Source organism: Oncorhynchus clarkii, chromosome 29 (assembly GCF_045791955.1).
Source record: "Oncorhynchus clarkii lewisi isolate Uvic-CL-2024 chromosome 29, UVic_Ocla_1.0, whole genome shotgun sequence".
Taxonomy (NCBI): domain Eukaryota; kingdom Metazoa; phylum Chordata; class Actinopteri; order Salmoniformes; family Salmonidae; genus Oncorhynchus; species Oncorhynchus clarkii.
Genome location: NC_092175.1, coordinates 36,586,937 through 36,659,025, shown reverse-complemented (window position 1 = coordinate 36,659,025; position 72,089 = coordinate 36,586,937). Strand labels below are relative to the sequence as shown.

Below are 72,089 nucleotides of genomic sequence, written 5' to 3'. Positions count from 1 at the left end.
TCATATCTGTTTTTGTTGTTGCAGTATGTCATCCATTTACTGACAGACAATCTGGGATCTTTTGAAATGAATAAGCTTTCCATGGGACGTGTAACTCCTGTACTGTAAATGATTGACCTCTGTTTGCCTGGAAATATTGTGTTTACAGTTTGATGATTCATACAAAACAGGTTATATAATAAAAGTGTTTTACTCAGTTCAGTAAAATATGTGTTTTTTGCATTATTTTTAAATGTAATATATGACGCTTTAATGTTCCACAATAATAAAATAGCTCAAATGAATAGGAAGTATTTCAACATGTCAGCTGGATGTGGAAGTACAGTCTCTTTCACCTGTATGTTTAGTTTTACTGATTGTGAAATAGAGCGAGCTGCGGTAAAAGGTCATGTGTGTGTGTGTGTGTGTGTGTGTGTGTGTGTGTGTGTGTGTGTGTGTGTGTGTGTGTGTGTGTGTGTGTGTGTGTGTGTGTGTGTGTGTGTTTCTGAGTGAGGTAAAGACTTGACAGGAAGGATCTACCATTCAGAGTAAACAACAGTCATAGGAGGAAAGGCTGCAGAGAAGCCAAGTAAACTCTTTCCCAGAGTTTCAGTTCCACCCATGTGTGACAGAGAGAAGACATTCACATTTAAATTACAGCATGTGACATTTCAGGCAAATACCATTTGTATGACATATTGGTGGGTGAGGTGGGGTTAGACAAGAGGGTGAGGTGGGTTTAGAGAAGAGGGTGAGGTGGGGTTAGGGAAGAGGGTGAAGTGGGTTTAGAGAAGAGAGTGAGGTGGTGTTAGAGAAGAGGGTGAGGTGGGGTTAGAGAAGAGGGTGAGGTGGGATTAGAGAAGAGGGTGAGGTGGGGTTAGAGAAGAGGGTGAGGTGGGGTTAGACAAGAGAAATGCACATACAAGGACATTTTGATGATCTATTTACTTACCTATTCTATCACTGTCATGCATTGTGTTTTTTCTGACAGCATATCTAAACAGTTTCGGTGGAAAGCAGACTACCATACCCGTCATTGGTTCAATAACCATGGTGGTGCGTTTACACACAATAGATAGGAAGAATATACCATAAAAAGTGGAAGTGTGAGGAAAGAATTCATGCAGATCACACAGACACACACACATACGCACACAAGCACGGACAATCACAGTGACTCAGCTGGTCTGGCTGGCTCAGGGATAGAGACAGGCTGGCAAAGATACTGACTGAATGGCTGACTGGCTGACTGACTGACTGACTGGTTGATTGACTACGGCTGCTTCCCTATTTGAATAGTTAAATAGTTCCTTATGGTCTGACCTGAGAGGTGTGGAGGCACATGGTTTAGTGGAGAGGCCTGGAGAGGTGAATATTAACACCACTAAACTACTTCACTTCACCAATCAGGTAGTCATTGAAAAAATAAGTTGTTTTCCATAACCTGGATAGGTAGGGGCACAGCACACCTAAGGTTGGAAAGGTATTAAGTTACAAGTTACACATTTAACATTTTAACATTAACAAAGTCTCTGCTGCCTACTGTTCCGACCGTGCATTGGTCCTGCATCTGTCCTACATTCCACTGCTCAGCAGCACGATGGCTGACGGAATGAAACTGGCCCTGCTCCTGTTCATGCTGAACAATGGGACCCTTAATGTCCTTCCAGGGGGCAGCAGCTCAAAACATTGGGCAAGATTGCGTGTGAGGTCCTCTATGATGAACTTGGCCTTGTCCCTTGCCTGTTTATCATAGAGGCCCTGAAGCGCCCTGCACTACAGCCTGCAGAGCTTGGATCCGAGGTTCACAGTCCGCCTGAGGATTCCCTTATTAGCCACTGACAGCCCCCCGTACCAGTTCAGGAAACAGAAGGGCAGCACATTCTGTATTGCCGGTGTAGTAGTTTAAGAGTATCCTGGTGTTGACATTCAGTTGTCTCAGTCTGGTGTAGTAGTTGGACAGTATCGTGGTGTTGATAGTCAGTTGTCTCAGTCTGATGTAGTAGTTGGACAGTATCCTGATGTTGATAGTCAGTTGTCTCAGTCTGGTGTAGTAGTTGGACAGTATCCTGGTGTTGACATATAGTTTTCGCAGTCTGCGCAGAAGGTTTAGTCATTGTTGGCATGTTTTGTTGATGTTCTGATTGTTGCCATTAAAAGAGTGTCCCTGTCGCCATCCATGGTCAATTTAGGAAGAGGATGATTTTAGCTAGCTAGCTAGCCACCGGAGGACAACGACACAATGAGATGCAACAATTTTAAAAAATTCTGTCGATGATGTTTGGATTCTGATGTGATGTGATTGGCAAAGCTAATTGTTCTATCTGTGTGATTGGTGTGCACCAAATCCAAACTAGCTTCCCTTGACACTTTTTTATGGTGCGCCAGGACCAATCACAGCTGAGCTCACCCAGTTAAGCTCAACGCTGGTTGGCTATTATTTTATAGAGCAATTTATCAAGGGAGGCCAAATGCTCACTTGCTTCCCTTGCTTACAATGCTACGGGCGGTAACAATGTCATACTCTTTTTGACCAGACACCACCAGATAGATAAGCTACACATACTGAGACAGAGGAGCATTGTTTATTTCGCTCTGATACTTTCTCCGGTGAGATGCCTTCAACCTCTTGCAAATTGAAGGACATTTGTGAAACAAGGAGCGACCAAAGCTACATTATTTTTTGTATGTTTTTTCTTTGTTTTCTTGGTAGTTTTTGGGGGGGAAGCACGGCCAGGCTGCCCTTGGCACCCATGAATATGCACCACTGGACACTGGAAGATGTTTCTGAGTAACAGAGTGAGGGCTTTGCCTAGGTGCTTTGTTTAGTTTTTTTGTGGGACTGAAAAACATTTCTGGAACGTAAAATAATATTATTAACCGGTTCCCTTGCATTTAAAATAATGGTTCTGTTCTCGAACACTATTGATCACGTTCATTCCTGGTTCTGATTCTGTTCCTCTTTTTTACGACACATCCACACTTTTCATTGTAGTTGGACAAAATCCAATATAATGTTTGTTTTTTAACAACAACAACAATAAATACATGTAAAATGTAATTATATCGCCATGATACTTATTTTCAAGCATAATTTGCAAAGAAATTCATTAAAAATCCTACAATGTGATTTTCTGATTTTTTTTTCTCATTTTGTCTGTCATAGTTGAAGTGTACCTATGATGAAAATTACAGGCCTCTCTCATCTTTTTAAGTGGGAGAACTTGCACAATTGGTGGCTGACTAAATACTTTTTTGCCGCATTGTAGTTTGTAATTGACTAAAGTAAAAGTAGCCCTCGTAATAAACTACTCAAGTAAGAGTAAAAAAATATTAGATCGGAAAACTACTTAAGCACTAGTTAGAATTGTAGTTTGGTCATTTTTTACACCTGATGGTAAACTGTGAGAGAACAAAAATGACAACTTACTGTAATTGATTTGACATTAATTTAATTATTTAACCTTTTACTGCAGTGGGCTAAATCAGGGTCACAAAGAGTGTTTCTAGGAAGCCTTAAACAAATATACTTTGAAACTAAAGTATACACCTCACACACATGGTTATGGGCTTCCAAAAAAGAAGACACTTGTACCATGCCAGATATAGAGTTACATTTTAATTAGTTTGCATTGCAATATTACACTTTATATAGAGCACAGAAGACATAAATATAACAAAACTGTTTAATTAAGATAGAAACACTGGATTTTCAGCGTGTTTATTTAATTAATATAGATTCATTATGAAGAATATTAATAACATTTGCCGTGTCTTTGGCTATGCTGGATTAAGTGATATGACATGTTATTCTATAAAATCCTTTCTCTGTAATTAATATTACCTGATTGAGCTAATCATGTAAATCTAATTAACTAGAAAGCCGGGGAACCACGAAAGAGTGTTTATAGAGCTGTTATCTTCCGAATAAACTTTTAAAGACCTAGTAATATTTTACATAAATAGCAGTCAATATTAATCGTCACCTTATTTCAGTCTCATCTGAAAGTTGTAAATTCTTTGTTATCTTCACAAACCCTGGCTAACAAGTTGAATCAGCAATACAAAATTGGGTTTAATTATTTATTTACTAAATACCTAACTAATCACATAGAATTACATATACACAGAATGCAAATTATGTCATACAGAAAATGTCCCTGGTGGCCGACATGACGGCTGGTTACACAAAGGAAAGGTGGTTGGGTTTGAGTGAAAGAGCGGGAAGACTTGAGGAACAAAGGGGAAAAGCTGTTCTATCGTAAATACAGATGTTATGAATTCTAAATTACCGCCCATTTGGAAAAGTAAAATGCAATAAATATTTACTCTGAGCTGAGCTTTGGTAGGTTGGTCGTAGATGCTGGTCGTGTTGGCCAACAGAGATCTTCCTGTCCTCGGAAGAATGTCTCTGGTGGTAAATTGGATACGTATCTTCGTTGTGTGTTAGACTGGGTACGTCGTCCGTCCTTTCCTAGCCCATGTCTACAGCTGCTGTTGCTAACTCAACGGCTAGGAGGTATCACATCTGTAGTCTCTACTTTCCGGCTACCCAGATAAAGCACAAAATAAACTACAGTTAGTGCTAAATACAGCTGCTAGTATCCTGACTAGAACACAAACATGTGATCATATTACTCCAGTGCTAGCCTCCCTACACTGGCTTCCTGTAAAGGCAAGGGCTGATTTCAAGGTTTTACTGCTAACCTACAAAGCATTACATGGGCTTGCTCCTACCTATCTCTCTGATTTGGTCCTGCCGTACATACCTACACGTACGCTACGGTCACAAGACGCAGGCCTCCTAATTGTCCCTAGAATTTCTAAGCAAACAGCTGGAGGCAGGGCTTTCTCCTACAGAGCTCCATTTTTATGGAATGGTCTGCCTACCCATGTGAGAGACGCCAACTCGGTCTCAACCTTTAAGTCTTTACTGAAGACTCAGCTCTTCAGTGGGTCATATGATTGAGTGTAGTCTGGCCCATGACCATGCTGGTCATTTATGAACATTTGAACATCTTGGCCATGTTCTGTTACAATCTCCACCCGGCACAGCCAGAAGAGGACTGGCCACCCCACATAGCCTGCTTCCTCTCTAGGTTTCTTCCTAGGTTTTGGCCTTTCTAGGGAGTTTTTCCTAGCCACCGTGCTTCTACACCTGCATGGCTTGCTGTTTGGGGTTTTAGGCTGGGTTTCTGTACAGCACTTGGAGATATCAGCTGATGTACGAAGGGCTATATAAATCGATTTGATTTGGTGAATAAGAGTTCAACGTTCATACCACGCTGAGGTTGGCTTTGTTCTGTAGTTGACATGTTAGTCCTTTTTAACGTATGGACTGTCGTCCTATCGACCTCGGAACAGAAGGTTACATTTTCGTCAAGGGCTTATATAGTGGAGGGAGAGAAGGGTGTGTTTCATAGTTTATGACCAATGTCTCTTCACAGGGGCGGGCCACTGATTGAGCAGAGCTCTAACCTTATGAAAACCCAATTCTCTCATTTGGAAGCTAAAATTACATTTAATATTTTCACAAATAGTTTCATATTCAAACATTTAAATTGCACAACAAATCCATGTGAATCTGATAACTACAATGTGTAGACTTCCCAGATACAGTTTATGTCGTCCTGTCATCAGTCATAATGTCTCAGATGACAACTGAACTGACATCATATTCATTTAGTACCAACGCATATTTTCAACTGGTTCTATTACTGAAATATGGTTCCTTTCCCCCCACTTGTTTGATGTTCCCAGACTCTCTATGTTTAACAAAGGCTATTCAAGAGTCCTTCAGTAGGGTCAAGAGAGAGAGGGGAGAAAGGTATTTATGGGTGGGGTCATAAACCTTACCCACAGGCCGACGTCATGACACATTCCACCCATGAGGCCACTAGGTCATTTTACTACGGCTAGCAGCCCAGCACCATCTTGCAGATGTCTTCGAGCACAGGGGTGTAATCATTACGCCGATTCTGTTGCAAAATGTTTAGTCTGTTGCAGAACGTTTTGCAACAGAAACCGTTTACTACAAACGGAAAACGCAAACAAGAGTTTCTATTGGACAAATTCACTGTTTTGTAATGTTTACTCTGTTTTCTTCCATTTTGTTCTTAAACTGTAAATGGTTTCTGTAATGAACACACCCCAGGTAGTCGCCAATGAAGACTGACATCAAACAAAGTCCATATGCTGTAAAGTTAGTTTTATTCAAAGTTGACTTAATATCTATCAATGTGCTCAATTTCATAAAAAGGTAAATGGCCACAAGGAAAAATGATGGTACCTATAAGTATTTAAAACATTTTTTTTTTTAAGAGTTCGATTCAAATTATTAATTATCTTTTTAATGAGAATTAATTCTCATTAATTCTTAATTTTAATTATTAATTCTCAGTAATGAATTTAATCTTGCTCATTGACAATGTTTTTCATGTCCATGCTCAGCCTGTCACGTTCTGACCTTTATTTCCTTTGTTTTGTATTTATTTAGTATGGTCAGGGCGTGAGTTGGGTGGGCAGTCTATGTTTGTTTTTCTATGTTTTGGGGAATTTCTATGTTTCGGCCTAGTATGGTTCTCAATCAGAGGCAGGTGTCATTAGTTGTCTCTGATTGAGAATCATACTTAGGTAGCCTGGGTTGCACTGTTTGTTTGTGGGTGATTGTCTATGTTGATGGCTTGTTTCAGCGCAGCTCGCATTAGCGTCACGGTTGTTATTTTGTTTACTGTTTTTGTATAGTGTTCAGGTTTTTCTTTATTAAAATTCATGATGAACACATATCACGCTGCATTTTGGTCCTCCGATCCTTCTCGCCTCTCCTCTTTAGATGAAGAGGCGGACGACCGTGACACAGCCATAATGCAATTTACATTCAGCCTAGCCCCTTTATCAGTGTGAATGCTATTGAAGCCATGCAATTAGTTACAGTGCCTTCGGGAAGTATTCAAACGCCTTGACTACTTCCACAACTTGTTACGTTACACTCTGATTCTAAAATGTATTAAGTATTTGCTATGAGACTCGAAATTGAGCTCAGGTAAATCCTGTTTCCATTGATCATCCTTGAGATGTTTCTACAACTTGATTGGAGTCCACCTAAGGTAAATTAAATGGATTGTACCTGGTTTGGAAAGACACACATCTGTCTATATAAGGTCCCACAGTTGACAGTGCATGTCAGAGCAAAAACCAAGCCATGAGGTCAAAGGAATTGACTGTAGAGGGGGGACTGTGGGGGGGGGGGTTCTAGAATGGTTGAGGGACAGCTTTTGGGGAACTGTGGGAGGATCTTGGAGGGTTCAGGTGTCACGGGCGTCGTAAGAAGTGGACCAAGGGGCAGCGTGGTGAGCATACATATTCCTTTTTATTAGAATGTCGCCAACAAAAACAAACAATACAAAACAACGCTTAGGGCTATGATGCCTCTAACAAAGTGAACTACCCAAACTGAAAGGAGGGCAAAAGGGCTACCTAAGTATGATTCCCAATCAGAGACAACGATAGACAGCTGTCCCTGATTGAGAACCATACCCAGCCAAAACATAGAAATAAAGAAACATAGAAAACAATAGAATGCCCACCCCACATCACACCCTGACCTAACCAAATAGAGAAATAAAACAGCTCTCTAAGGTCAGGGCGTGACAGTACGGACTCAGGCCGCAAGACGTGAACCTATAGGGGAGGGTCTGGGTGGGCATCTATCCGCGGTGGCAGCTCTGGTGAGGGACGTAGACCCGGCTCCACCAATGGCTCACCCCAATTTGGTGGCGCCTCTGGTGCGGGGACCCTCGTCGCCGACCCCGGACTGGGGACCCTCGTTGCGGGCCCCGAACTGGGGACCCACGTTGCAAGCCCCGGACTGGGCACCCTCATTGCGGGCCCCGGACTGGGCACCCTTGCTGGAGGCTCCGGACTGGAGACCGTCGCTGGAGGCTCCGGACTGGAGGCTGTCGTTGGAGGCTTCGTGCCATGACTCCTCACTGGAGGCTTCATGCCATGGATCATCACTGGAGGCTTCGTTCTGGGCGCAGGCACAGGACTCACCGTGGAGGCGAACTGGAGGTCTCGAGCTTGGAGCCTGCACAACCCGTCCTGGCTGGATGGTTATCTTCGCCCTGCAAATACGGGGCGCTGGCACAGGACGCACTGGGCTGTGCAGACGTACCGGAGACAAAGTGTGCAGAGCCGGCGCAGGATATCCTGGGCCGAAGAGACTCACTGGAGACCAGGCGCGCTGAGCCGGCACCAACCTTCCTGTCTGGATGCTCACCCTAGCCCGGCAGATGCGGGGAGCTGGGATGTAGCGCACCAAGCTGTGAACGTGCACTCGAGACACTGTGCGCTCCACCGCATAACACGGTGCCTGACCAGTACAATGCTCGCCACGGTAAGCACGGGGAGTTGGCTCAGGTCTCCAACCTGGTGGTGGGTAGTTCTGTCACGGGCGTCGTAAGAAGTTGACCAAGGTGCAGCGTGGTGAGCGTACATATTCCTTTTTATTAGAATGTCGCCAACAAAAACAATAAACAATACAAAACGACCGTGAAGCTTAACCTGTCTAGCACTGAACCCCGTTCCGCTAGCGGAACCCCTCGCCAACAGCCAATGAAATTGCAGGGCGCCAAATATAAATCAACAGAAATCTCATAAATCTAATTTCTCAAACATACAAGTATTGGGCACCATTTTAAAGATAAAATTCTCGTTAATCCAGCCACAGTGTCTGATATCAACAATGCTTTACAGTTAAAGCTCCACAAACGATTATGTTAGGTCACCACCAACTCAAAGAAAAACCCAGCCATTTTTCCAGCCAAAGAGAGGAGTCACAAAAAGCACAAATAGAGAAAAAATTCATCACTAACCTTTGATGATCTTCATCAGATGACACTCATAAGACTTCATGTTACACAATACATGTATGTTTTGTTCGGTAAAGTTCATATTTATATACCAAAATCTTATTTAACATTGGCGTGTTATGTTCATTAGTGATATTGTGATATTGTAGAGAGCCACATGAATTCACAGAAATACTCATTATAAATGTTGATGAAAATTCAAGTGTTATGCATGGAACTTTAGATACACTTTTCCTTAACTTCTTAGGGCTGCAGGGGCAGTATTGAGTAGCTTGAATGAAAGGTGCCCAGAGTAAACTGCCTGCTCCTCAGTCCCAGTTGCTAATATATGCATGGGATGAAGGGATGAAGGGCCTTGGTCAGGGAGGTGTCCAAGAACCCGATGGTCACTCTGACAGAGCTCTAAAGTTCCCCTGTGGAGATGGGAGAAACTTCCAGAAGGAAAACCATCTTTGCAGCACTCCGCCAATCAGGCCCTTATGGTCGAGTGGCCAGACGGAAGTCACTCCTTAGTAAAAGGCACATGACATCCCGCTTAGAGATTTCTAAAAGGCACCTAAAGACTCTCAGACCATGAGAAACAAGATTCTCTAGTCTAAATGCCAAGAGTCACGTCTGGAGGAAACCTGGCACCATCCCTACATTAAAGCATGGTGGTGGCAGCATCATGCTGTGGGGATGTTTTTCAACGGCAGGGACTGAGAGACTAGTCAGCATCGAGGTAAAGATGAACGGAGCAACAGGACAACGACCCTAAGCAAACAGCCAAGACAATACAGGAATGGCTTCGGGACAAGTCTGTGAATGTCCTTGAGTAGCCCAGACAGAGCTCGGACTTGAACACGATTGAACATCTCTGGAGAGACCTGAAAATAGCTATGCTGCGATGCTCCCCATCCAACCTGACAGAGCTTGAGAGGATCTGCAGAGAAGAATGTGAGAAACTCCCCAAATACAGGTGTGCCAAGCTTGTAGCGTCATACCCAAGAAGACTAGAGGCTGTAATCGCTGCCAAAGGTGCTTCAACAAAGTACTGAGTAAAGCGTCTGAATACTTATGTAAATTATATGTTTCAGTTTAAATTTGTAATAAATTAGGGGAAAAAAATGTAACTGTTTTTTCTTCGTCATTATGGGATATTGTGTGTAGATTAATGAGGGAAAAAAATAAATTTTATAAATTTTAGAATAAGGCTGTAACGTAACAAATGTGTAAAAGGTCAAGGGGTCTGAATACTTTCCGAAGGGCACTGTAGAACAATGTGGGTTCAAGTTAACGTATTTAGCAAAGATACGTCTACATTTTGTCATTTTGTTTCTGTAAGCCATTTAACAAACTATAACAGAATAACATTGGAATTGGAATTGATTCCAAGGCAATACATAGAAGACCGTAAATACACAACCTGAAGCAACCACATATTTCACCATGGAGCACGTTCTGATTGGCCAGTGAGGGGCCATGGATCACGTTCTGATTGGCCAGTGAGGGGCCATGCCTCAACAGAATGTTGTGGAAATTCAGTACTGAAAGAGACTTGGTCATTTCTTCAAACAATCATCTTTATTTAATATCGATTCATTATTGCAATAATGAAGCCGTCAATCCAACAGTCTTGACTGTCGGACCGAGTGCTTGAATCATACAGAGAATACCGGGTCTTTATATAACAAACCTAAAAAATGCTTCAACCTTGGCTGGCTTCACCCTTCCCATGCAGACTAAGGGCCATCATAAGCCACTCTGGGTTCATCTCCTGGTCACCTGCCTCTGGTGTTATTATTAACCCCACCTTGTCTTAGTTTCCCAGAGATCAGGACAATTAGGAAAACTGAGGCCTCTGTTCTGCTCCTCCAGGCTCTAAACATACATCATATCTTGTCTATGGAATGCAGGCTCAATCAGACCGGAGACATATGTCGGGCTAATTGAGGTAGTATGTACATGTACACTACCAGTTCAAAAGTTTGGGGTCACTTAGAAATGTCCTCGTTTTTGAAAGAAAAGCACATTTTTTGTCTGTTAAAATAACATCAAATTGATCAGAAATACAGTGTAGACATTGTTAATGTTGTAAATGACTATTGTAGCTGGAAACGGCAGATTTTTAATGGAATATCTACATAGGCGTACAGAGGCCCATTATCAGCAACCATCACTCCTGTGTTCCAATGGCACGTTGTGTTAGCTAATCCAAGTTTATAATTTTAAAAGGCTAATTGATCATTAGAAAAACCTTTTGCAATTATGTTAGCACAGCTGAAAACGGTTGTTCTAATTAAAGAAGCAATAAAACTGGCCTTCTTTAGACTAGTTGAGTTTCTGAAGCATCAGCATTTGGGTTTACTTTTATTGGCCAGTCTGAGATATGGCTTTGTCTTTACACATGAAAACACCATCACAACATGTGACAGGCCTTCATTCACCATCCTTAACACAATACAAATACATACCCGCTTTAATTCAACGCTATTCATCTGCTTTAGTGCTTCACTGACTGCTAAGGCCAAAACAGCAAATTGAGTTAACTGAACATTAGTTATTGACAGTTATGACAGAAAACAACTGACTTTATTCTACAAAGGTGTGAGTGAAATTTTTCATGGTATTTCTAATGTGTCACTCGGTATATGGAGGAAGCTGTAGACTGTGAGTTCGTAACCGATACTGAGATGAGTACACGGTTTGTATGCTAAGGGTGTCTGGGTTCTCTCTCTCTCTCTCTCTCTCTCTCTGTCTCTCTCTCTCTCTCTCTCTCTCTCTCCCCCTCTCTCTCTCTCTCTGGTCATGTTTACTCACAGGGCAGTTTTTCAGGTTTTCAGGGATCTGGGAACGTTTTCCCGAATAATCATTCTGTTATAGGAACTGACACAGAAACCTGCTGGCTGTGGAAGGCCATGTCACCATGTGGAAGCAGGAAGTAGGCCAACATAATAAATAGTAAGGTGGCTCAACAATTCTGACAGCAACGTCAACCTTTTTCCATATTTGTCTTTTATGAATAAATTCTAATTCACATAGAAACAAACAAAGGTAGAATTATACAAATGAATAATTATCATTAGAGTCAAGGAGCCAAGAAACTACTGTGAGAAATCACTATCATAAAATGTAATCGTGTACGTTGCTACACAGTAGGTGTGTGTGTGTGTGTGACTGAGGGCTCTATTTTTTTGGCTGGCGCTAAGGAGGCGTAAATGTCAAACACGTTATTTAGCAATTTTGTCAGGTTAAAACTGGGGCATTTTCCAGCCCCATATGCCAGATTTGGTTTTTGACCTGTGGCAATATTTGAAGTGTGTCCTTAAAAACATGAGCAAAAGTGACAATTTCAAGCAGCACTAATGGGAAGTTTTAAGACCCACAAAAATAAGCTCTTAATGGTAACGCAGTTGATAATGGCATGGATTTTGAGAACGGAAGCGCAGCCTATCGAGCCATGAAGCACAGTTCCCATGGAAGGAGAGATGTGCCATTTCTGCATGTAAATCTTAATTGGTTTATCCCAATTTTGTTAAATGTGATTAAAATAGAAACATAGAACATAGAACATAGAACATAGAAACAGCAAAAATGATTTGACACACCCCCAAACCTATAATGCTTTAATGCGCTAAAATGTACTGTTGTGCTAGGTTTGTTAAAAAAGAGCCCTGAGTGTATCTGCCCAGCCTGATCACTAGAAATAGACTTTGATTTCAGGAAAGGTCCTAAGAACAGCGATATATGCCTTCCTTGGCGCTCACACGTTTGTTTTAAATGATGGCCCAGCACTGAGCGCAAACTCACATTTTGAAGGGAAACGACGAGATCTCGTTGATCTGCCTTGGTGTGTGTGTTTGTTTCTATGTGAAGTCATAAAGCCTATAGGTAACCACAGTAAAGCCTATAGGTAGTCACAGTAAAGCTTATAGGTAGTCACAGTAAAGCGTATAGGTAGTCACAGTGAAGCTTATAGGTAGTCACAGTAAAGCTTATAGGTAGCCACATGCCCAACCACTCAGTGAGGACAACAGACTCTGTAGAACGTATCACTATGAGCTACTGTTACCCTCTCTGGCTTACCTACAGGGAGGGGATGAGAAGGGGGTGTGTGTGTGTGTGTGTGTGTGTGTGTGTGTGTGTGTGTGTGTGTGTGTGTGTGTGTGTGTGTGTATGGGGGGGAGATTGACTGGCCTAATGTTTGTTGTCAAATCAACCAAATTAGGATAACACCAGCTGTACCAGCCATTACCTCTAAGGTACAGAGTACATCCAGTCAGAGGACATGATTTAGCGCACTTGTTTCTAACATCTAGAGGGTATTTGTTCTTCAGAAAGGCATGAAAGTAGAGAGCAGGTAAGGAAGGCCTGGGTAATTGTCAATGCGCTGTCTGTCCCTATGTTACTGGAACAAATAGTCAAGAGGGAGTCAGATTACAGGTGAAACTCTCCCCTCTGGCTCCCTCCCTCCTCTCATCTCTCCTTCCTCTTCTCCCTTCTCCTCCTCCTCTATGGGCAGGTGTTGTTTTTGTGAAGAGCATTCAGCAACCTGTTCTGCCACCCTGTGACATCATCACCAGGGGACTCCTCCCTCCATCCTTACCTGCCTCCACTAGACTATAAAAGATCTCAGTTTCCGTGGCAGCATCACTTAGCTACATCACACCCGCCACACACACAGAGAGAGAGAGAGAAGGGAGTGGTCATACACAGGGCCATCAACAGGAAGAAAACAGAACACAAAGAACCTAGGACAAAGTGCTGGACTGAATCCTCTGTTCATTCTTTGTGCTGAATTCTGGAATCTCAGGAGGTTCTAGAATTCCTTAATTTAGTCATATCCTAATTTCTCCAGGTAGATTAGGTGTATAAGAGAGACGCCCCCAGGAAGCCAGCATGTCGATGGGCATGGAGATTGTGGGCATCGCCCTGGGAGTCATAGGATTCATCCTGGGCATCGTGGTCTGTGCTTTGCCCTTGTGGAAGGTTACAGCCTTCATCGGAGCCAACATCATTACAGCTCAGACCATCTGGGAAGGGTTATGGATGAACTGTGTGACCCAGAGCACGGGACAGATGCAGTGTAAGATCTATGACTCCATGCTGGCCTTACCTCAGGACCTTCAGGCTGCCAGAGCCATGACTGTCATCGCCATTGTCCTGGGGATTCTAGGGGTGATGGTCTCCATCGTCGGAGCCAAGTGCACCAACTGCATCGATGACGAATCCTCCAAAGCTAAAGTCATGATCATCTCCGGAATCTTCTTCATCCTGGCCGGTATCCTCGTCCTCATCCCTGTCTCCTGGTCGGCCAACACCATCATCCGAGACTTCTACAACCCCCTTTTGATCGAGGCCCAGAGGAGGGAGCTGGGAGCATCACTCTACATCGGCTGGGGGTCGGCGGCCCTGCTCCTTATTGGAGGAGCCATGCTGTGCTGCTCCTGCCCCCCCAGGGAGGAGAAGAGGTACAAGCCCCCCCGCATGGCCTACTCCGCCCCTCGCAGCGTGAGTGGGGGCGCAGCGGGATACGACAAGAAAGACTACGTCTGAGAGGGACTATTTCACCTGCATGATTGAACGGAGGGGAGAAAAGATAGAGGGCGAGAAGAAGAGTGATAGAGGAGTAGACAGACAGACAGACAGACAGACAGACAGACAGACAGACAGACAGACAGACAGACAGACAGACAGACAGACAGACAGACAGACAGACAGACAGACAGACATATAGACAGATAGATAGATAGATAGATAGATAGATAGATAGATAGATAGATAGATAGATAGATAGATAGACAGATAGATAGATAGATAGATAGATGGAGACAACTCCTACTGAAAAGACTCCGATATGAAGGGATGTGTGTTTTAATGTTACTGCTTAGCTTTTCCGCTGCTTGGGTGTCTCTGTTCAGCGTCATTGTTCAGCTTCATATAGGCTTGTGAAGTTTGGTCAAGGCCGTCAGACCCAGATGCTGTACATACAATCCCAAAGGGGTAGGTTGACTACTGGTAATGACTGGTTTTATTAAATAGTTTCAATTCTAGTTGTTATTCACTCTTTTCAAACTTCAGACGATAAACCAAAGCCCTTTTGTTTCAGCAAACTGTACAGTTGAAGGGTCTTGGTTTTTAAGTACTTGGGAGAACTGCTTCAGTTACACAGCATGCGGGCTCATATTTCTACTGCAGTATGGAGGTCCCTATTGCGTGTGTAGTTTACTGTTGGCGAGGTGGGATTTTCTTTCACTGAAACGTTCAGTTAAAAGTTTCACTGTGTCTCATTAACACAGACCAGGAAGGACCAGCACTGTTTTTACGTAGATTACACATGCGTGCGTGCATCTTTTGCATGTATTTGGTTGTGAGAGATTCTGCCTCAGGTCATGATATCATAGATTCCTTCCTTTTCACAGTTCCACTCTATTTAGGCATTTCTCTGTGTGCGTTTGTGTGTGGTGAAATAATATTTGTTTAGTAAAAAAATAAATACAAATAATTAATAGCTTTTTAATGCTGAAAATGCTTTTTGTCAGATTTTTGTCTTGTAAATAGTAAGACATGTGTAGTGTCATTTGTAAAAGAATGAGACTATGTATAGACTAATTATAGTTAGGAGAGTGATGGTAAAGCAGGACCATTGTCTGAGGTGACGTATGGAGTCAGTCAGTCTCCTGTTTAACAAAGCAACTGTAAGAACTGTTTGGTGAGCAGGGAGTAGTACTGTGTGTGTGTGTGTGTGTGTGTGTGTGTGTGTGTGTGTGTGTGTGTGTGTGTGTGTGTGTGTGTGTGTGTGTGTGTGTGTGTGTGTGTGTGTGTGTGTGTGTGTGTGTGTGTGTGTGTGTGTGTGTGTGTGTGTGGATTTGTACATAAAGGGTGAGAGACTACCTAATAAAAGGCATGTGTGTCTAAGGTCTTCATTTTCAACTGCAGGCAAGCAGTCAGGTTTACCTAGAAACACCCATGTAACCACAATGGACAGCTTCAGTTGTTTATTTGAAAGAAGTCAGCCATTTTAGTTTTTTTTATGTAAAATACAATGACTAGTTTCAATACTTATTGTTTGATGGAATGTGTATCTTGTAAATTGTCTTTATATACGTATATGTTAAGACAACAATGCTTGAATGATGTCGTGTTTTACAATGGTCTGCTTGTCTCTGCATATTCAGCTGTCCTTTACTATGCTTCAATAAATGTGAAAATGTATTCCCTGTTGTCCTTTTGCAGTTTTTTTCCTTCATGGTAAGTACCTCCAACCTCTAGCTCTTCCTGGTAGAGGTAACTATCTATACTTAGTCTATACATAGTCTTATTCCTTCACAGGCAGGTAGCCTTGTGGGTAGGAGCGTTGGGCTAGTAATGGATCGAATCCCTGAGCTGACAAGGTAAAAATCTGTCGTTCTGCCCCTGAACAAGGCAGTTAACCCACTATTCCTAAGCCCTTATTGTAAATAAAAATGTGTTCTTAACTGACTTGCCTAGTTAAATAAAGGTTAAATAAAAATATATATATATATATAATGTGGAAGACACATTACAGTTGTACAACTGAAATGTGTCTTCTGCATGTTTCTCTCTCTACTAACACTATGGGGAAGTGATACTGCTTGTTCAGAGTCTCTGTATTGTGTTTCTATGATTATTTGTCAGTAGATCTTCCCCTGGTACTGCTGATGGCACAACACCTGAATAAACAGTTCCCAAATTAACATATTAACACAATTGAAAACACTGATCTGATAATGTTACGGTGAGAGGAAAAATGAGTTGGTTGGCATCTGAAATGACACCCTATCCCTTGTATACAGGTTAACTTCCAAAATAAAGGAAAGACCAACATAAAGTGTCTTCGTAGGGCGTTGGGCACTATTAAGCCGTCAGAAAAGCTGCAATGTGCCTTGGCAGTGATTCTACAAGTGTCTGGATTTCTATTGCAGGAATGCAATACCACTCTTCCACTGCCAGAGTGCAAAGAAACTTGGCGTGATCATGTCATTCTCTACAAACATCAAAGCAGTGACTCCCTCGTGCAGGTTCATACTCTACAACATCCGTAAAGTACCACTTTTCCTCACACAGGAAGCAGCAAAGGTCCTAATCCAGGCACTTGATATCTCCCGTCTGGACTACTGTTGGCTGGGCTCCGCGCTTGTGCCATCGAACCCCTGTAACTCACTCAGAACGCCGCAACCTTCCCAAGTTCTCCCATGTCACCCCGCTCCTCCGTATACTCCACTGGCTTCCAGTCATAGCTCACATCCACTACAAGACCATAGTGCTTACCTAATGGAGCAGTAAGACGAACTGCCAGTCCCCACCTTCAGGCTATGCTCAAACCCTACATCCCAACCCAAGCACTCAGTTCTGCCAGCTCCGGTCTCCTGGACGTCCCGCCCCTACGGGAAGTCAGCTCCCGCTCTTTTCCAACTAGCACTTTGGCTGATAACTTCTTTATTGAGGAGAAATGTACTTACTATGACTTTGATATGTTGTTATCCCACCTAGCTATCTGAAGATTAATGCACTGTAAGTAGCTCTGGATGAGAGCTAAATGACTCAAATACATGAAATGAGATATCCCATCATTTGATGTTTTGTTGATGGTGGTAGAAAATGCAATTTCAGGCAACGCCCCCACTTGGAAGCTAGCATTAGCTAGCATTGGCATTCTCAGGCATTGACTGGGAGGGTTAGCTAGTTAGCTTTGTAGCACCACAGATAGCAAATATCCTAATGTTTCCATAAAGATGTTGCCACCGTATCTGTCTTTTGTCATTGATCTTCTGTTTCTAACAACATTGCCATTTCAAGCATTGATCTTTGATACAACCTGTATGGATAACGACCATTATTAGATACAGTCTAATATGCTAACTAGCTAACCCACCCAGTCAAAGTCTATGAGAATGCTAATGCCAACGAAGGTCGGCTTCCGAGTGCTTATACTACATGAAAACATACGTTGACATTTTTTAAAATCATTTCCTTCAACATAGAATTTTTTAAATGCATTAACGCTGGCAAAGACTTAATACAAATGCTTTTAGCAATGTCATTGTATTTCCAGACACTACAGTGTCATTTAGACTAAACAGTCGTTAGTTTCTGTCCAAAATGACTGGGTTTATCACGACTTTTGGGCACCACTATTGCGTCGATGGTAGAGAGCGGCTCGAGAACGTTCATAAGAGTGGCATGACACGACCGAGTGATGGATGTACGAGTGCAACCTATGAGTACAACACATTTCTGAGAATGTAATTTCTGGGAATTCTTCAAAGCTGCTGGGGTGTTCTTATCAATGTCCATTATTTGGGCCATACAATTCATTAAACTATAACCTTCTCTGTCACATTTCCTAAAGGCCCTAGACTGGTCAATAAGGACACCATAAAGCCTTGGTTATAACGATGTCAATTCAAACAAGGCAGAGCAGAGAGCTCACTTCATCATTGAACATGACATTTCTAATCTCCTAAACAAAGATGGGCTTCCTCTATCTCACCTCAACCCACCCTAGCACCCAGTGTGTCAGAAATAATCAATATTCTAAGTAAGCATTATCAGTCCTAACACCCACCCAAGCATACTGTGACTTTTTACTGATTGGTTCTACTCTGTCTTTAAAACACCTACATGTACAACCACACACAGCCCCGAGCGCTGCCCTACCAGTACAGCTTTTGGATTTTCAAATCCAAACAATGTCAAGTCTTAACCCCCCAGGAAAGAAAATATATATTTGAGAGAGCCAATCAAAGCTCAGCCCCTTTCTGCACGAATACTGCAACGGACTCCTGTCCAGACCAGTGTGTCACAGTTCTCCCTCACTGTACACCACCTGTCACGACAGCTTGCATGCACACACACGCACACACACACACACACACACACACACACACAAACATACACACAAACACACACACACAAACATACACACACAAACATACACACACACACAAACATACACACATACACACTTAGTGAGGTCTCTCAACTTCTTGCCCTCCACTCTAATCATCAAATTGTAACATCTTGAGTTTCCTTGGTCCTAGTTACCTGATGTCTGCAGCCGTCCTCACTACTGTTACCATGGGAACATTGCTCCAGGGAAGCAACACACCCATGTCTCACCTAAAGAGGCAGGAAGGGAGATTCTGCTCTCTCAACTGGTGTTAGAGAACACAAGGATTCACACTAGTTGTAATTAATGTCAACCGATGCATTTCAAATTCAAACTCCATACAGATGCTCTGTACCTTCACATTGCATTCAATACCTTTCATTTTACTGTAACCTCAAACTGGCTTGTGTACATTTAAAAAAATACAAAATAAAATAAGGATTATACAAATGCTCTCGTCATCACAATCCTCAAGCAGCTGACTTTAAACAGTTGGAATATGAGGCTGACATTCAGACAGGCGGACAGTCGGACAGACAGACCATGTCAGCCCGATCCTGATTTTCTGGTCTGTCCAACCCAAACATTTTGTATTTCTATTGTTATATTTACAGGGAACTAACAGTGAGGTATGACAACATACAGGGAACTAACAGTGAGGTATGACAACATACAGGGAACTAACAGTGAGGTATGACAACATACAGGGAACTAACAGTGAGGTATGACAACATACAGGGAACTAACAGTGAGGTATGACAACATACAGGGAACTAACAGTGAGGTATGACAACATACAGGGAACTAACAGTGAGGTATGACAACATACAGGGAACTAACAGTGAGGTATGACAACATACAGGGAACTAACAGTGAGGTATGACAACATACAGGGAACTAACAGTGAGGTATGACAACATACAGGGAACTAACAGTGAGGTATGACAACATACAGGGAACTAACAGTGAGGTATGACAACATACAGGGAACTAACAGTGAGGTATGACAACATACAGGGAACTAACAGTGAGGTATGACAGGAGGACAGCAGGAGGAGGAAGAAGAGATGGAGTGTTTGTAAATGATGAGAAACTGAATTATGGCTGGCCGGCAACATTGCCATGTGGCCGATTTTCACACAATCTGAAGAACAGAGAGCAAAGTCCAACAGGCATCTGATAGGGACGCCTATTTAATCATCCTCAAGGATCCCCATCCACAGCAGGTTATTAAAGATGCTTTAACCCCTATAGAGGAAATATTGGTTGTTTGTGTGAGAGAGATAATAACTCCCATTGGATTATCTGATCCTGACAACTCAACTGACTCCGCTAGCAGGCTGTAAATATCTGGACTATATGAGATGATCATCAGGTGTGGTTGAAGGGCATAGCAGTGTTACAAACTCTACGTCCCAAATAGCACCCTATTCCCTTCACAGTGGCGATAGGGGGCAGACACACACACACACACACAACCCTGGATGTACCATTGGACAAGATAACAGATGTTTGAAAGAAAACTCAGGGACTCCCTCTCTCACGGACAGTTTTATGGACAAGGGATTTCGAGATGACTGTTAATCTACTCCTGGTTTTACTTAATCTTCATAAAACCGATCCACAGTTTCAAGCAAAATGTCAACCCTGGTCAGGTTTTTTTTGGCATTTTGGTGTTAAACGGTGGGCCATGTTGTTTCTGCATCACTTTAGGGAAGACTCTACAATGTTACATTATGCAGGACGTCCTCTAGAATAGATGAAGGGCCTTGGCATCACACACAATTTGGACTACATTTCAGGGTTGGGGTCATTTCAGAGTTGGGGTCATTTCAGGGTTGGGGTCATTTCAGGGTTGGAGTCATTTCAGGGTTGGAGTCATTTCATAGTAATTTGTCGTTTGAAAAGTCTCATTTAATAATTGAAAAAATAGCATCTACTTTCAGTGACTTAAACTGAAACATATAAACTATTTATTCAAAAAACAATTTATTGAATTGACCCCAACACTGCTGTAAATGTGCTGTAATGTGCTCCAAACTTATCTAGCTAGGATGGACGCTATGCTTCCCCTGTCCTTCAGAACACGTGGCCTGGTGTGACCCTATGTAAATACTATGGCCTCAAAGTGAGCAGAGCCTCATCCCACCCCCACAGTTACACTGACGCATTGCCTCATCCCATCTCCGCAGTGCCCCATCCCACCTCCACAGTCAGACTGACGCAGTGCCCCATCCCACCTCCACAGTCAGACTGACGCAGTGCCCCATCCCACCTCCACAGTCAGACTGACGCAGTGCCCCATCCCACCTCCACAGTCAGACTGACGCAGTGCCCCATCCCACCTCCACAGTAACAGTGACACATCCCACCTCCACAGTAACAGTGCCCCATCCCACCTCCACAGTAACAGTAACAGTGCCCCATCCCACCTCCACAGTAACAGTGATGCAGTGCCCCATCCCACCTCCACAGTGACAGTGACACAGTGCCCCATCCCACCTCCACAGTAACAGTAACAGTGCCACATCCCACCTCCACAGTAACAGTGCCCCATCCCACCTCCACAGTAACAGTAACAGTGCCACATCCCACCTCCACAGTAACAGTGCCCCATCCCACCTCCATAATTACAGTGACACATCCCACCTCCACAGTAACAGTGCCCCCTCCAACCTCCTCAGTAACGTTGCCCCATCCCACCTCCACAGTCAGACTGACGCAGTGCCCCATCCCACCTCCACAGTCAGACTGAAACAGTGCCCCATCCCACCTCTACAGTAACAGTGAGACAGTGCCTCATCCCACCGCCACAGTAACACTAACGCAGTGCCCTCCACAGTAACAGTAACAGTGTCCCATCCCACCTCCACAGTAACAGTGCCCCATCACACCTCCACAGTAACAGTGTACCATCCCACCTCCACCTCCACAGTAACAGTGATGCAGTGCCCCATCCCACCTCCACAGTAACAGTGATGCAGTGCCCCATCCCACCTCCACAGTAACAGTGATGCAAGGCCCCATCCCACCTCCACCTCCACAGTAACAGTGCCCCATCCCACCTCCACCTCCACAGTAACAGTGCCCCATCCCAACTCTACAGTAACAGTGCCCCATCCCACCTCCACAGTAACAGTGCCCCATCCCACCTCTACAGTAACAGTAACAGTGCCCCATCCCACCTCCACAGTAACAGTGCCCCATCCCAACTCTACAGTAACAGTAACAGTGCCCCATCCCACCTCCACCTCCACAGTAACAGTGCCCCATCCCACCTCTACAGTAACAGTAACAGTGCCCCATCCCACCTCCACAGTAACAGTAACAGTGCCCCATCCCACCTCCACAGTAACAGTGCCTCATCCCACCTCCACAGTAACAGTAACAGTGCCCCATCCCACCTCCACAGTAACAGTAACAGTGCCCCATCCCACCTCCAGAGTAACAGTAACAGTGCCTCATCCCACCTCCACAGTAGCAGTGTCCCATCCCACCTCCACAGTAACAGTAACAGTGCCCCATCCCACCTCCACAGTAACAGTAACAGTGCCCCATCCCACCTCCACAGTAACAGTGCCCCATCCCACCTCCACAGTAACAGTAGCAGTGCCCCATCCCACCTCCGCAGTAACATTGCCTTATCCCACCTTCACAGTAACAGTAACAGTGCCCCATCCCACCTCCACAGTAACATTGCTTTATCCCACCTCCACCTCCACAGTAACAGTGTCCCATCCCACCTCCACAGTAACAGTGACACATCCCACCTCCACAGTAACAGTAACAGTGCCCCATCCCACCTCCACAGTAACATTGCCCCATCCCACCTCCACAGTAACAGTAACAGTGCCCCATCCCACCTCCACAGTAACAGTGCCCCATCACACCTCCACAGTAACAGTGTACCATCCCACCTCCACCTCCACAGTAACAGTGATGCAGTGCCCCATCCCACCTCCACAGTAACAGTGATGCAGTGCCCCATCCCACCTCCACAGTAACAGTGATGCAAGGCCCCATCCCACCTCCACCTCCACAGTAACAGTGCCCCATCCCACCTCCACCTCCACAGTAACAGTGCCCCATCCCAACTCTACAGTAACAGTGCCCCATCCCACCTCCACAGTAACAGTGCCCCATCCCACCTCTACAGTAACAGTAACAGTGCCCCATCCCACCTCCACAGTAACAGTGCCCCATCCCAACTCTACAGTAACAGTAACAGTGCCCCATCCCACCTCCACCTCCACAGTAACAGTGCCCCATCCCACCTCTACAGTAACAGTAACAGTGCCCCATCCCACCTCCACAGTAACAGTAACAGTGCCCCATCCCACCTCCACAGTAACAGTGCCTCATCCCACCTCCACAGTAACAGTAACAGTGCCCCATCCCACCTCCACAGTAACAGTAACAGTGCCCCATCCCACCTCCAGAGTAACAGTAACAGTGCCTCATCCCACCTCCACAGTAGCAGTGTCCCATCCCACCTCCACAGTAACAGTAACAGTGCCCCATCCCACCTCCACAGTAACAGTAACAGTGCCCCATCCCACCTCCACAGTAACAGTGCCCCATCCCACCTCCACAGTAACAGTAGCAGTGCCCCATCCCACCTCCGCAGTAACATTGCCTTATCCCACCTTCACAGTAACAGTAACAGTGCCCCATCCCACCTCCACAGTAACATTGCTTTATCCCACCTCCACCTCCACAGTAACAGTGTCCCATCCCACCTCCACAGTAACAGTGACACATCCCACCTCCACAGTAACAGTAACAGTGCCCCATCCCACCTCCACAGTAACATTGCCCCATCCCACCTCCACAGTAACAGTAACAGTGCCCCATCCCACCTCCACAGTAACAGTGCCCCATCCCACCTCCACAGTAACAGTGCCCCATCCCACCTCCACAGTAACAGTGCCCCATCCCACCTCCACAGTAACAGTGCCCCATCCCACCTCCACAGTAACAGTGCCCCATCCCACCTCCACAGTCAGACTGACGCAGTGCCCCATCCCACCTCCACAGTCAGACTGAAACAGTGCCCCATCCCACCTCTACAGTAACAGTGAGACAGTGCCTCATCCCACCGCCACAGTAACACTAACGCAGTGCCCTCCACAGTAACAGCAACAGTGTCCCATCCCACCTCCACAGTAACAGTGCCCCATCACACCTCCACAGTAACAGTGTACCATCCCACCTCCACCTCCACAGTAACAGTGATGCAGTGCCCCATCCCACCTCCACAGTAACAGTGATGCAGTGCCCCATCCCACCTCCACAGTAACAGTGATGCAAGGCCCCATCCCACCTCCACCTCCACAGTAACAGTGCCCCATCCCACCTCTACAGTAACAGTAACAGTGCCCCATCCCACCTCCACAGTAACAGTGCCCCATCCCAACTCTACAGTAACAGTAACAGTGCCCCGTCCCACCTCCACCTCCACAGTAACAGTGCCCCATCCCACCTCTACAGTAACAGTAACAGTGCCCCATCCCACCTCCACAGTAACAGTGCCCCATCCCAACTCTACAGTAACAGTAACAGTGCCCCATCCCACCTCCACCTCCACAGTAACAGTGCCCCATCCCACCTCTACAGTAACAGTAACAGTGCCCCATCCCACCTCCACAGTAACAGTAACAGTGCCCCATCCCACCTCCACAGTAACAGTGCCTCATCCCACCTCCACAGTAACAGTAACAGTGCCCCATCCCACCTCCACAGTAACAGTAACAGTGCCCCATCCCACCTCCACAGTAGCAGTGTCCCATCCCACCTCCACAGTAACAGTAACAGTGCCCCATCCCACCTCCACAGTAACAGTAACAGTGCCCCATCCCACCTCCACAGTAACAGTGCCCCATCCCACCTCTACAGTAACAGTAACAGTGCCCCATCCCACCTCCACAGTAACAGTGCCCCATCCCAACTCTACAGTAACAGTAACAGTGCCCCATCCCACCTCCACCTCCACAGTAACAGTGCCCCATCCCACCTCTACAGTAACAGTAACAGTGCCCCATCCCACCTCCACAGTAACAGTAACAGTGCCCCATCCCACCTCCACAGTAACAGTGCCTCATCCCACCTCCACAGTAACAGTAACAGTGCCCCATCCCACCTCCACAGTAACAGTAACAGTGCCCCATCCCACCTCCACAGTAGCAGTGTCCCATCCCACCTCCACAGTAACAGTAACAGTGCCCCATCCCACCTCCACAGTAACAGTAACAGTGCCCCATCCCACCTCCACAGTAACAGTGCCCCATCCCACCTCCACAGTAACAGTAGCAGTGCCCCATCCCACCTCCACAGTAACATTGCCTTATCCCACCTTCACAGCAACAGTAACAGTGCCCCATCCCACCTCCACAGTAACATTGCTTTATCCCACCTCCACAGTAACAGTAACAGTGTCCCATCCCACCTCCACAGTAACAGTGACACATCCCACCTCCACCTCCACAGTAACAGTGCCCCATCCCACCTCCACAGTAACAGTGCCCCATCCCACCTCTACAGTAACAGTAACAGTGCCCCATCCCACCTCCACAGTAACAGTGCCCCATCCCAACTCTACAGTAACAGTAACAGTGCCCCATCCCACCTCCACCTCCACAGTAACAGTGCCCCATCCCACCTCTACAGTAACAGTAACAGTGCCCCATCCCACCTCCACAGTAACAGTAACAGTGCCCCATCCCACCTCCACAGTAACAGTGCCTCATCCCACCTCCACAGTAACAGTAACAGTGCCCCATCCCACCTCCACAGTAACAGTAACAGTGCCCCATCCCACCTCCACAGTAGCAGTGTCCCATCCCACCTCCACAGTAACAGTAACAGTGCCCCATCCCACCTCCACAGTAACAGTAACAGTGCCCCATCCCACCTCCACAGTAACAGTGCCCCATCCCACCTCCACAGTAACAGTAGCAGTGCCCCATCCCACCTCCACAGTAACATTGCCTTATCCCACCTTCACAGTAACAGTAACAGTGCCCCATCCCACCTCCACAGTAACATTGCTTTATCCCACCTCCACAGTAACAGTAACAGTGTCCCATCCCACCTCCACAGTAACAGTGACACATCCCACCTCCACAGTAACAGTAACAGTGCCCCATCCCACCTCCACAGTAACATTGCCCCATCCCACCTCCACAGTAACAGTAACAGTGCCCCATCCCACCTCCACAGTCCCACCTCCACAGTAACAGTGCCCCATCCCACCTCCACAGTAACAGTGCCCCATCCCACCTCCACAGTAACAGTGCCCCATCCCACCTCCACAGTAACAGTGCCCCATCCCACCTGCCCCATCCCACCTCCACAGTAACAGTAACAGTGCCCCATCCCACCTCCACAGTAACAGTGCCCCATCCCACCTCCACAGTAACAGTGCCCCATCCCACCTCCACAGTAACAGTAACAGTGCCCCATCCCACCTCAGTAACAGTGCCCCATCCCACCTCCACAGTAACAGTGCCCCATCCCACCTCCACAGTAACAGTGCCCCATCCCACCTCCACAGTAACAGTGCCCCATCCCACCTCCACAGTAACAGTGCCCCATCCCACCTCCACAGTAACAGTGCCCCATCCCACCTCCACAGTAACAGGGCCTCATCCCACCTCCACAGTAACAGTGCCCCACCTCCAGAGTAACAGTGCCCGATCCCACCTCCACAGTAACAGTGCCCCATCCCACCTCCACAGTAACAGTGCCCCATCCCACCTCCACAGTAACAGTGCCCCATCCCACCTCCACAGTAACAGTGCCCCATCCCACCTCCACAGTAACAGTGCCCCATCCCACCTCCACAGTAACAGGGCCCCATCCAACCTCCACAGTAACAGTAACAGTGCCCCATCCCACCTCCACAGTAACAGTGCCCCATCCCACCTCCACAGTAACAGTGCCCCATCCCACCTCCACAGTAACAGTGCCCCATCCCACCTCCACAGTAACAGGGCCCCATCCAACTTCCACAGTAACAGTAACAGTGCCCCATCCCACCTCCACAGTAACAGTGCCCCATCCCACCTCCACAGTAACAGTGCCCCATCCCACCTCCACAGTAACAGTGCCCCATCCCACCTCCACAGTAACAGTGCCCCATCCCACCTCCACAGTAACAGTGCCCCATCCCACCTCCACAGTAACAGGGCCCCATCCCACCTCCACAGTAACAGTGCCCCACCTCCACAGTAACAGTGCCCCATCCCACCTCCACAGTAACAGGGCCCCATCCCAACGCCACAGTAACAGTGCCCCATCCCACCTCCACAGTAACAGGGCCCCATCCCACCTCCACAGTAACAGTGCCCCATCCCACCTCCACAGTAACAGTGCCCCATCCCACCTCCACAGTAACAGTGCCCCATCCCACCTCCACAGTAACACTGAGCTGGAATAGCTACTGTATTTCTAGCTGGTACCCAACTGTCAACAGTCGGTTACTTCTTAAGGCTAGTGCACACAGCACACTCATTTCAATTCAATACAACTCTCTTATGCCCTCAGGGCAATTATGGAAGGCATAGTCAGCTTACATCCTCCTCATTTAGTATGGTATACAGACAACAGACATCACATTCCAAGACATACAAGACAAGAGAACTGGGCACTATAAGGGTACTGTGAGGACACTCATAACTTAAACGACTAACTGAACAGGTATAAGAACATCCACTAAGGCTACTGTGAGGACACTGACTGAAAGCCTTACAAGACAGTAAAGTGTTCTGCCTGCCTTTCTAAAGAGAAAGAAGACATTCTTCTTCAGGAATGGACTGGTCATAGTGCAGATGCCAGATGGGCTTGTTGATCTTTACCCCAGTGGGCCTGTCTAGGCCTAATTATTATTTTTGAGGCAGACATAATCAATGCCTTTTATCCATGCTTCAACAAAAACAACAAAGATCCCTGCATGAGGGCCCCTGATATCTCTCTTCAAGGCTGACGTAAGGTTTTTAAACAGGTCAACACTCGTAAGACCACTGGGCCAGATAGTATTCCAGGGTGTGCGCAGACAAGCTGGCAGGCATCTTCACTGACATTTTGAACCTCTCCTGGTGTCACTCTGTAATCTCCACATGTTTCATGCTGACTACCATCATTCCTGTTCCCAAAAACACTAAGACATCCTGCCACAATGACTACCGCCCTGTAGCACTCACATCAGTAATAATGAAGTGCTTTAAAAGGCTAGTCATGGCACACATCATCTCCATCATCCAAATTACATATCGCCCCAACAGATCCACTGCTAACGCAAACTCAATAACATTCCACTCTGCCCTCACCCACCTAGAAAAGAGGAATACCTATGTGAAATGCTGTTCATCGAAAACAGCTCAGCGTTTAACACCATAGTGCCCTCCAAGCTCGTCACCAACTCAGGACCCTGGGACTGAACACCCCCCTCTGCAACTGGATCCTAGACTCCCTGACGGGGCAACCGCAGGTGGTAAGAGTAGGCAACAACACCTCCGCCACGCTGACCCGCAACACGGGGGGCTCATGGGGCTTAGCCCCATCCTGTACTCCCTGTTTACCCACGACTCTGTGGCCACGCACGACTCCAATTCAGTCATCAAATTGGCTGACGAAACGACGGTGGTCGGCCTGATCACCAACAATGACGAGAGAGCCTACAGGGAGGAGGTCAGAGACCTGGTAGTGTGGTGCTAGAACAACAACCTCTCCCACAACGTCAGCAAAACCAAGGAGTTGATCGTGGACTTCAGCAAACAGGGGCGGATGCACACCCCCATCCACATCGACAGCGGAGAGTGACCCTCTCTTAGCTTAACATGGTCCCCCCACACCAGCACATTTGTCATGGCACCTAAGATCCCTAGAAACTTTTACATCTGCGCCATGGAGAGCATGGTTGCATCACCGTCTGGTATGGCAAATGCACCGCCCTCGACCACAGGGCCCTTAATCCTGCTATGGGTCACTATTATTCCTGTTCACATGTATTCTCAGTTTATTAGGTACCCCACCTCATTCACAATAATGGCTGCTCCTACAGAGAGTGAGTCATGTGGCCGTGGCTTGCTATATAAAGCAGGCAGACAGGCATCAAGGCATTCAGTTACTGTTTGCTTGAACGTTAGAATGGGCAAAACAAGTGTCCTAAGTGACTTTGAGAGTGGTATGATCATCGGCGCCAGGCGCACCGGTTCCAGGATCTCCGAAACGGACGGCATCCTGGGCTTTTCACACACGACACGCTCCTTGATGAGAGGTGGAAGGACAATGGCAAGAATCGTGCAAGCTAAAAGGCGGACCACAAACAGGAAAATAATGGCGCAGTACAACAGTGGTGTGCAGAACAGCATCACGGAACACACAACTCATCGGTCCTGGTCAAGGATGGGCTATTGCAGCAGACGACCACACCGGGTTCCTCTCCTATCAGCTAAAAACAAGAAGAAGTGGCTATTGAGAAATGGAAAAACTGTTCCTGTTGCATCATGCTGATGCCAGAGTCAGGATTTGACGTTTATGTGACAAAATAAGCTAGTATAGTGTAGGGAATCATTGTACCGTCTAAACCGCTGTGGAATATATTTACCATAACCAAACATATTGTTGTTTCAGCTGTTTGAAGCTGGTGTTCAATACCGAAAGTAAAAGACACACAAACAAAATGTGAAGCATAGAAATAGAGCACATAGAACAGATCTTGGCTGGGACTGAATGTGTTCTGTCAGTGTGTGAAGATACATAGCACACTCTGCAAACACAGAGCGAGAGAGATAAGGAGAGAAAGCGAATGAGAGAGAGGCGGGGGAAGAGAGAGTTGACCAAGAGTTTCGGTTGGATTGCTTCCCCTCCTCCTCCCGTTGGGCCTCTGTGTCATGTCATCACCATGGTGACGGCATGCATCGCCTGCTCTATCTTGGTAAACATGCCTCCCATAGCAATGGACCAGTAAAAGAGAGACGGGACCTTAGCTCAGACTTCTCTAAACTGATGGCGTTTTTCTCTTTGTTGTTTTCAGCTCGTCGTAGATCAGACCATGGCAGCAGAGGCCACAGAGAGAACACACGGCACACAAAACCTGATCCTAAATAAACTTTAACGATCCTCAGATGAGGGGTAGGGAGGGAGAAGGGACATGCATGCATCATCTCACTACTAGAGCATGTTGTTTTAGCCTCATCCCCAGCTCAACTGTTAACGCATGTAGAAAGAGTGCCCGCTGGTGGACGAGATTAGTCTTGTTTAGGGCCTAGGCTATTCTACAACTGATGATGGTAGATAGGCCTACTACATACTGTAGTTCTGCCTGGCCTGCCTCTCACAAACTGTAGCTTCAATTGTTTAAATTGTTTTTATTTTTTATTTAACCTTTATCTAACCAGGCAAGTCAGTTAAGAACAAATTCTTATTTACAACGACTGCTAACCCTGGCCAAACTAGGAGGACGCTGGGACAATCGTGCGCCGCCCTATGGGACTCCCAATCACGACCGGTTGTGATACAGCCTGGATTCGAACCAGGGTGTCTGTAGTGACGCCTCAAGCACTGAGATGCAGTGCCTAAGACCGCCGCGCCACTCTGGAGCCCAATGATCTATCCAATGATCTCAGCCCCTGTTGGATAACAGTGAGTGTTGAATATAATTGTGTCCGTCTTACTATTCAGCCCATAACAATAGTACTGCCGCAAAACCTTCATCTTCACTTCAGTCAAACTGGATTGGGGAATTTAATTGTATTGCATATACAGGCTGGGTATGTAGCCTAGCTGGTCATTTCTCCATTCATGTAGCCTACTAATTGTAATGCTAGCGCTCACACAGTGCGTTCAGAAAGTATTCATACTCCTTGACTTTTTCCATATTTTGTTGTGTTACAGCCTGAATTATAAATGGATTGAATATATGTTTTTTCCTCACCCATCTACACACAATACCCCAATAATGGCAAAGTCAAAACATGTTTTTAGAAATGTTTGCAAATGTATTGAAAATGAAATACAGAAGTAACTCATTTAAATTCAGTACCAGCCACCTACTCATTCCAGGGTTTTTCTTTATTTTTACTATTTTCTACATTGTAGAATAATAGTGAAGACATCAAAACTATCAAATAACACATATGGAATCATGTACAACAGAAAATAGTACAAATAAAGAAAAACCTTTGAATGAGTAGGTGTCCAAACTTTTGACTGGTACTGTAAGTATTCACATCCCTAAGTCAGTACTTTGTAGAAACACCTTTGCCGGTGATTACAGCTTTGAGACGTCTTGGGTATGTCTGTATCAGCTTTGAACATTTGGATTTGGGGATTTTCTCCCATTCTTCCTTGCAGATTTTCTCATGCTCTGTTAAATTAGATGGGGAGCAGTGGTGAACAGCAATCTTCAAGTCTTTCCACAAATGTTCAATGAGATTAACGTCTGGGCTTTGGCTGGGCCACTCAAGGACTTTCACATTCTTGTTCTGAAGCCATTCCAGCGTTGCTTTGGCTGTATGCTTGGGGTCATTTTCCTGTTGAAATGTAAATCTTCAACCCAGTCTAAGGTAGTTTGCACCTTGAACTAGGTTCTAATGTAGGATTTGCTTGTATTTGTCTCTATTCATTGTTTCGTCTATCCTTACCAGTCTCCCAGTCCCTGCACTGAAAAGCATCCATTTAGCATGATGCTGCCACCACCATGCTTCACGGTGTTAGACGGGTGATGAGCTGTGTCTGTTTTTTTTCCAGACTTAAGTGATTTGCCTTCAGGTCAAATAGTTAAATTTGTCTCTTCAGACCACAGAATCTTTTGCCTTATGATCTCAGAGTCTTTCACATGCCTTTTTGCAAACTCCAGGCGTGCCGTCATGTGCCTTTTTCTCAGGAGTAGCTTCTGCCTGGCCACTCTCCCATAAAGCCCAAATTGGTGAAGAGCTGTAGAGACTGGCAGGTTCTCCCATCTCAGCCAAAGACCCCTGTAGTTCTGCCAGAGAGGTCGTTGGGTTCTTGGTCACCTCCCTGACCAAGATCCTTCTTGCCTGGTTGCTCAGTTTGGTCTGACGGCCAGCTGTAGGCAGTTCCATATTTTTTCAATTTCCCAATTATGGAGACCACTGTGCTCTTGGACACAGTCAACACAACAACAAAAAATGATACCCTTCCCCAGATATATGCCTCATCAAAATTCTATCTTGCCATTATATGGACAGTTCCTTGGACTTCATGTCCTCGGATGGGGCCACAGTGTCTCCTGACCCCTCCTGTCTCAGCCTCCAGTATTTATGCTGCAGTAGTTTATGTGTCGGGAGGCTAGGGTCAGTTTGTTATATCTGGAGTACTTCTCCTGTTCTATTCGGTGTCCTGTGTGAATCTAAGTGTGCGTTCTCTAATTCTCTCCTTCTCTCTTTCTTTCTCTCTCTCGGAGGACCTGAGCCCTAGGACCATGCCGCAGGACTACCTGACATGATGACTCCTTGCTGTCCCCAGTCCACCTGACCGTGCTGCTGCTCCAGTTTAAACTGTTCTGCCTTAATTATTATTCGACCATGCTGGTCATTTATGAACATTTGAACATCTTGGCCATGTTCTGTTATAATCTCCACCCGGCACAGCCAGAAGAGGACTGGCCATCCCACATATGCTCTCTCTAATTCTCTCTTTCTTTCTCTCTCTCGGAGGACCTGAGCCCTAGGACCATGCCCCAGGAATACCTGACATGATGACTCCTTGCTGTCCCCAGTCCACCTGACCATGCTGCTGCTCCAGTTTCAACTGTTCTGCCTTATTATTATTCGACCATGCTGGTCATTTATGAACATTTGAATATCTTGGCCATGTTCTGTTATAATCTCCACCCGGCACAGCCAGAAGAGGACTGGCCACCCCACATAGCCTGGTTCCTCTCTAGGTTTCTTCCTAGGTTTTGGCCTTTCTAGGGAGTTTTTCCTAGCCACCGTGCTTCTACACCTGCATTGTTTGCTGTTTGGGGTTATAGGCTGGGTTTCTGTACAGCACTTTGAGATATCAGCTGATGTACGAAGGGCTATATAAATCAATTTGATTTGATTTGATTTGGTATAGCTGCTGCTTTGACATGCAGTTCTTCTATGATATAATGGTGGTCCGCAAATGAACGTTAAAGGTGCATGACTCCACCTACTGTGCTGGACTGTATGGTAAATCATGGGTTACAACATTAGCTCCACATTTCTAAATACTCAGTACTTCTGAGGAAATAAAAAAGAGCCCTACTAACATCTAATAGACCCTCCCCCAACCCCAAAATATTTTCCAAACACCCCCAACCCCAATTACCTAACATTTCAATCTTTCCTCTCAACATACTTACAACAATATAAAATATGCTCCACCATTTCCTTGAACATACACTCTAGACAAAAACCTTTCACATGGTTGCCAACCAGATGTAATGAAAAGTTCAATGTACATTTTCCTGGGAGCAATCGATCAAACACCACCTCTTCCTTCCTCATCTGACCTTTGAATCTTGGTCCACTAACCTTTCTTTGGACGGCATATAAATGCCGTCAGAGTCCCATCACTTCTGCCACACACCTGTCAAAATGGCTCCGATCTTACATTTGGCCTCACCTCTACCCAGTGGAACATTAATATCAAATAAATCTTAGCTCCTTTGGCTAACTGGTCCACATTTTCATTCCCTTCCACACATGAATGGGCTGGGACCCAGCAGAATCTCACTACTACACCCAGTCTCTCAATTCTCCATAATAACATGAATAGCTCCAATAGTAGGCCACTCCTATTAGATTTACCAGATGATAAACTATTCAATACAGACAGAGAATCTGAGCATCCTATAATTCTAACAGGTTGTACGTCCTCTACCCACTGAAGGGCAACTATTATCACCAACAGTTCAACTGAGTATACTGACAGTTCATCTGTTAGTGTTCTACATATCTGCACATCAAATTCAGGAACATAAACGCCTGCTCCTGTGCGCCCACTATCTTGGTAAAAATGCATAAAACCTTCTACCAATGGAATTGCCAACCAGTTTCCCTATATCACGGACTACTGACCAATCTTTCCTTTTCTCTACCATGGTTAGATCAACAACAGGATCTGGGAGTAACCATGCAGAAACATCCCCTACCACCACAGTAGGGCCAACCTCCAATTCTCCCATACCACGCTCATCAGCAAGCTTTCCAACCAAAACCACTACCTTGTCTACTAGTATATTCCCAACAGTCATCTAGAACAGTTGCAGCAGGAAGGTCAACCTCAAAGACTTTCATCCTACCCCAATAAGCTAATGACAATTTGTATATATCCAAGGCATCTTACCTGCCTCCACTAGTACATGTTTTATTTATTTAACTAGGCAAGTCAGTTAAAGAACAAATTCTTATTTACAATGACGGCCTACCCCTGGCCAAAGCTGGGCCAATTGTGCTCCGCTCTATGGGACGCCCAATCACGGCCGGATAGTGATACAGCTTGGATTCGAACCAATATCCTTTTTGAATGCAGGCTGTAATGTGACAAAATGTGGAATAAATCAAGGGGTATGAATGTTTTTTTTTTTTTTTTTTTTTTTGTCAATCGTTTTTATTAGCTGCTTTTGCAGAGGAAATGTGTGCATTGCAATGACTGTGATATGTGGTTGTTTTAACTTGTATCTACCTCAGTTTAATGTAAGTCGCTCGACACTAGTAGATGAGATTGACCAAAATGAAAATGTAATTTATGTGTTGTTTGATTGATTGATTCGTTGTTATGATCTGGCGCCATCTGCTCGTCAACATGTGTTACGTGCTGACAACTGAACGTTAACGTCAGCCCAGACCTGCGTTTTGCGTCATGACGAAAAGCATCAGTTTAGGCCAATTCAGCTCCTCCCACACTTATTTTCCACTAGATAACACAGACACAAAGTAAACCTGGGCTGTGTCGTAAAAGTGTATGACATTTTTTTTTGTTCTTAATTATCTGACTTGCCTAGTTAAATAAATAAAAAATGTAAATCAATGTGCTTTACTAGTGGAGGCAGGTAAGATGCCTTGGATATATAACTAATGTTATTGGCTTATTGGGGTAGTAGGAAAGTCTTTGAGGTTGACCATCCCGCTGCTAATTTAAGGGTAGGTTAAGATGTGGTTAATGTTAGGGTTACATTTTAAGAAGAGAAAATGTTTTAAAAAATAGGCGGGGTTTATGACTTTGTGGCTGTGGTAACTAGTGACTAATCATTCTCTTCTAATGTCAGTCAGAGAATGATTTTCTCTGCTCCGAAATCTGCAGAATAGAAAGCGTATGTTGTCGGTCAGCCTGGAAGAAAATTCAACGAGCCTACCTTGTCATGAGTGTTTTCTGTCGCTTACTCTCGAGAGGACTTCTCTGCGGACGGGCAACATGTCGGTTTGTAACCGGACAGCAGGATTTCAGCGGTGGCGTGCTGCGGATGACTCGGGCGGTTGGCTCGACCAGGTAACGTTAAATGCCCTCTACTTGCTACAGTCCAGGCTAATAAATTGACAGCGAGTTCACATTCTAGCTAGCTATCTTCTTTAGCTACGTAATTTTCATGTAAATGCACCGAATAACAACATTATAGGAGAAATTGGTTATCATCGATCTTTATTTGTGTATGTTTGTGTTATTTAGGGGTAGCTAGGGTATTTTATTTAGATGGATAGCTAATGGTAGTTAGCTAACTAACGTTAGCAGTACACTTGGTTGTGGACTAAATTAATACATTTCTACATTTTCTGTTGTATGACAAGCAATGTGTGCCCATCCGATGTTGCTTGCATTTATTGTATTGTGCGTTGTCAAATCTAAAGCCCAATATTTTACTAGCATTTTATCTAGCTAGCTAACCAGCTAGGCCAGCATTCCAACAATGACCCCGGCCCTACTCAGTGTTTGTTTAACTGTCCTAGGTTAGCAATGTAACGTTATGGTAAATCAGTTACATCGTTGAATGAGAATATCATGTTGACATAGTCAGTTACTTGTTTTGTTTACTACATTTCTTAGCCGAATTCATTACCAAGGATACGTTAACAATTCACTAACGTCATTGTCTCTTTCCTCTGTTGCATCCCTGTGAAGATAGTAATTTTATTATCAAATACACGACATGACCGAAAGTATGTGGACATCTGCTCGTCGAACATCTCATTCCAAAATCATGGGCATTAATATGAAGTTGGTCCCTCCCTTTGCTGCTATAATAGCCTCCACTCTTCTGGGAAGGCTTTCCACTAGATGTTTGGGACTTTCTTCCATTCAGCCACAAAAGTATTAGTGAGGTAGGACACCAACGTTGCTCGCAGTCAGCATTCCAATTCATCCCTAAGTTGTTCGATGGGGTTGAGGTCAGAGCTCTGTGCAGGCCAATCAAGTTCTTCCACACTGATCTTGACAAACCATTTCTGTATGGACCTCGCTTTGTGCACAGGAGCATTGTCATGCTAAAACAGGAAAGGGCCATCCCCAAACTGTTGCCACAAAGTTGAAGCACACAATCATCTAGAATATCATTGTGTACTGTAGCGTTAAGATTTCCCTTCACTGGAACTAAGGGGCTTAGTCCGAATCATGAAATACAGCCCAAGTCCATTATTCCTCCTCCGCCAAACTTTACAGTTGGCTCTATGTATTGGGGCAGGTAGCGTTCTCCTGACAACCGCCAAACTCAGATTCATACATCGGCCTGCCAGATAATGAAGTGTGATTTGTCACATGAAATGCTTACTTACAAGCCAACAGTGCAGTTCAAGAAGAGTTAAGAAAATATTTACCAAATAAACTAAAGTAAAAATAATAAAGAGTAACACAATAAAATAACAATAATGAGGCTATATACAGGGGGTAAGTGAGTCAATGTGCAGGGGTACAGGTTAGTCGAGGTAATTTGTACATTAAGCCAGAGAACGCGTTTCCACTGCTCCAGAGTCCAATGGCGGTGAGCTTTACACCACTCCAACCGACGCTTGGCATTGTGTATGGTTATCTTAGGCTTCTGTGCAGCTGCTCGGCCATGGAAACCCATTTGATGAAGCTCCCGAAGAACAGTTATTGTGCTGCATTGCTTCCAGAGGCAGTTTGGAACTTGGTAGTGAGTGTTGCAGCCGAGGACAGACGAGCTATGCGCTTCAGGACTAGACAGTCCTGTTCTGTGAGCTTGTGTGGCCTACCACTTCGCAGCTGAGTCGTTGTTGCTCCTAGACATTTCCACTTCACAATAACAGCGCTTAGTTGACCAGGGCAGAAATTTGACGAACTGACTTGTTGGAAAGGTGGCATCCTATGACAGTGCCACATTGATAGTCTTTGAGCTCTTCAGTAAATTAATTCTACTGCAAATATTTCTCTATGGAGATTGCATGGCTGTGTGCTCGATTTTATACACCTGTCAGCAACTGGTATTGCTGAAATAGCCTAATCCACTAATTTTGAAAGCATTTACATACACAAAAAAAAGTATGTTAACTCTAACAATGTGTTATTCTATTGTCTGTTGCAGCCCTGTGAACCTAACCTATGACGTGTTTGACGGGACAGGGGACGGCACCCCCCTGGTGTTCCTCCATGGGCTGTTTGGCAGCAAGTCCAACTTCCACTCTATAGCCAAGTCCCTGGTGCAGAGGACAGGCCGAAAGGTAACGCATAGTCTCACAAGGCAGACAACAGTTTCAAAAATATTACATGGGCGGCAGGTAGCCTGGTGGTTAAGAGCGTTGTGCAGGTAACCGAAAGGATGCTAGTTCGAATCCCAGAGGCGACTAGGTGTAAAATTTGGTCAATGTGCTGTTGAGCAAGGCACTTAACTCTTATTGCTCCTCTATGTAAATGTACAATTATTTACCACAAAGAGCAACGCATGTTAATATTAAGGACTGTAAATCCGGGATGGCTAACACATGAGGTGGGGGGATACACTAGGCTGTGTATGCCTTGGTCTCAACATATCTTTCTCTCTAAACAACCGGGTAAATAATCAATTCTATATACAAAATTCTGATTTATCTGAAGCCATGCTGATAAGGCTCAGTTATTCTCTCACATACAGCCAGTTATGCACAACTCGGGTCTTCGAGGGTGGCTGTTTTATTCATGCTTTCTATTTGTTGAGGGTTGTGAAACCAGATATGTGTTACAATCAGTGACCGTAATGCAGTTAAGTGCCAGTGAGAAATGAATACCAGCAGGATTATGGCCTGTACCCTCCTCCCACCCTACTCTCCCTCTCCTCTCATCCATCCTACTCTCCCTCTACGCCCACCATACTCTCCCTCTCCTCTCACCCTACTCTCCCTCTCCTCTCACCCTACTCTCCCTCTCCTCTCACCCTACTCTCCCTCTCCTCTCACCCTACTCTCCCTCTCCTCTCACCCTACTCTCCCTCTCCTCTCACCCTACTCTCCCTCTACGCCCACCCTACTCTCCCTCTACGCCCACCCTACTCTCCCTCTACGCCCACCCTACTCTCCCTCTCCTCTCACCCCAATGAATCCCTACTGTCCTTCCTTTCAATGAGTGATCACGAAGGACTGAACTGTAGTCTTCTATCTAGCCTATAGCCCTGTGCCTTCCCTCCTTTCCACCCCTCCATCTCCCTCCTCTCCACCACTCCCTAGTGTCCTAACTGTCCTTTGTCCAGTCAGGTGCTGACGGTCGACGCCCGTAACCACGGTACCAGCACACACAGCACCGATCTGACCTATGAGGCGATGACCAATGACTTGACGCACTTGCTCGCCCAGCTGCACATCGGGAAGTGCGTCCTGATTGGCCACAGCATGGGGGGCAAGGTCGCCATGACTACAGCCCTGTCGCAGGTGAACAAACGAACGACCCCGGAACATTAATATGAATCCTTACTACACTGTGGTCTCTGTGCCGCTTGAAGCTGCACTAATTACATTAGAAACCTGCAATGATTACTGCTGCACTGTACCATGGGAAAGTGACTGACCATCTCGCCTTACTTCCTTACAGTCCCAATACTTTTTTTGAATGCACTTTTAGATTATATCATCAAATTCACGAAAACGCAGTCATTTATGATATGCAGTGCATTCGGAAAGTATTCAGACCCCTTTTTTACGCTATAGCCTTATTCCTCATCAATCTACACACGGTACCTCATACTGACAAAGCTAAACTACATTTGCAAACATTTTATGCAAAAAAATGAAATACACATTTACATAAATATTCAGATGCTTTACTCAGTGCGCTGAAGCAACTTTGGCAGCGATTTAAAGTCTCGAGTCTTCTTGGGTATGACACTACAAGCTTGGCGCACCTGTATTTGGAGAGTTTCTCCCGTTCTTCTCTGCACATCCTCTCAAGCTCTGTCAGGTTGGATGGGGAGAGTCGCTACACAACTATTTTCAGGGCTCTCCAGAGCCGATCGGGTTCAAATCCGGGCTCTGGCTGGGCCACACAAGGACATTCAGAGACTTGTTCATCAGGTTTCATCAAGGATCTCTTTGTACTTTGCTCCGTTCATCTTTCCCTCAATCCTGACTAGTCTCCCAGTCCCTGCCGCTGAAAAACAACTTTGCAGCATGATGCTGCCACCACCATGCTTCACCATTGGGATGGTGCCACGTTTCCTCCAGACGTGACGCTTGGCATTCAGGCTAAAGAGTTACATTTTGGTTTCATCAGACCAGAGAATCTTGTTTCTCGTGGTCAGAGTCCTTTAGGTGCTATTTGGCAAACTATCATGTGCCTTTTACTGAAGAGTGGCTTCCGTCTGGCCACTCTACCATAAAGGCTTGATTGGTGGAGTGCTGCAGAGATGTTTGTCCTTCTGGAAGTTTCTCCCATCTCCACGGAGGAATTCTGGAGCTCTGTCAGTGATCATCAGGTTTTTGGTCACCTCCCTGACGAAGGCCCTTCTCCCCTGATTGCTCAGTTTGGCCGGGCAGCCAGCACTAGGAAGAGTCTTGGTGATTCAAAACTTCTTCCATTTAAGAATTATGGAGGCCACTGTTTTCTTGGGAACCTTCAATGCTGCAGAAATGTTTTGGTACCCTTCACCAGATCTGTCTCGGAGCTCTATGGACAATTCCTTCAACCTCATGGCTTGGTTTTTGCACTGTCAACTGTGGGACTTTTATATAGACAGGTGTGTATCTTTCTAAATCATATCCAATCAATTGAATCAAGTTGTAGATGTATATCTCAAGGATGATCAATGGAAACAGGATGCACCTGAAATCAATTTTGAGTCATAGCAATGGGTCTAAATACTTATGTAAATAAGGTATTTCTGTTTGATTTAAGTTTGCAAAAATGTCTAAACCTGTTTTCGTTTTGTCATTATGGGGTGTTGATTGTGGAAACACGATCAATTTTAGAGTAAGGCTGTAACGTAACAATGTTGGGAAAAAGTCTGTATGAATACTCCAAATTCACTGTATACGGTATATAATGATATTCACATTTGTGGGTTAATGTACTTCTACACTACGCCTCTTAAGAAGATTTTAGAAACTGAAGTGGTCACACTTTCCCATTGTATAGACGGGGCAGAACTTTTTTTTTTTTTCTAGTTCTCATTTCCTCTGCTCTTCTACCTCTGTTCTCTCCCTCCTTCTACCTGTCTCTTCATCGCTCTACCCCTCCCGTCAATCACCCCCTTCTCCTTCCTTTCCTCATATCTCACCGGTAGCCTGGCCTGGTGGAGAGGTTGGTGGTGGTGGACATCAGTCCAGCCCAGACCACCACCCGTACCAACTTCCACTCCTACATCCAGGCCATGAAGGATGTGAAGATCTCTAGCGACATCCCTCGCTCGACCGCCCGCCGCATGGCCGAGGACCAGCTACGCAAACTGGTCAAGGTTAGGGCAAGCTCCTCACTGGCTATCACTACTGTTATTACCACCAGGGTTCACACTACTGTTATTAACATCAGAGCTGTGTTCGAATACCCATACTGTATACTACATACTTAATGACTCTATATTATTAGTTCATTTTAGTATACTCTAAACTTATCCTTTCAGTTGAGCGTACTAGCGCTACGCCTATCTACCTGATGTTGATTGTTGCTACGAAACCTCTTGCTAGCTTGTCTAGCTAGTAATATATTACTCTAACATCTTATGACTTTGGGTGTGTTTGTTAATTCAATCTGGAGTGCCAGCGTGTGCTCTGGGCGTTTGTAAATTCAGAGAGTTTTGTTCTCTGAGCGTTCAGAGCGCACGCTGGACACTCTGGCCGAGGAGTAGGGTTGATCCCAGCTTTCTGGCACAATCAGACTCGAGTGCTCTGAAATCGGAGTAGATAGCCGGAGTGAATTTACGAATGCACTGAATTAACAATGTCCATTGAACGCACAACAGCTATCCCGCTTAGCTAAGAATGACGTGAATAATCAAGTCAATAAATGTTGGATAGTTAGCATGTTGTTAATATAGTTTGACGTATTAGTAGCCAACTAACATTAGGTAGCAAGCTAACAGATGGTACATACTGCTGTAATATGTTATGCAGTCTGTAAAGGACAGTGTAGCTAACAAATTGTCAGTCAACATAACTTGGAATGTATTTGAAAAGTTATTACTTTACTAAATTGCTCAACATTTTCTTAACATTTGTTGTAATTGGTTAAAGCAATGAATTTGTATCCGCTCACATTGAACTTGGGCTGCATATTTTCCGCCATTTTCTTCAAATCTGAAAAGGTTTGTGAAGCCACGCCCATTTTTGGAAGAATTGCATTATGCGTCCTAAAAGCACAGAAATAGTGTCCACTGCTTGTATACTTAGTATTTTGGCGAATGTAGTACGACATCCGGGAACTTTAGGCATAGTTACTATATCCATACTATGACCAATAAGCATAGTACATACAGTTGAAGTCAGAAGTTTACATACACTTAGGTTGGAGTCATTAAAACTCATTTTCAACCACTCCACAATTGTCTTGTTAACAAACTATAGTTTTGGCAAGTCAGTTAGGACATCTACTTTGTGCACGACACAAGTAATTTTTCCAAAAATTGTTTACAAACAGATTATTTCACTTATAATTCACTATATCACAATTCCAGTGGGTCAGAAGTTTACATACGCTAAGTTGACTGTGCCTTTAAACAGCTGGGAAAATGATGTCATAACTTTAGAAGCTTCTGATAGGCTATTTGACATCATTTGAGTCAATTGGAGGTGTACCTGTGGATGTATATCAAGGCCTACCTTCAAACTCAGTGCCTCTTTGCTTGACATCGTGGGAAAATCAAAAGTCAGCCAAGTCCTCAGAAAAAAAAATTGTAGACCTCCACACGTCTGGTTCATCCTTGGGAGCAATTTCCAAACGCCTGAGGGTACCACGTTCATCTGTACAAACTGTACACAAGTAAAGACCATGGGACCACAGCTGCCATACCGCTCAGGAAGGAGACACGTTCTGTATCCTAGAGATGAACGTACTTTGGTGCGAAAAGTGCAAATCAATCACAGAACAACAGCAAAGGACCTTGTGAAGATGCTGGAGGAAACGGGTACAAAAGTATCTATATCAACATTAAAACGAGTCCTATATCGACATCACCTGAAAGGCAGCTCATCAAGGAAGAAACCATTGCTCCAAAACCACCATTAAAAAAGCCAGACCACGGTTTGCAACTGCACATGGGGACAAAGACCGTACTTTTTGGAGAAATGTCCTCTGGTCTGATGAAACAAAAGTGGAACAGTTTGGCCACAATGACCATCATTATGTTTGGAGGAGAAAGGGGGAGGCTTGCAAGCTGAAGAACACCATCCCAACGCTGAAGCACGGGGGTGGCAGCATCATGTTGTGGTTGTGCTTTGCTGCAGGAGGGACTGGTGCACTTCACAAAATAGATGCCTTCATGAGGAAGGAGAATTATGTGGATATATTGAAGCAGCATCTCAAGACATCAGTCAGGAAGTTAAAGCTTGGTCACAAATAGGTCTTCCAAATGGACAATGACCTCAAGCATACTTCCCAAATTGTAGCAAAATGGCTTAAGGACAACAAAGTCAAGGTACTGGAGTGGCCATCACAAATCCCTGACCTCAATCCCATAGAAAATTTGTGGGCAGAACTGAAAAAGTGTGCGAGCAAGGAGGTCTACAAACCTGACTCGGTTAGACCAGCTCTGTCAGGAGGAATGGAAGGCTACCCGACACGTTTGACCCAATTTAAACAATTTAAAGGCAATGCTACTAAATACAAATTGAGCATGTAAACTTCTGACCAACTGGGAATGTGATGAAAGAAATAAAAGCTGAAATAAATCATTCTCTACTATTATTCTGACATTTCACATTCTTAAAATAAAGTGATGATCCTAACTGACCTAAAATATGGAATTTTTAGTAGGATTAAATGTCAGGAATTGTGAAACTGAGTTTAAATGTATTTGGCTAAGGTGTATGTAAACTTCCCACTTCAACTGTATGTGACAGTAGAGTAGTGGCCTGAGGGAACACAATGTGTTATGAAATGTAGTGTCTGGTAATGTTTTAAGTTGTGTGTGTGTATATAACTACCTTATGTTAATGGAACCCATAAGGCAGCAGCTAATAGGGATCTTTAATACATACAGGTACTACTGTTAATACCACCCAGAGTTCACACTACCTGTCACTATCATCTCACTACAACTGTAGCAACCCAATCGTCTGACAGCTGAAAGGCTATGTAATTGAACATACAACTGCTGTAATGAAGTAGTGAATGTAAAACATACCATTTTATTGCCCAAATGCAATTCCAGTAAATTATGCAAATGAACCTATAGACCGATCAGCATGACCAGTTAAATCGGTTAGCTGCCAAAAATACATTTAACTGTTAACATCCCTGGTCTTTGGAGACTGAATGCATGAATGCATTGTGAAACCAAATGGATATAAAGCAGTCTTCAATTGGTTGTTGACTAATCCCCAAGCACCATCTAAAGGGCTTTGGAATTGAGTAAAAAGCATTATTATATACTGTAATTGCAGCCCATTGATATGCCTTTTCTTTTGAAACCAAAGAGAAGGCATTTGGAGGACATACCCGGTGATAGTTTGTTTTAGTAATGGTGTTGTTCCTTCCTGTGTTCAGGAGCGCTCAGTGCGCCAGTTCCTGCTGACCAACCTGGTGGAGCAGAACGGACACTACGCCTGGAGAGTCAATCTGGACGCCATTGCCGCACACCTTGATGACATCATGAGCTTCCCTACCTTCGAAACCACATACGAGGGCCCCACCCTCTTCCTGGGCGGAGCCAGTTCTGCCTACATCAGGTATAAGATGTCATACAGTTTAATAGCTGTCATTGGTGTAAGACTGCTTTGTAATATTTCTATGATTTGGTTTGGTGTCTTCTGTTTCCCTACTTTGACTCTTCTCTCTTCCATCTTTTGTCTCTCTCTCTCTCTCTTTCTCCCTCTTCTCTCTCGCTCTGCTCTCTCCCTCCTCGCTCTGCTCTCTCCCTCCTCGCTCTGCTCTCTCCCTCCTCGCTCTGCTCTCTCCCTCCTCGCTCTGCTCTCTCCCTCCTCGCTCTGCTCTCTCCCTCCTCGCTCTGCTCTCTCCCTCCTCGCTCTGCTCTCTCCCTCCTCGCTCTGCTCTCTCCCTCCTCGCTCTGCTCTCTCCCTCCTCGCTCTGCTCTCTCCCTCCTCGCTCTGCTCTCTCCCTCCTCGCTCTGCTCTCTCCCTCCTTTCTCGCTCTGCTCTCTCCCTCCCTCCTCGCTCGCCCTCCTCTGTCTCGCTCTGCTCTCTCCCTTCTTTCTCTCCCTCCTCTCTCTCACTCTGCTCTCTCCCTCCTCGCTCTGCTCTCTCCCTCCTCGCTCTGCTCTCTCCCTCCTCGCTCTGCTCTCTCCCTCCTCGCTCTGCTCTCTCCCTCCTCGCTCTGCTCTCTCCCTCCTCGCTCTGCTCTCTCCCTCCTTTCTCGCTCTGCTCTCTCCCTCCGCTCTCTCCCTCCTCGCTCGCCCTCCTCTGTCTCGCTCTGCTCTCTCCCTTCTTTCTCTCCCTCCTCTCTCTCGCTCTACTCTCTCCCTCCTTGCTCTGCTCGCTCCCTCCTTGCTCTGCTCGCTCCCTCCTTGCTCTGCTCGCTCCCTCCTTGCTCTCTCCCTCCGCTCTCTCCCTCCTCGCTCGCCCTCCTCTGTCTCGCTCTGCTCTCTCCCTTCTTTCTCTCCCTCCTCTCTCTCACTCTGCTCTCTCCCTCCTCGCTCTGCTCTCTCCCTCCTCGCTCTGCTCTCTCCCTCCTCGCTCTGCTCTCTCCCTCCTCGCTCTGCTCTCTCCCTCCTCGCTCTGCTCTCTCCCTCCTCGCTCTGCTCTCTCCCTCCTTTCTCGCTCTGCTCTCTCCCTCCGCTCTCTCCCTCCTCGCTCGCCCTCCTCTGTCTCGCTCTGCTCTCTCCCTTCTTTCTCTCCCTCCTCTCTCTCGCTCTACTCTCTCCCTCCTTGCTCTGCTCGCTCCCTCCTTGCTCTGCTCGCTCCCTCCTTGCTCTGCTCGCTCCCTCCTCGCTCTGCTCTCTCTCTCCCCCTCTCAGTTCTGAGGACTATCCAGAGATCCAGCGGTTGTTCCCATGTGCAGACATCCAGTACATCCCAGACGCCAGCCACTGGATCCACGCAGACAAACCCCTGGACTTCATCAGCTCCATCAGCTCCTTCCTGCAGCCCTAACCTACCCTGCTCCAACCCTCTCCACCCACCACCACCTAATTACTAATCCTACCCTGCTCTCACCCTCTCCACCCACCACCACCTAATTACTAATCCTACCCTGCTCCAACCCTCTCCACCACCTAATTACTCATCCTACCCTGCTCCAACCCTCTCCACCACCTAATTACTAATCCTACCCTGCTCCAACCCTCTCCACCCACCACCACCTAATTACTAATCTTACCCTGCTCCAGCCCTCTCCACCCTCCACCACCTAATTACTAATCCTACCCTGCTCCAACCCTCTCCACCCACCACCACCACCTAATTACTAAAACTACCCTGCTCCAGCCCTCTCCACCCTCCACCACCTAATTACTAATCCTACCCTGCTCCAGCCCTCTCCACCCTCCACCACCTAATTACTAATCCTACCCTGCTCCAGCCCTCTCCACCCTCCACCACCTAATTACTAATCCTACCCTGCTCCAGCCCTCTCCACCCTCCACCACCTAATTACTAATCCTACCCTGCTCCAGCCCTCTCCACCCTCCACCACCTAATTACTAATCCTACCCTGCTCCAGCCCTCTCCACCCTCCACCACCTAATTACAGGACAACCGCTGGCCTTTAACATTATTCACACTAATACGGCACAGTGTTATCCAATGGCGGAAAATAACACGCTCCAAAGGGCATGCTGTGTTGCGAAGGCTCTGAGGGTGTCGGTCACTGCTGTTGCCTGCACTCGTCAAAGTTCAAATAATTGTTTGACCTTTCCAACGTATGTGCGTGGTGTTCTCGCTCTGAGCAAAACGCCTTGTGCGAATAATGTGAAAGGCCTGTTAGGCTCCGCCCACTCACACTGGGGTCCACCTCTTAAAACAGCCAGTAGGTAGAGCTTCAAACCAGAGGAGGCACAGCCATCTTAGTAGACAATGCTAATATTGCTAACCCTGGACCAAACTCACTCTTTCCATGCTGTTTATCTTGCGCTTAAAGGAGCTGTATGGAATGTATGGAAAATGCCCTTAATTCATCTATAGTAATAGTGGAATGACAGTGTTTCATCATATTTTGTTCCCCAAAAAAGGTTATTGGGCTCACAAAAAATTGCATTCTAATGGTGCAGCCTTCTTATTGGTCAATAAAAGACGGACCGGACCATCTCTTGTGAAATTGACAACGAGTTACATATAGCTCCTTTAACCGACATATTGTAATCAAGGATTTGTGTAAATCCTGTATTACCGTACTTAATAGATATGTAAATATTAAGAAAAGTAGGTAGTTGGGTAGTAAGAGGTTGAGATTATATTTAAAGTAGATAGATTGACAGTTTGTTTTTAAACGAGGGAGTGTTTTTAGGTATGAGTTACTAATCCAAAGATCCTCTCGTCATTGTTGCACAGTACCATTCTACTCTAATCAGGTTGATGTAAATCAGCATTGAAGAAAGGCTTTGAGCCAGGTCTTATATAGTCTAGTCTGGACATGTTCTGTATGTATGTGGCTATGTCTCAAATGGCACCCTGTATCCCATATAGTGCACTAGTTACAGATGCACTATTCGGAAACTGCTGTGCCATTTCCTGGTTGCAAAAATTGAATATCTTGCCTAATGTCAGTTTGTGACATACAGGAAAGTATAGTGTGGAGAATCATTGTACCATCTAAACTGCTGTGAAATAATCCATAACCTAAAATATTGTATTTCTTAGCTGTTTGAAACTGGTGTTCAAATCTGAAAGTAAAAGATGCAAAAATGTAACTTAATCACGGGAAGCATAGAAATAGCGCACATAGAACAGATCTACCACTTCTTAGACTTGCTTTCAATGAGAATGACAGATCTATAACTTAAATGTTTATGTGAATTTGGTCAGATCGCCCAAAAATGTACATAGTGCACTGCTTTTAAAGCTGCAATATGTAGGGAATAGGGTGTCATAACAGCCTTAATATAGTGCACTATGTAGTCCAGGGATGTCAAACTCAATCCACTGAGTGCGTAGTGTCTGCAGGTTAAGACCTAGACAACCAGGTGAGTTCCTTACTAATTAATGACCTTAATTTATCAATCAAGTACAAGGGAGGAGTGGCCCTCCGTGGAACGAGTTTGACACGTGTGACATAGTGCAACAAGGAAATAGAGTGTCTAATTTGAGACAATGCCTGAGATACATCGCAGTTCTAACCCTACAGTATGGGGAATATGGTGTGATCTCTAAAGCAGCCAGACTGTGTCTCTGGGATGGGTAGTCTAGAGGGGTGATTCAGCAGGGAGCTTGGCAGAACAAAAATATAATCGCCTTCTAGTTCTGTGGTTGGAACCCTGGTTCATAATGCTGGCCGAGAAGTGAAGCCTGGCCTAAAGACGAGCCAAGCGGAGAGAATGTAAAGCACAGCTAAAGCATTATTTACAAAGCATCTCGGAGTAGGAGTACTGATCTAGGATCAGTGTGCCCCTGTTTTTGCCTGATGACTCAAATTGAATTATTCCGCTGCTCTATCGTTCGCTACATACTTCAGTCTGACTGCCATCATTAACCAGGCATGTTTCCATCCAACCTTTTTTTTTTAATGCGATTTATGGTACCCGTCGGATAAAAAGAATGCCACGATAGCCTTGATGGAAAAAGCTAATTTGTCAGTGAACTTTCCAAATGTAGACTAAACAAAATACGCTAGACATGGTGGGATATTTTTGTTGTAAAATGTATTATGCGAGAACTGGTGGTCCTTCATTACGACTCGGGAAAGTATGCAGTTTATTAGGCTTCATATGAAATAAGTTATGAGGAACTTCACATGGTGGTGAAAGTGCAAGGGGATTAGCTTGATGCTGCTTTCCAATAAATATTGAGGGTCTTATTCTAGTGACACGCTGATCGATGTTTGGCTGCAATTTGACAAATAAAAATGATCTTTCTCTTTAGTCCATAATCATTCAGAACAGGTTGATCTTTAAGGCATTCCTCGTCGATCACCAAACATTTCTGAGGAAAATCCAACGTTAAAGGCTTTGATTAAGGCTTTGCTCTCCTTTTAAATTCATGTTGCGCTTTTGGCGAGAGGTGCACTTGATTTGAGAAGCCCTGCGCACCGGGTAAGCAAAGTTCCCATTTTGAACCATTTCAGTTGTCTGAAAAGTTAAACTGGGGGACTGGGAGATCTGTGGCTAACTCGAGTGCGCCTACTTGGGTGGCCAATCTGATATATCAAATCACAGTGCCTAAGGAGCTTCCACGACCTCAGGCCATAGCAAAGTTTGATACTTGCCCAACTTAGATGTAATAACTTGTAAAACCATGACCACAGAGAGACTGTCAAAGAATACAGCAAAGAGCGAGTTCATGTTAAAAATATGTATTCAACACTATGCTCCCCTCTGCCTTGCAAGTGCTACACCAACTGATCTATTTTGTAATCAAATCTCAAGTTTTAAAAAATTGCCAGGCCAGGTATATAGCCAATATGCTGTGTTAATATATTAGGCCTACTGCACAAACCTCATCCTTACAGGACTGCTTTTATTGGGTTAATGTTACATTTATAATAATAATCCAGAGCGGTATCTCGTGTTGCATTTTGACTGCGAAAGTGATCTTGACTCAAAGGTTGGTGACAACTGATCTGAGCTGTTGACTAAAGCGCACAAGCCAATACCGGAGTGGCCACATTCGCTATATAACGCAACATTTTTTTTGTGACAAAACCATCAGTAGGCCTGGAGTTGAAAGTGCCATGGAAACCCATTTAACTTTTTTATTGGGTACATGTGAATCCGCAAAAGGTATTTTTATGTGCACTACGTCATCACGCACGGCCTTTTATCCACAAGTCCATTTGATGGAAACTCATCTCTGCAGATTTTTTAAATATTCACGTGAAAATCTGTCGCCAATTGGATGGAAACCTAGCTATTGAAGTCGTTTGCGGTGATGTCAAAGAGGGGTGTTGTAATCAGCGATTGGCTCATCTCTAACTAATCAAACCTCTGCTTTAACCGTGTGTGTTCTGGCTTTGGCCCAACCCATCTGTTTCTGGGACCAATCAGAACGGTTAGAATGTTTTTTTCTGTTCTAGAAATCGTTGTGGAAGTACTCAAATTTAGACTCATTGCGGTGAAGCAATTAACACCCGTGGGTGTGGTGTAGCGTTTGGCTGGAGCAAGGTGCTTGGGTAGCCAGGCAACCCCTGGGGGGGGGGGGGGGGGGGAGTGTATATATATATATATATATATCAGCACTCCTAATCCTACAATGCTTTATGAATACGGGCCCTAATTGTTTTATATTGGAAGTCTGGACTAAAGACAGGACCTCTCAAGCAGAGGGAATGTAAAGTACAACTGCAGCGCTGAACCATAGATTAGGATGCTGATCTAGGATCAGTTTTTCCTTTTTAGATCATAGTAAATAACGTATGAACAAAGGGTGAACCTGATCCTAGATGAGCACTCATGAATAAGTGCTCTGGTTCTGTCTGAACTGACGTGGATTTAGCACCTGATGTCAGTGAAGGAACATCTACGGCTCCCCAGAGAGATCGGGGCTGTTGTGTTGCTGTGTGCAATCTCTTTTATACATGGTGTGTTTTGTGTGCGGTATGTTACTAAGCCTGTGGGAATTAGCCAGAAAGGAGAACAAAGTGGTAAAATGATTGTTACCGAATGGAATAAGACATTAAGTGAAAGCACACAGTGTAGCCTAGTGTTAAAGCTGTGTTTTTTTGTTTGTTGGTATCATATCCTCAGCTGGGGAAAAAAAGGTGTTGCAATTGATGCAAACGCTTTAGTAAATCTGACCCTTAGTCTTTGGAATTAATTTCAGTATTTTTTTGTCGTACTACTAGATTACATGTAGTGTAACACGTTTGACCTTTTTTATAGTGTGATGTCATTCAGATAGCTAAATAGCTATCTTTCTATGCCATTTTAAGCGCTAATAAAGCTATATCTTTCCAGGTACTGTATTATCTCCTGTATCTCCCAGGTTAGACTCTACAGCAGAGGGGGTCCTACTCTGGTCCTGGGGAATCTACTGGACCTGCAGGGTTTTGTTCCAGCCCTACACTAACACACTCTGGAGATCCCTAGGACGGTGGGTCCTGACTCCCAACACTAACACCTTTATTCAACTAATCAAGTTCCAGACAGAAGACCATGAATAGTAGATTACTTGAAACTGGTGTGTTTAGTGTAGGGTTAGAACAAAAGCCTTCACTCTCTCGGACTGGAGTTGGAAAACCCAATGCTCTACACTACACTCTGGGTAATATTCTCTACTCTTCTGTGTTGTGAGTGGCCATTTTGTAAAAAATTAACTGTGTACTCTGTGATAATCTACTAGCGTCTGTTTCAATGGTCATTTATTCAAGTATATGAATCACTTTGACTCTGTAGACAAAGGCTGCATTTACACAGGCAGCCCAATTCTGATATGTCGTTTGACCAATCAGATGTTTCGCAAATAATTGGGCAAAAGATCAGAATTGGCCTGCCATGTTTTAGTGTTCATGGGTATGTCAGATATGATGCAAAAATCTAACTCATATTGTCCTTAATCTTATCAGATTTCCTCTACTGTGGTCGGGTTTGTTCTTCAGTGAAATGTTTTGGTGCTTGTGTGTCTGGGGAAAAGTACAATCAGTGATACTGCAGCTCAGTCTGTCTGTGTGTTTGTGCCTCTGTGGCTTTTTTTTGTTTTCATCTCCTTTTCATCTCTGTAAAATTTGTAACAAGTTTCCGCAGTTATCCAGCAGCTCTGAGACTGGTCTCCGTGTTGCCAGTTATATTTTATCACAGTAACTCATAGCCCCAAAAGGGTCCTAGTTTGTTTATAATTTTTGTAGTTGAAAGTATTTTGATCAGTTGCAAGGTAAACAAAAAGTGTACTCCATTGGATGCCAGGTTTGAATAACTAAAGATATCAGAATGGTTCGTGTTGAACTAGCTTACCCTTGTTTTAACTAAAATAGTTGTAATTGAGTAGCTAGGCAATCCCCTACCAATCATACTCAGACCCCAGGGTTCATATTGGCTTTCTGTTGGTCAAGAATGTGTCTAGGGGAAAGATTTACAGATATTGAACCTGGGTTGATGGGGTTTGCACTTTTGGGACTATTCCATTAACACTGTACAAGCTCAATCAAGCGCACACCTAAAGTATTTGAAATAAAACCAATACTAATTGAACCAATTTAACCCAGGTATGAGGTGAAATGTTTAATGTATTTATGTTCATGTTGAAATTGACAAACCGTAATTTAGTCTATTTTACTATGAGCATGCCTTTTCATCCTCTCGTTCAGTTGTCGATAGGCCTATGCATTTTAACTTTGCCACAGTAACGTTCATTCAATGTCAAGAAATGTTATGTAGTTGTGAGATACATTGGGTGAATAATTGAGAAATATTTGATGATGTATTACTGATGTATATTAAAATTGAAGGAAATAAAAACAAATGTCTTGTCGTCCTGTCTCATACCAGTTAGTCTGCGCTTGGTAAATATTATGGGTTAAGGAGAATGGGAAGTTGTGATATCCTTGGGACATTGTGGCTGTTTTATCCCTAATTTTTAGCTGTGTACTTGTATCCTCGACTAGAATAAATAGCACGCTCAGCATTTGGAAGGACGTTTCAATTACTTTAATCAAAGACACGCGTTATAGTTAAATTAATGATTACAGTTGGAGAGACTCTACAACCCAAATGTACTATGAATGTTTTCCTCAAGTAGAGAATTATTCTCATTGTGAATGTGTGTAATCCATGTATCTCTCCCAGTAGGAATCAACAGTTTGAAAAATGTATAAAGTAGCAATGATTTGTCCCTCTCATGTTGTATTATAAGTCTATGGTATGAAACCCCTCCAGTCTGCTGCTGCTACTCGACGACCGCTCTCATGTTGTATTATAAGTCTATGGTATGAAACCCCTCCAGTCTGCTGCTGCTACTCGACGACCGCGACACCGGTGACGCCTGCGCTGCATCCTGGTCACCATGACGACCCGTCTTCCCCCTCTTCAGCCTGTCCCTCCAGGTAACAGGGGTGCGTTGTAGGGCCGGCGAGGGGGCAGGGGTGGAGGCTGGCCTCTGGTGTGGGGGTTCTTTAGTTCTCCTCAGCAGCCCCAGACGGGAGGGTTTCCTCTGGGCTTGTTCTGCTGCTTGCTGGCTCTGGAGCTGCTGCTGTAGGATCCTCTGGATGTCGTCCTGACACGGAAATACATTTGACATATTTATTGACTAATGGTAAAAAACAGACTATTGATGGATTATTTCTCATTATGGCAGTTGTATTTATGTTTATCTTTTACCTTTGATAATACCTACGTCATCAAAATATGTGTGCAACAAAAGTTCAACATTCACACTTTGCTTCCAGTTCTGTCAAACCGTCTATGCATACATTCGATAAATCCGTACCATTGGAAATGAATGCACTTCCGGTGTACGAAAATACAATGACGCTATCGGTGTGATCGAGGCCTTAGACACCAAACTTGGTACACATTCTGACCAGTGATGTAATGGTAAAAAAAGAAATGTGTGTTAACTCACTAATGCTCAGTGACTTTCAACATGGCACCGTCATAGGATGCCACCTTTCAGTTCATAAAATTTCTGCCCTGCTAGAGCTGCCCCGGTTAACTGTAAGTGCTGTTATTGTGAAGTGGAAACTTCTAGGAGCAACAACAGATCGGCCAACCAAGCTCACAGAACGGGACTGCTGAAGTGTGTAAAAATTGTCTGTCCTCAGTTGCAACACTCACTACCAAGTTCCAAACTGCTTATGGAAGCAACGTCAGCACCCGAACCGCGCTTCTTAACACACGCTCACTTAACCCGGAAGCCAGCTGCACCGATGTGTAAAACACCTTTCTAATTACGACAGAAGTCAGCCTGCAGACGCCCGGCCCGCCACAAGGAGTCACTAGAGTGCGATGAGTCAAGTAAAGCCCCCAGGCCTAATCGCCCAACATCAAAGCCTGACCTCACTAATGCTCTTGTGGCTGAATGGAAGCAAGTCCCCGCTGCAATGATCCGAAGACTGGAGGCCGTCATTCCAGTAGAGGGGGGGACCATCTCTATATTAATGCCCATGATTTTGGAATGAGATGTTCGACGAGCAGGTGTCCACATACTTTTGGTCACTTTAGTGTATGTCATGTCATATTGCACCATTAGAGGAAGTTGGTCCCTCACCACCAGATGGCCCCAGGCTCTATTACTCCTTTATCATGCTAGGATACCAGCTGGATGCATTATACCGTGTGTGTTAACCCATGGGTAATTTGCCATTGTCCCTCATTAGTGAGAGCTTGTTTTCCACCGTAACCTAACCCCAGCTGAGAACATATGTTGCTACTGTATGTCTCAGACATATCCATTTTTCCGACTCGCTCTCTCTTTCTCTCCTCCCACCATCTTTTAGTACCTTCCAGGCCTCTAGTTCCAGTGAGAGCTCCAGTCGTTTCTGCACAGCCTCCAACAGCTGGTTGTTCAGTAACATCATCTCTGTCTTACTGCGGAGAAGCTCCGCCTCCATGGCCTTCTTCCTGTTCAACAGGAAGGGGAAAAAAAACTAAACAAAACATCAATGTGTCATTTTTCTACAGGAACAATGCAGTTCCCTCTTAGAGGAGACATTGACACTTATCTTTGCTGTGTGTGTGTATGTGTGTGTGTGTGTACACGCACTTGTCCATGGCATCGTCTCTGTCCCGTAGTGCCTGTTGTAGAACAGCACTGTCATCCATACCATTCCCTTTTTTAACCCAGAACTGGGAATCCTGGGGAAAACAAAGCAAGAGAGAGTGGTTGGGAGAAAAAAGGCAGGTTTGTTTTATTTATATTCACACAGTAATGGAATACATTGACATAAAAGGGTGTTTCTTACTATTGATGACATCAGTTCTTCTGCTAGTTGGAATAAAATCTTTGCTGATGTATTCTGACCTTCCGTGTATGCATTACGCCTGGGAGTCATGTGGTGATGCATTACGCCTGGGTGTCATGTGGTGATGCATTACGCCTGGGAGTCATGTGGTGATGCATTACGCCTGGGTGTCATGTGGTGATGCATTACGCCTGGGTGTCATGTGGTGATGCATTACGCCTGGGTGTCATGTGGTGATGCATTACGCCTGGGAGTCATGTGGTGATGCATTACGCCTGGGTGTCATGTGGTGATGCATTACGCCTGGGTGTCATGTGGTGATGCATTACGCCTGGGAGTCATGTGGTGATGCATTACGCCTGGGAGTCATGTGGTGATGCATTACGCCTGGGACTCATGTGGTGATGCCTGGGAGTCATGTGGTGATGCATTACGCCTGGGTGTCATGTGGTGATGCATTACGCCTGGGAGTCATGTGGTGCTGCATTACGCCTGGGAGTCATGTGGTGATGCATTACGCCTGGGAGTCATGTGGTGATGCATTACGCCTGGGAGTCATGTGGTGATGCATTATGCCTGGGAGTCATGTGGTGATGCATTACGCCTGGGAGTCATGTGGTGATGCCTGGGAGTCATGTGGTGATGCCTGGGAGTCATGTGGTGATGCATTACGCCTGGGTGTCATGTGGTGATGCATTATGCCTGGGAGTCATGTGGTGATGCATTACGCCTGGGAGTCAAATCAAATCAAATGTATTTATATATAGCCCTTCGTACATCAGCTGATATCTCAAAGTGCTGTACAGAAACCCAGCCTAAAACCCCAAACAGCAAGCAATGCAGGTGTAGAAGCACGGTGGCTAGGAAAAACTCCCTAGAAAGGCCAAAACCTAGGAAGAAACCTAGAGAGGAACCAGGCTATGTGGGGTGGCCAGTCCTCTTCTGGCTGTGCCGGGTGGAGATTATAACAGAACATGGCCAAGATGTTCAAATGTTCATAAATGACCAGCATGGTCCAATAATAATAATGTGAGTCATGTGGTGATGCATTATGCCTGGGAGTTATTTAAATGCCACAGAGTAATTAAAATTCCATTGAAACAAGGTTGAGCTAACTGAACCCATCAGGTCACATACCTGAACTGAACTAGTCTGGGCTCACCTGAGGGGCGGTGTCTAAACTCACCTGACATGAACTGTTAGCCTCTGAGCTACTGTTGGATAGGCACAGATTTACTCATCTTTGTATTCTATGGGTTTGCCTGTGGGGGTGGGATCTAAGCTCACCTAAGAGGTGTGAGTGCAAGCCTGGGTCACATTCACTTAAAACTGAGGTACTAAATGCATCCTTGAGGACCCTGGCCTAACTTGTGCTGTGTGGCTGAGAGCTAGTTTAGGTTCACCTGTGCTGTGTGGCTGAGAGCTAGTTTGCGTGCGACGTTCTGCAGCAGGACCAGCGCTGTATCCAGACTGTTCTCCTGAACAGATGGTTCTACTGTGCTGGACTCTGCTTCTGTCAGAGGAAGCAACAACCTCAGAACGGACTGAACCTCCTCTGTAACCTAGAGAGAGAAACAGTCAAGGCATTCATGCAGAAGAACAGCTCCTGACTTTTATAACTTCTTGTTTGTTAAGATCACAATGAAAATGTGCTACAAAATATAAGTAATCAAATTATACAACTGAAGATCGAGGACAAGATTGACAGAGTGAGTTAGATTTTTTTATTTTTATCTTAATCGTGCTAGCTAGCTAAATCCAAATTTGTCAGTTAGTTTACTAGGAAGTTAATCCCTGGAATTTGGGGAATTTTTCTTAAATTCACTTATCCTTGGCAATAAATGGAGCATCAGAATTGGCAAGAAATTATTTAACCAGGGGCCTGGCCTTTGCCAGGGTTGCAATCTCAGCCCTGCGCGCTTGGCCACTATTCAAGAAAAATCCTCAGCCCCGTTGTTGGTCTCCACAATACAGAGGTTAAATGCCTGCTCTTCGCAGATGACCTGTGCCTGCTGAAACCCACAGCACATCACCTAGAGCAGTACTGCCAGACATGGGCCTTGGCAGTAAATCCCCAAAACACTAAAACAATGATTTTCCAGAGAAGATCTCGATTGGTACAAAATATACAGAGTACTGCACACACAACAATTACTTAGGTTTCAAAATAAGCTCAACTGGATACCTAAATGAGTCAGTGAATGAATTGAGAGAGAAAGCACAAAAAAACGAATCAAAATAGAAATACCTCGTCTAGTTTGGCTAAAACTAATTGAATGTATCATTGAATCAATTGTACTTTATGGCAGCGAGGTGTGGAGTCCACTTGCAAAATAAGATTTCACTCAATGGGGCAAACACCTACAGTACATGTCCAGAGGAAAACTACAACAATGCATGCAGGGCAGAATTAGGCCAATATCCACTAATAATAACTCCAAAAAAAGCAATGAAGTTTTGAAAACATCTAAAATATAGTGACCCCTTCAAATAATTTACCAAGCCCTGCAATGCCAGAAAATATTTCCCTCATCCAGCTGGTCCTGGGGCTGAGTTCACAAATCGGTTCTACTAACACACTGAAGCCTCAGGACCAGAACATCCAATCAATCAGAATAAACCAAATGACACAGTCAAAACAAAAACTACATTACTTATTGGGAAAAACAAGCACAAAGCAAAATCCTGTGCTATCTGGCTCTAAATTGACAGTACGCCATTGAAAACTATTTGACCACGGTTACTGATTAAAACCTTTAGAAAAACGTTGAAAAAGTACAGGATCAGTGAGCACAGCCTCCATATAGAGGAAAGGCTGTGCAACCACTTGTACCACAGCAGAACCCGAGGCAGAGCTTTATTTCCTGAGGGAGGGGGTGAGAGAAGGATGGATGGAGGGAGGGAGGGAGGGTGGGGAAAGAGTTTAACATAAACACAGACTTCTAAAGGTGACGTGCTTCACAGAAACAGAAAGGATTCACTCCTGTTAGTCTACTTCCAGAGCCTCCATTCAAGCCCTGTGGTCATGTGATTCTTGTTATTCAGCCTTTATACATCAACACTGATCTTGTTTTTGTATGTTTCAACAATTGCATGACCTTTGAAATTACCTGTCGAATGTATGGTTATGCTTGACTGTATTTGAAGTGTGTGTGTGTTACCTTCTCCCTGTGTTGGATCCATCCCGGTTCGTCTCTGTTCTCCTGTAGTTTGTCCACCTGAGCCTTCAGCCTCAGACTGCGTCTCACTGACAGCGCCACCTCCCGACGCACTTCCTTCAACTACACACAAGCACATTTGTAAAGAAGCATGTATAACAAATTCCTACAGGTGTTGCTGAATTTCCTCTTCCTTTCAACTAGACACACACCAACAGTGTTACATGCAAAACACACACACACACACACACACCACCAGTGTTACATGCATAACACACACACACACCACCTGAGGCACTACCTTTAACCATGCGCACACACACACAACCTTCAGCTAAGAATAAATGGTGTCATGAAAAACTCAGGCACAGTGGTAAACGGTGCTAATCCAGATTCCTGGAAGATGAGACACAGCAGAGACAAATCCTGTTGTACTGGATACGCATGCGAAAGCTCATATTACACACGCACACAGATACACCAGGCCCCTAACTGATAAGAGCCCAACGAGCGACAACAATGTTCCCTTCAGCCACAAATCAAACCTGTCTCTATGAGCTGATAACATTCTATAGCAGAGTATGACACACTTGTACTGAACGAGGTGAAAGATCTGTTCTGGTCCAAGATCTTTGAAAACCATAACAAGTACTGCGTCAAATTATATTCAATATACTTTCTTGGCCGCACAGCACACACATTTTATTTTTGTCCGTCCTCACTCTCTCACCGTGTCGGACACTGGTCCTAATGTTCTGCGTCTGCCGAGCTGTTGTCCACTCCTGATGAGGTCCGGTAAGGTTCGGTCTACGTAGCTCCGTCTGAAAGGGCTTTTATCCTCACTGACCTCATCAGAACCATCTCCCTCACTGACCATGGTCAAAACACCTGGATCGCCATTCTCTATGGCCAAACTCTCCTTGACCACGGTCAGCTCACCAGAACCATCAGGACCAGCATCTTCTGCGGTCAAAGATTGCATCAAGCAGGTACTGGTCATGGTCAACAGATCATGACAGTTGTCCCCCTCTTCGGTCAGCGAAGTCAACCTTTCTGTGACCACATCCTCCTTTTCTGGGTCATCCTCTGGTTCGGTCGTGGTCGAGCTTGAATCATCCTGTGTTTGTATTTCATCTCTCAGTATTGTAGACCGTGTGGTTGAACTGCCACTGACAATGCCAGGCAGCTGGTGTCCATCTTCCAGGGTGTGCAGGGAGTAGCAGAGTTGTTCCATGGCAGTCAACTGTGGTCTCAGTCTCTCGTTCAGGATGGAGAAAGGCACAGGGTCTCCCATGGCATAATAGAGGGGTCACAACCACCAAACACCAAACCGACAACAGGAGAGTTCGAGAGAAAGAATTGAAGAGAGGAGCTCACAATCTCACTGGGACAAAAACAATGACTGGCAGTGAGAAGAGTCTATGACAGTGAGAGAAAAAGAGAGAGCGAGAAGGGGAGGGAACAAAACACAGAGAATGTCTACCAACTCGTTTTTCCTGAACTTTGAGTAACCAGAATAGGACCAACATATCTTGTGTGATGTCATCGAGTGATGTCAGAGGAGGCTGCACCCTCACCTTTTTTTCCCTTCAACTTCTATTGCTACGGTGATGGTAGCCTGGATACGGACACGTCAACATGTCAGGGATTCAGAGAAATGGACCTTTGATGTCCTTACACAATCAGAGACAGATTACAGACGATACCTATCTGTTTATACTGCCCTGTCATCATATAACAACGCCAATCTACACAGGCACCATTTCAGAAGGGATGAGGAGCAAGTGTGTAAGAGAGATAAGAGGCAAGACATGGGAGGGAGAGTACAAAAGAGAGAGGTCGTTCCACCAATTCGGTGCCTTTTGAGAAGTGTTACTTGGTAAAAAAATATATATACAGTACCAGTAAAATGTTTGGACAAACCTACTCATTCAAGGGTTTTTCTTTATTTTTACTATTTTCTTCATTGTAGAATAAGGAATACAAGGAGTCATGTAGTAACTACAAAAAAGTGTTAAACAAATCCAAATATTTTAGATTCTTCAAAGTAGCCACCCTTTGCCTTGATGACAGCTTTTCACTCTCTTGGCATTCTCTCAACCAGCTTCACCTGGAATGCTTTTCCAACAGTCTTGAAGGAGTTCCCACATATGCTGAGCACTTGGCTGCTTTTACATCACCCTGCGGTCCAACTCATCCCAAACCACCTCAATTGGGTTGAGGTCGGGTGATTGTACAGGCCAGGTCCTCTGATGCAGCACTCGGTCACTCTTCTTCTTGGTCAAATAGCCCTTACACAGCCTGGATGTGTGTTGGGTCATTTTCCTGTTGAAAAACAAATGATAGTGGGACTAAGATCAAACCAGATGGGACGGCGTAGCGCTGCAGAATGATGTGGGAGCCATGCTGGTTAAGCATGCTTTGAATTCTAAATAAATCCCTGACAGTGTCACCAGCAAAGCACCCCCACACCTCCTCCGCAATGCTTCACAGTGGGGACCACACATGCAGAGATCATCCGTTCACCTACTCTGCATCTCACAAAGACACAGAGGTTGGAACTAAAAATCTAAAATGTTGACTTATCAGACCAAAGGACATATTTCCACCAGTCTTATGTCCATTGCTTTTGTTTCTTGACCCAAGCAAGTCTTCTTATTGGTGTCCCTTAGTAATGGTTTCTTTGTAGCAATTTTACCATGAAGGCATGATTCCCAGTCTCCTCTTGAACAGTTGATGCTGAGATGTCTGAATTTATTTGGGCTGCAATTTCTGAGGCTGGTAACTATAATGAACTTATCCTGTGCAGGAGTGGTAAATCTGGGGCTTCCTTTCCTGTGGCGGTCCTCATGAGAGCCAGTTTCATCATAGCGCTTTATGTTTTTTCCGACTGCACTTGAAGAAACTTTCAAAGTTCTTGAAATTTTGCGGATTGACTGACCTTCGTGTCTTAAAATAATGGACTGTCATTTCCCTTTGCTTATTTGAGCTGTTCTTGCCATAATATGGACTTTTACCAAATAGGGCTATCTTCTGTATACCCCCAACCCAGACCTTGTCACAACACAACTGATTGGCTAAAACGCATTAAGAAGGAAAGAAATTCCAGAAATGAACTTAACAAGGCACACCTGTTAATTGAAATGCATTCCAGTTGACTACCTCATGAAGCTGGTTTAGAGAATGCCAAGCATGTGCAAAGCTGTCATCAAGGCAAAAGGTGGCTATTTGAAGAATCTGAAATATAAAATACTTTGATTTGTTGTAACACTTTTTTGGTTACTACATGATTCCATATGTGTTATTTCATAGTTTTGATGTCTTCACGATTATACAATGTAGAACATTATATAAAAATAAAAATAAAACCTTGAATGAGATTTTGTCCAAACTTTTGACTTGTACTGGATGTATAACTTGATTTCACATCATTTTAATTTTAACATTTGTCATAAAGAGCACTTGTTCAGCTTCATAAAAACATGTTTTCCCATCTCATGAGGTTAAAGAGCGACTGCCCCTGAAAAACAACTTCTCGTTTTGAAAACGGCCTGTGACATATGAGTCAGAAACATTTATTATAGTGTTCAAATTTACTACAAAGTGTAAATAGGATAATTTGGGTCATAAAGTCCCGTCCAAAATTAAGATTTGTGAGATAAGAAAAAAAAATGTACGTCACGGAATTTAGGGTACCTTTAACAGTGTTCCTCTGTTTGGGTTTATTTCAATCCTGCCCACATGCCCACAGCGCTCAAGTAATGGTCAATTTGGTTTGACATTTGATATCTCTACAGGGCTGGTTAGGGGGCCATCAGTAAATTACACAAAATACTTAATACAATATTTTTTAAATGTCAATAGCTCCATATTTCAAATTGACTTAACTCCTTACAAACTAGAAATTGTAGAAATTCATATAAATATTGAAAGCATTTAATGCGACAAACAAAAAATAGTCACATTTGCATTGTGTAATTTATTGACAATCCCGTAACTAGCCCCAGAGATAAGCTATCCAATGTCAAACCAACTTTGCCCTGTTCGCACACTAGCCGGCTGAAGCTAATTGTAGAAAGAAGTTGGCCTTGGCGACTTCGAGACCTGGTTAGACTGTTTCTCAGTTATCTAGATGGGTGAGCGGCTGTAACGGTGTATGGTTTTGGCAGAGTGAATGTACAAACGTTTGCCACGTACAAACCACCCCCAAGACAACTCTTGTCTAGTTTCAGTCATGGCCGCTTAATTTCTTAACCTTTTGTGACTAGATGGCAGTATTTTCATTTTTGGAAAAATAACGTTCCCGTAGTAAACAGGATATTTTGTCAGGACAAGATGCTAGAATATGCATATAATTGACAGCTTAGGATAGAAAATACTCCAAAACTGTACAAATATTTTCTGTGAGTATAACAGAACTGATGTTGCAGGCGAAAGCCTGAGAAAAATCCAAACAGGAAGGGACTCTTATTTAGAAGGCTCTGCGTCCCTATTGAGCAGTGAATGAGATATCAACCAGATTCCTTTTTTCTATGGCTTCCCTAATGTGTCTAGTGTCACAATACATAGTTTCAGGCTTTTATTTAGAAAAATGAGCCTGAACGTCAACATTGCGTCAGTGGTCAGCTGAAGCTCTCAGAGTGTTTGGTGCGTAAAGGACAAATGCGGCCATTGTTTCTCTCCATCCTAATAAGAAGCCACCAGTCCCTGTTGAGATATTATCGAATAGATATTTGAAAAACACCTTGAGGATTGATTATAAACAATGTTTGCCATGTTTCTGTCGATATTATGGAGCTAATTTGGAATATTTTTCGGCGTTTTCGTGACTGCAATTTCCGTGCGATTTCTCAGCCAAACGTGAAGAACAAACGGAGCTATTTCGCCTACAAAAATAATATTTTTGGAAAAAAGGAACATTGGCTATCTAACTGGGAGTCTCGTGAGTGAAAACATCCGAAGCTCATCAAAGGTAAACAATTTAATTTGATTGCTTTTCTTGTTTCCGCGACCAAGTTACCTGCTGCTAGCTGGACAAAATGCTATGCTAGGCTATCGATAAACTTACACAAATGCTTGTCTAGCTTTGGCTGTAAAGCATATTTTGAAAATCTGGGTGATTAACAAAAGGCTAAGCTGTGTCTCAATATATTTCACTTGTGATTTTCATGAATAGGAATATTTTCTAGGAATATTTATGTCCGTTGTGTTATGCTAATTAGTGTCAGTCAATGATTACGCTCCCTCATGCGGGATGGGGAGTCACTAGAGGTTTAATGACCAAGACTAAAAGCTAGGCCAAATCAGGAAATTCAAATCAGCCCCCTTAACCCTCGAGTCAATTTTCGCGGCCCTACGGAAATCAAATTAACATAATTAAAATTCCCCGTATAAAGCTAAAGGTATATGTTTTCTTGCATTGGCGGAGTCTAAATTCAACGCAATGGTGGCGGAGCTAAAGTGGTGATTGTCAGAACATGATACATCCAGAAAATGTGTCTTCCCACGAAAATGTCTAATGTCCGAACAGTTTGACATAGAACATATTAAAAGATGACTCATGTACATGTCGGTGATTTTGCTCTACAACCCCCACAACAGTCACTTATTAAGTGCCAAAGAAAGTAGTGATTTAATCTTAAAATAAACCACATTCACAAAAAGCATTTCTAGCCTGTCTATCTATGTATAGGTAACAGGTTGGCGTGTTACGCTTGTCCCTCTAAGTTTACCACAAAACACCAGAATATTGCCAAAAAGAGTAGAACCAGCTCACCTGCTTTTACCTACTGGCCTCTATTTTTGGCTGGTGTTAAACCAGTAATCGCACGCTCGTTTGCTTATTCAATCTGTTAAAGCAAGTTCTCTATTTTAGCGCCATGATTGGTAATTTACCTGTCTTACATGTGACCCACCATCTCTTTTCGGGTTTACATCCCAAAATTAGATTTGTATTTATTTATTTTATGGATAAAAGTACAGACTTCTAAATGGTTTATCATACCTTGTAATTGGAGAAACATGGGAAGGTAATGCTGCTTTTAAAATTGATACAAGTATAATGCCATTTAGGAGAAACGGGCATTTAAACATTTTGCTGCGATTTTCACACTTGCTCTACATTAATCATTGGGAAACATATTTAGAAAAGTAATATTTTTACCAAACTGCCTAAATGGATTCTCTGAACGTTATCTCACCAAGTTCCCCCATTTGGCAAACCATTAACAGTATTAAATTGCCTATTGTTGTGTAATAAAGATAACCTTTCACATTGACCAGCTAGTGTTTTATGCCCATTTAGCCTCGTTCACACGCTCTTAAGCAACGGATCTCTTAAATAATTCCCATGAGAACACGTGACTCTGGCCATGCGCTAAAGCAGTGAGGTAGTGCTTAAAAAAACCATAAAATATTTCAAGAGTAAAAGACCACTAAAGGTGGCAGCCTACAATTAGGAAAAACTTAAAACCCACAAACACACAGGCTTAGGTCTATCAAATTAGATCTGTTGTGACTTTGGTTCAGGTCAGGATCAAATCCGATTTTATGTCACATGCACTGAAAACAACAGATGTAGACTTTACCGTAAAATGCTTACTCAAGAGCACTTTCCCTACAATGAGTAAAAAAAAATAATAATAACAATAGCCAGACTACATACAAGGAGTCCCGGTACATAGCCAATGTGCAGGGGTACGAGGTAGGTATGAACAAATTAATCTAGCCTGAGAGACTATTTCTGTCCTGCACTTTGAAGCAGGACATGTAATGTCCATGGCCAATGTCCATATACTGAACAAAAATATAAACCCAACATGCAGAAATTTCACAGATTTTACTGAGTTACAGTTCAAATGAGGAAATCAGCCAATTTAAATAAATACATTACTGTGTGGAAACACCGTACAGTTGGCGACCGAAGTCAGCGTGCATGTGCCTGGCCTGTCACATGGAGTCACTAGAGAGAGATGGGACAAGGACATCCCGGCCGGCCAAATCAAATGTATTTATATAGCCCTTCGTACATCAGCTGATATCTCAAAGTGCTGTACAGAAACCCAGCCTAAAACCCCAAACAGCAAGTAATGCAGGTGTAGAAGCACGGTGGCTAGGAAAAACTCCCTACAAAGGCCAAAACCTAGGAAGAAACCTAGAGAGGAACCAGGCTATTAGGGGTGGCCAGTCCTCTTCTGGCTGTGCCGGGTGGAGATTATAACAGAACATGGCCAAGATGTTCAAATGTTCATAAATGACTAGCATGGTCAAATAATAATAATCACAGGCAGAACAGTTGAAACTGGAGCAGCAGCACGGCCAGGTGGACTGGGGACAGCAAGGAGTCATCATGCCAGTTAGTCCTGAGGCATGGTCCTAGGGCTCAGGTCCTCCGAGAGAGAGAAAGAAAGAGAGAAAGAGAGAATTAGAGAGAGCATACTTAAATTCACACAGGACACCGGATAAGACAGGAGAAGTACACCAGATATAACAAACTGACCCTAGCCCCCCAACACATAAACTACTGCAGCATAAATACTGGAGGCTGAGACAGGAGGGGTCAGGAGACACTGTGGCCCCATCCGATGATACCCCCGGACAGGGCCAAACAGGAAGGATATAACTCTCTCCTAACCTGGACAACGCTGGGCAAATTGTGCGCCGCCGGCTGCAACAAAGCCTGGGAATGAACCCTGGAGATGCAGTGCCTCAGACCGCTGCACCGTCACTGTATTTTTGTGCATTCAAATTGCCATCGATTGTGTTCATTGTCCGTAGCTTATGCCTGCCTATAACATAACCCCACCGTCACCATGGGGCACTCTGTTCACAACATTGACATCACCAAACCGCTCGCCCACACAACGCCATACAGCGTGTTGTGAGGCCGGTTGGAGGTACTGTCAAGTTCTCTAAAACAACATTGAAGGTGGCTTATGATAGAGAAATTAACTTTCAATTCTCTGGCAACAGCGCTGGGGGGCATTCCCGCAGTCTGCATGCCAATTGCAAACTCCCTCAAAACTTGAGACATCGGTGGCATTGTGTTGTGTAACAAAACATGGGATCAACACTTTACATGTTGCGTTTATATTTCTGTGCAGTGTATCTCTGCACCAGCTGTCAGAATCCGTACTCACGAGACATGTCACCTATCGAGCCTGTTTGGGATGCTCTGGATCGACATGTACGACAGCGTGCTCCAGTTTCCGGCAATATCCACCAACTTTGCACAGCCATTAAAAAGTGGGACAACATTCCACAATCAACAGAGTGATGTGAAAGAGATGTGTCTCGCTGCACCAGGGAAATAGTGGTCACACCAGATACTGACTGGTTTTCTGATCCACGACCCTACATTTCCTTTAAAGGTATCTGTGACCAACAAATGCATATCTGTACTCACAGTCATACGAAAGCCATAGATTAGGGCCTAAAGCATTTATTTTAATTGACTGATTTCCTTATATAAACTGTAACTCAGTAAATCGCTGAAATTGTTTGCATGTTGCGTTTATATTTTTGTTCAATGTAGATCGCTATAGTGAGGGAAAATAGTATTTGGTCCCCTGCTGATTTTGTACGTTTGCCCACTGACAAAGAAATGATCCGTCTATAATTTGAATGGTAGGTTTATTTGAACAGAATAACAACAACAATCCAGAAAAACGCATGTCAAAAATGTTATAAATTGATTTGCATTTTAATGAGGGAAATTAGTATTTGACCCCTGGCAAAACCCTTGTTGGTAATCACAGAGGTTAGACATTTCTTGTAGTTGGCCACCAGGTTCGCACACATCTCAAGAGGGATTTTGTCTCACTCCTGAACTTTTCAAGTTCATAATTGTGCACTCTCCTCAAACAATAGCATGGTATTCTTTCACTGTAATAGCTACTGTAAATTGGACAGTGCAGTTTGATTAACAAGAATTTAAGCTTTCTGTCCATATCAGATATGTCTATGTTCTGGGAAATGTTCTTGTTACTTAAAATCTCATGCTAATCGCATTAGCACACAATAGCTCAACCGTCCCATGGGTGGGACACCGATATGTAAAGATCCTTAAGAGGATTTATTAAAGAATACTAACAGTCATTCAGTAGAACATGTGGCTGAAACTTATCAAAGTAACATGAAGTTGCTGTGTAAATTCACCTCTAAGGACTCAAACTCAATGTAAATTAATCAATCTTTATTATCACGGCCAGAGATGTTCACAAAATCAATTCAAACTTGAATAAAACTCTGAAAAGGGCTTTCCCTCTCAGTCCTTATATACTTATTAATGTTGGTTCCTGCCTGTTACTGACAAGGCTTCTCTCAAAGCTGAGATCTTGAAACTGAGATACTCCTCTAGACTCCCTCCACCTACCCAGGAACGTTGGAGTACAAAAATCTGTTAACCACCTAACCGAGGATCTAAATTTAACCTTGTGAAATACCCTAGATGCAGTCACTTCTCTAAAAACAAAAACATGTGTCACAAGATATTAGCTCCCTGGTATACAGAAATTGCCCGAGCCCTGAAGCAATTCACTGTTTAAACAAGTTTTGTTTAGCTAATAAAATGAAAACTTTTGTATATTATCTATTTTTCTTGCTTTGGCAATGTCAATATATGTTTCCCATGACAATAATGCTCTGAGAGAGAGAGAGAGAGATAGAGAGAGCTATATACTGTAACTAGGAGACAGTGCTTTCTAATAGATGTGTCACACCCACTGTATTTTGCACAGGCTAAGCATGTCTACACCATACTATCGTGTAAGCCTGTGATTGGACTATCCATTTCCTTTGTCACATATATACGATTGCCTAACTTTTTCAGCATACTATCTTCAGTGAAGCTGCTTATGCCTCTCCTCTCCCTTCATGTGTGTGTAAATCCCTCTGTAAGTGCATTTTTACTTTTATGTTCTGTTTGTTTCAAGAGCTTTTTGTAACATTGTTTGCATTGATAATCATTGAAATACTTGTAAGAGATCTGTTCGTGGGTTAGCTGCTTCACTACCAAAAGGCACTGTTGACTCTAGTGTTAAGTTATGTAATGTCTGTAATATCTACTGCAGAGTTTACCGGTGTGTGAATGCCATAAATCATATAATGTTTCTTATTTTCATCACATTATACAGACCTACCAGCTAAAGAGTTCAGCATCTGAGAACCTGGAGCAATCTAGAAGTGGCTTTCACTGACAAAGCCGACTGGGACTTACCAGATCATTTATACACAGAAGAGACCGTGTTTAAGGTATGTAGTAAGGTTTAGGGTTGGATCCAAATATATTATTCAGATGTACAGAAATGTTATGAGAGTTAAACAGATCTTCAAAATATTTGCTGTCAAATTCGAAGGGAAAATTGATCTCTATCCGTTTGTGGGATAGCTGCTTCACTACTGAGTACAAATTCTTATTTTCAATGACAGCCTAGGAAGAGTGGGTTAACTGCCTTGTTCAGGGGCAGAACAACAGATTTTTACCTTGTCAGCTCTGTGATTCAATCTTGCAACCTTTTGATTTTTAGTCCAACACTCTAACCACTAGTCTACCACTCTAACCACTAGGCTACCACTCTAACTGCTAGGCTACCACTCTAACCACTAGGCTAACACTCTAACTACTAGGCTAACTGCCTCCCACTTTAACTATTTGCACATCATTACAACACTGTGTATATATACATAACATGACATTTGAAATGTCTTTATACTTTTGCAACTTTTTAATTGTTAATTTCACTTTTGTTTATTATCTATGTATGAGAGAGAGAGAGAGAGAGAGAGAGAGAGAGAGAGAGAGAGAGAGAGAGAGAGAGAGAGAGAGAGAGAGAGAGAGAGAGAGAGAGAGAGAGAGAGAGAGAGAGAGAGAGAGAGAGAGAGAGAGAGAGAGAGAGAGAGAGAGAGAGAGAGAGATTGCTACATACTGTAACTAGGAGACAGTGCTTTCTAATAGATGTGTCACACCCACGGTATTTTGCACAGGCTAAGCATGTCTACACCATACTATCGTGTAAGCCTGTGATTGGACTATCCATTTCCTTTGTCACATATATAAGATTGCCTAACTATTTCAGCAGACTATCTTCAGTGAAGCTGCTTATGCCTCTCCTCTCCCTTCATGTGTGTGTAAATCCCTCTGTAAGTGCATTTTTACTTTTATGTTCTGTTTGTTTCAAGAGCTTTTTGTAACATTGTTTGCTTTGATAATCATTGAAATACTTGTAAGAGATCTGTTTGTGGGTTAGCTGCTTCACTATCAAAAGGTACTGTTGACTCTAGTGTTAAGTTATGTAATGTCTGTAATATCTACTGCAGAGTTTACCGGTGTGTGAATGCCATAAATCATGTATCATGTATTTCATCACATTATACAGACCTACCAGCTAAAGAGTTCAGCATCTGAGAACCTGGGGCAATCTAGAAGTGGCTTTCACTGACAAAGCCGACTGGGACTTACCAGATCATTTATACACAGAAGAGACCGTGTTTAAGGTATGTAGTAAGGTGTTTTAGGGTTGGATCCAAATGTATTATTCAGATGTACACAAAATGTATGAGAGTTAAACAGATCTTCAAAATATTTGCTGTCAAATTCGAAGGGAAAATTGATCTCTATCTGCCGGTAATTTCCTGATGTCACCAGCTACGGCAGCAACCCCCTGGTCTACCTCACCTTTGACCTTTAGATATGGAATAGTATTATTAGCTTATTGAAGTCTTCACACTGATGGTCGGACTATAACATGTAGCCTGATATAACATTCATTTGTGAATGATTAAGTATTTATTGCATAAAATTAAACACCAAATGTACATTTTGCCAAAGAAATAGGAGTGGAAAAATATAATTTTTCTGCATCTCTCTAGCGCATTTACGAACGGGCGGGTACTGACCGCGGGCTATCTTCCAATATTTATTTTTGCAATTGACTCATTTGCCTTTAATTTCCTTAGAAACAGTTAAACTGATGTCATTAGAAAAATCCCTGGAAGGCTATAAACCTCGCTCCACGAGAAGAGCAGAATTGACAGTAAAATCACAACAGATGCCAACTACATTATTTATGCCTTCATTCTATCGATTAATACCATGTATTCTTGTGAATAGTGCTTTATAGTCTTCTAATTGTGATTGACAAATAGCCAGACAAGTATCCTGAATTACAAGCAGACAAATATCTAAATAAGGCCGAAAGGTTGCTGGATCGAATCCTGAGCTGACAAGGTAAAAATCTGTCATTCTTCCCCTGTGCAAGGCAGTTCAGTTCACTGGTAGGCTGTCATTGTAAATAAGAATTTATACTTAACTGAATTGCTTAGTTAAATATAAATAAATACAATTATTGAATAGTGTTTGTGCATAAAGATGGAGCCCCCAATATACTTATCACAAATGCCTTGCTTGAAGTATTAAATATGGCTCTCCATTACTCAATTTTGGATCATCATTAGCACTGTATACATGATCCCAATTCTAGCTCAAAGACACCAGCCATCTGAAAAAGGTTGTGCTGATTCGTTTGGCACATTGAACCATGTCGTGTACGTACTGTATTTAAACATTTAAGTGGATAATGGTAAAACAATGACGTCATATGTGGATTCCGGCATCTTTATGCATCTTTGCCATTTGGGTATGGCATTTTGAGGAAAATAAATATTACATTTTTCTAGATTTCTTTAAAAATATATTTGGGTACATCTTCCCATTCCAAATCAACTAATATGCCATTTTAAGCCCTGTTTCCGTTGAATTAGGGCCATACTCGAGCTGGTTCGAATGGAATTCTGAAATTCAAGCTAGTTCGGGGGAGATCTGGTGCTAGAATTATGGATTAGAATCCATGCAGGTGATGCCGTTACTATGCAACCACCAGCTGATCACTGCTGGATGCTGACATGTTTAGTTAGTCTGGGTGTTATTGCTGTTAGCTAGCACATGGACAAGCAGTAGTCAGACATGACACGAATTACCACCATAGCTGGATACATTTTTGAGAACAGTCAGCCCTCGGATGCTAGCCAGCTAACATTAGCTTTCAAATCAGAGTTGAAATGAGCTAGCTAGCACATGTGAGCTAGCAGGGGTTTTAGCTAGCTAGATTTTCTTGAAAGCTAGCTAGATACATCTATCAAACCTTTCGTCTGGTTCTATTTGCAAGCTAGCTAGTAGCCAATGCCCTGGCAAACATGGTAGGAACAACGCTAACCATTTAACTAGCTAGCAAGCCAAAAATGTGTCTAGCTGGCACTGGCAGCAGTATGAGGTAATGTTAGTTACAGTGTGATAAGGGTGCTAGCTAGGTATCTAGCTAGTTGTAGACATGACTTTCTACAAATTCTAGATAGCTAGCCAGCCTACATTAGTGAAGCTAGCTGCACAGTCACATTGGCTAGCTAGCAACACGACTAGCATAATTTCTAAATTCTGGAGGCAGTGGAAATGCAATTCAAGCTAGCCCACCAATGCCAGTCTAGTAAGGCCAGATAGCCCACCCGGGCCGGCATTATGATAACATTGTGCCACCAGTAGGAGTAGTAACGCCAATGACGATAACCACTGAATTTTAGGTCAATTAAGATTATTTTTTTTAATGGAGGCCACAGATTCTCAGATCATTAACTAAAGTGATATGATGAATCATTTTGCTCACAATATACTTTCCCTTCATTTACACTGAACAAAAATATAAACGCAACATGCAACAATTTCTAAGATTTTACTGTGTTACATTTATCGAAATCAGTCAATATAAATACATTCATTAGGCCCTAATCTATGGATTTTACATGACTGGGCAGGGGTGCAACTATGGGTGGGAAATGGACACCCTTTCAGTATGTCATACATTTGAGGATTCCGTTAATAATTTGATGTCTAAATTCAGTGTAACTTGGTGCTACCATGTTTACACTGAACAAAAAATATAAACACAACATGTAAAGTGTTTGTTTCATGAGCTGAAATAACAGACGCCAGAAAGAGTTTTGTGTGTATGGAAAGTTATTTCTCAATTTTTTTTGCACAAATTTGTTTACATCCCTCTTAGTGAGCATTTCTCCTTTGCCAAGATCATCAATCCACATGAAAGGTGTGGCATACAGTATCAAGAAGCTGTGCTGAGGACAATAAAAGGCCACTCTAAAATGTGCAGTTTTGTCACACAACACAGTGCCTTCAGAAAGTATTCATATCCCTTGACTTTTTTCACATTTGTTACGTTACAGCCTTATTATAACATTGATTAAATAAATAACAATTCTCAGCAATCTACACACAATACCCCATAATGACAAAGCAAAACAAATAGAAATAGCTTATTTACATAAGTATTCAGACCCTTTGCTATGAGACTCAAAATTGAGCTCAGATGCATCCTGTTTCCATTGATCATCCTTGAGCTGTTTCTATAGCTTGATTGGAGTCCACCTGTGTTAAATTCAATTGATTGGACACGATTTGGAAAGAAACACACCTGTCTATATAAGGTCCAACAGTTGACAGTGCATGTCAGAGCAAATACCAAGCAATGAGGTCGAAGGAATTGTTCATAGAGCTCTGAAACAAGGTTGAGTCGAGGTACGGACCTGGGGAAGGGTACAAAAAATGTCTGCAGCATTGAAGGTCCCCAAGAA

The 72,089-nt window shown here is 44.0% G+C and overlaps 4 protein-coding genes across 7 annotated transcripts in view; 3 read left to right on the top strand and 1 right to left on the bottom strand.

The window, feature by feature from the left end:
• Positions 1 to 14,622, top strand: part of LOC139388796 (claudin-3-like) — a 17,648-nt gene extending 3,026 nt beyond the window's left edge. Inside the window, exon 2 of the mRNA XM_071135716.1 lies at positions 13,727 to 14,622. Coding sequence (XP_070991817.1) covers positions 13,727 to 14,384 — 658 coding nt within the window. The 3' untranslated portion in view covers positions 14,385 to 14,622. The remainder of the gene's footprint in view (positions 1 to 13,726) is intronic.
• Positions 14,623 to 34,970: 20,348 nt separating this feature from the next.
• LOC139387906 (abhydrolase domain containing 11) lies at positions 34,971 to 51,613 on the top strand. Its single transcript, XM_071134263.1, has 6 exons — positions 34,971 to 35,220; positions 37,265 to 37,400; positions 38,406 to 38,579; positions 40,427 to 40,597; positions 43,843 to 44,024; positions 45,269 to 51,613. Exons 1-6 carry the CDS (start codon positions 35,093 to 35,095, stop codon positions 45,402 to 45,404), a joined length of 927 nt encoding a protein of 308 aa, XP_070990364.1. The 5' UTR covers positions 34,971 to 35,092; the 3' UTR covers positions 45,405 to 51,613.
• On the bottom strand, positions 51,587 to 58,859 carry LOC139387905 (bicaudal-D-related protein 2-like). Of its 2 annotated transcripts, XM_071134261.1 has the most exons (7): positions 58,183 to 58,859; positions 57,456 to 57,575; positions 55,698 to 55,856; positions 54,096 to 54,187; positions 53,833 to 53,953; positions 52,360 to 52,607; positions 51,587 to 52,294 (listed from the first exon to the last, which is right to left on the bottom strand). In XM_071134261.1, the coding sequence occupies exons 1-7, from the start codon at positions 58,744 to 58,746 to the stop codon at positions 52,249 to 52,251; spliced, it is 1,350 nt and encodes a 449-aa protein (XP_070990362.1). In that variant the 5' UTR covers positions 58,747 to 58,859; the 3' UTR covers positions 51,587 to 52,248. The 2 variants fall into 2 exon arrangements, with proteins under 2 accessions (XP_070990362.1, XP_070990361.1); XM_071134260.1 differs by lacking the exon at positions 51,587 to 52,294 and having other exon boundaries at positions 52,298 to 52,607; positions 58,183 to 58,843.
• Positions 58,860 to 67,164: 8,305 nt separating this feature from the next.
• Positions 67,165 to 72,089, top strand: part of LOC139388058 (uncharacterized) — a 13,888-nt gene continuing 8,963 nt past the window's right edge. Inside the window, exons 1-4 of one of the 3 annotated variants that reach the window (XM_071134572.1) lie at positions 67,165 to 67,345; positions 67,586 to 67,703; positions 68,531 to 68,591; positions 68,828 to 68,945. The gene's annotated coding sequence lies outside the window, so the exon portion shown is untranslated. Of the gene's footprint in view, positions 67,346 to 67,585; positions 67,711 to 68,435; positions 68,592 to 68,827; positions 68,946 to 72,089 lie in introns of all 3 variants that reach the window. The other 2 variants (XR_011629247.1, XM_071134573.1) reach the window with 2 other exon arrangements.

What these genes read in the sequence shown, in the direction of transcription:
- LOC139387906 (XM_071134263.1), top strand. Translation starts at nt 35,093, where the DNA reads ATGAGTGTTTTCTGTCGCTTACTCTCGAGAGGACTTCTCTGCGGACGG. An exon ending in TGACTACAGCCCTGTCGCAG is followed by an intron (nt 38,580 to 40,426) that starts GTGAACAAACGA and finishes TCTCACCGGTAG; the next exon opens with CCTGGCCTGGTGGAGAGGTT. An exon ending in GCCAGTTCTGCCTACATCAG is followed by an intron (nt 44,025 to 45,268) that starts GTATAAGATGTC and finishes TCCCCCTCTCAG; the next exon opens with TTCTGAGGACTATCCAGAGA.
- LOC139387905 (XM_071134260.1), bottom strand. Translation starts at nt 58,746, where the DNA reads ATGGGAGACCCTGTGCCTTTCTCCATCCTGAACGAGAGACTGAGACCA. An exon ending in AGAGACGATGCCATGGACAA is followed by an intron (nt 53,954 to 54,095) that starts GTGCGTGTACAC and finishes CCTGTTGAACAG; the next exon opens with GAAGAAGGCCATGGAGGCGG. An exon ending in TGGAACTAGAGGCCTGGAAG is followed by an intron (nt 52,608 to 53,832) that starts GTACTAAAAGAT and finishes TTTCCGTGTCAG; the next exon opens with GACGACATCCAGAGGATCCT.